The sequence below is a fragment of the Falco biarmicus genome, chromosome 9 (genome assembly GCF_023638135.1).
Source record: "Falco biarmicus isolate bFalBia1 chromosome 9, bFalBia1.pri, whole genome shotgun sequence".
In the NCBI taxonomy this organism is placed as follows: Eukaryota; Metazoa; Chordata; class Aves; order Falconiformes; family Falconidae; genus Falco; species Falco biarmicus.
In genome coordinates this window covers 29,337,062-29,408,464 of record NC_079296.1, presented here as the reverse complement: position 1 = coordinate 29,408,464, position 71,403 = coordinate 29,337,062, and the positions used below count along the sequence as shown (strand labels likewise).

General features: G+C 39.1%; 1 protein-coding gene across 3 annotated transcripts; it reads right to left on the bottom strand.

The window, feature by feature from the left end:
* Window positions 1-18,378: 18,378 nt before the first annotated feature.
* Window positions 18,379-65,715, bottom strand: BTAF1 (B-TFIID TATA-box binding protein associated factor 1). 3 transcript variants are annotated; one of them, XM_056351324.1, is made up of 39 exons: window positions 65,370-65,715; window positions 64,821-64,973; window positions 55,278-55,401; window positions 54,136-54,250; window positions 51,349-51,495; window positions 48,810-48,973; window positions 48,378-48,514; window positions 47,663-47,774; window positions 46,323-46,391; window positions 43,662-43,751; window positions 42,068-42,163; window positions 41,660-41,836; window positions 40,969-41,109; window positions 40,716-40,840; window positions 39,554-39,674; window positions 39,375-39,479; window positions 38,962-39,111; window positions 38,208-38,350; window positions 37,862-38,036; window positions 37,177-37,380; window positions 34,685-35,111; window positions 33,376-33,566; window positions 32,258-32,411; window positions 32,056-32,165; window positions 29,816-30,017; window positions 29,268-29,416; window positions 26,185-26,337; window positions 25,554-25,675; window positions 25,176-25,343; window positions 24,916-24,993; window positions 24,706-24,835; window positions 23,881-24,022; window positions 23,592-23,722; window positions 23,031-23,156; window positions 22,095-22,247; window positions 21,278-21,489; window positions 20,960-21,119; window positions 20,221-20,391; window positions 18,379-19,975 (listed from the first exon to the last, which is right to left on the bottom strand). In XM_056351324.1, exons 2-39 carry the CDS (start codon window positions 64,865-64,867, stop codon window positions 19,829-19,831), a joined length of 5,568 nt encoding a protein of 1,855 aa, XP_056207299.1. In that variant the 5' UTR covers window positions 64,868-64,973; window positions 65,370-65,715; the 3' UTR covers window positions 18,379-19,828. The 3 variants fall into 3 exon arrangements, with proteins under 3 accessions (XP_056207299.1, XP_056207301.1, XP_056207300.1); XM_056351326.1 differs by lacking the exon at window positions 64,821-64,973; XM_056351325.1 differs by lacking the exons at window positions 64,821-64,973; window positions 65,370-65,715 and adding an exon at window positions 62,726-62,760.
* Window positions 65,716-71,403: the final 5,688 nt, after the last annotated feature.

Here is a 71,403-nt window from a genome sequence, read left to right as displayed (position 1 = left end):
AGGAAGAACAAGTCTGTTGCTGCTTTTGCCACTCTCCCATTTTGACCTGGGCCAGGCTGGACAGTCTGCTTTTCAAGGGGAGGATGGTCACAAAGAAGGGAAAGGCCTGCACTGTAAGGCAGTTCTCTCCCTGTTACAGGTTGATTCTTCCACAGCCAGGGTCAAAGTGGCAGATGGCTTGGAGACATTTCCTAGTACAAGTGAGTACAAAAAAAAGATCCAATGCATCACTGTCCAGGGAAAAGGAGAAACACTCTCATTCATGTAGGTTAGGGTGCAATAAAGTGAAGGATGTATTTAAAAAAAAAAAAAAAAAAAAAAGGACAAGGAATAGCACCACATATTTCAATACATTTCCCTTACCTCCAAATGTCCCAAACAGTCCTCCCTCTTCCCGAGGAGCTAAGCTGCTGTATCTTCTCCTTTACAGCCTGAACAATATTGATCTCATGTACAGCATGGAACTGATGTAGCTTCACGTTCTAGTTCAATTAGTTCAGAAGAGCTTATACATTTTTTTCCCCAATCCTAGTTGCAAAAGCAATTCCATTTCTAACATGTCTCTTGGTTCTTGCTCTGTACTGCCCTATTTAGGCTCTGTAAACTTCTGAACTTTGTGGAATAAATGCCCAACTTTATAAAAGCTTGTTAAAATTTTTGCCAATTGTCAAGGTTGCACTTTCATGCAACCTAGCTAAGGAGTATCAGCTTTAGCAATATTGTATTACTTAGTCTCTCAGAGTTAACCATAGGGTGTTTACTTCCATCAAGTTGTCTGTCCAATGCATACACGATAGATCCTCACAGGACGGTAGCTAAAGCAGATTTGCTATCTGTGCTGACAGAGCAAAGCGGGCTACCACTTTTCTACCACAAGAGAGTAAAGCAGAAGTGCTCTTAAATTTGGAGGAAGACTGGTAGGAGCCAAGATCCGAACAGCTGTAAGAATCAGAAATTCCCTAGTCAAGCAATGCACTTTCAAACACAAGACTGACTGACTGACTGGAATTACTTACGTGCTTAAAATTATATACACACTGAAGTACTTGCCGAATTGGGGCCAATGGTGAGCCAAAATATTCCCTACCCCTGTATGTACCGATATTTCTGCTGTTGAACCTGCACAAAGACCTGTACCATTAATACATAACTGAAGCCCTTGACTGAAAGGCTGTGAAGGAACTAGTGCTGAACATCGAACTAGACATTTGTCAGCCTGGACACAGATCATGTAGGTGTATTTGCAGCACATCAAAGCCGGTTGTAACCTGTAAAAAACCAAGAGCTGGCCAGCAATCCTTTCAGGTTTTCTGGACATCTGTGTCCACGCTTTCACAACATACTCTGATGACACCCAGGACAAGCAGATTTCAAATCTAACTCCTGAATGAGAACATGGACTTCAGACTGAAGGGAATTCGTCTGGTTCATTACCTGTTGAGCCTTTCGTCTGCATTTGCTCCTGGCTGATATAGTGACACATCATCAAAATGGTTTCTAAGAATATTGTATGCATCACTTACGAGTGCCTGCCACATAATTCAGGGCTAAGCACCACAGCACAAGGGATTAGCCTTTCATTTCCATTTATGGCTCTTAGAAGAGACAGTTGTTAATTCGGCAGTTCATTTCAGAGAAAAATCTTAATATCCGCCCCTTTCCAGATCAGGTGGGTAGGTGAAAATTCAGGGTTGGCAGATCAAGCAGACAGCCTGCAGGCAGAGAGACTGCACATAGAGTCAGGATGTTCTCTGCCATGATCCTATTTATGAACAGCGAGCATGAATTCCTCCTTCTGTCAGTAGAGGAGAAATAAGTGAAACAGAGACAGCGTCTGAGGTCACAGCTGCAAAAGCCTTTGAAGGTGAAATTGTTGTGTGGAAAACCTTTAGTACTTCCTTAATCAAATTGCACTATAGGGGCAAACTGAAAAAAAAAATAAAAAAGGATGTAATTAAAAGTTAAAGTCCAAAACTGTTCCTGAAAACTCCTACTCAGCTGCTGCATAACCTTGAAGCTGTCCAAACTCTCTGGCTAAGTTGCCTAAAGCTGCCTCTGCACAGACCCAGAATTGCCCATCCTGGCAAAGCAGGGTAGGTCGGTATGTGGCACCTGCTGAACAGTACCAAAATCCAAAGAGCGAGTGCTTTTGTAGGCCTCCATTGCACACTTGCGCTTCACACCACCAAGCCAGAAGCTGCACTCTCCATCTTTTCTCACAGTTCATAAGAGCTTCATCTATACCGACATGTTTAGGAAGAAAGAAAGAAAAAAAGAAAAAAAAAAGATGACTTTAAGGACACACAAGTGTGAATTCCAAGTGACATTCCCATATGCTAAAGAGCAAGACCTCAGGTGTGCTGCTGTCCATACCCCCTCCTGAGAGTTAGCTCTAGCGAAGCTGCACTGCCCAGCAGTGCAATCTGAAAGCATGTAGCTGCCCTTGACGCGGCAGGTTCAGGATTCTCCATCTAACATGGATCTAACAGCCTACAAAGATGCATCTAATTTACTGGATTTCTGAGATATTACCTCCATCTCTATACACTGTAGGCATGTGAGCAATGAACCTGCCTTGAGGATCAGGAGCTTTAATGACCCAGTACTATTTCTAAAATAATTACAATTAATAGGAATGCATGTTAGTAAAACAGAAGGTGAATTAGAACAGCCCACCATGACGATACTACCAGACTATCTAAACCTGGACCACTGCCATGATAGAAATATTTCCTCTGATTACAGAGGACATTTTGGCAGCCACAAATCTTCCGAGTGAAAATACGCATGCCACAACGTTCGTGTTGATTCTGAGCAATAGTTAGTGACACTACCTACATTAAAAGCTCCTTGTACACCAGAAGTGGGGTAAAGCAAACTGTATATACTCTACCTGTACTGAAACGTGTCTTTCTATGATTACGTCAGTCCCTCTGTTATTTAAAATAATTTTGGTAGGACTCCCTTTAGCTTTTAAAACAAAGAAATTAAAGGCCAGAGTAACTTCAGCAGTTACTATCTTCGCATGTGCTCCTCATCACAGCCTGGCACCAAATCAGTGAGAAGGAATTTTTGACTGCACTTATTTTCCATGCCCCTGAGATCAGGGCTGACTTAATCAGTGCATGTTCACTTGCAGTGTCCTCTGCTGCTGATCATGGTTAAGAGGTTTCTGCTCACTGGATACTCAACCGTACGACTCTGCCAGAGTTCCACCCATCTCAGCTCTTCATCTAATTACTACAGAATGCAATCTGACTACCAAAAAAAGGTAATAAATAAATTTAAAAAGTAGATCAACTGGCAGAACTGACATGACAAGAACTTCTGGAGAGAAAAAGGTTATAAACCAGGCACCTCTTAAACAATTTAATCTGCCCCTCTCACTGTGCCCTGAGACCAGCTGCTCTTGGGAGGAACAATGGCTTTTCTGTGGTAGGGTTTGTACATTGCCTTGCTCTTTACGCTACCTGGGACTCTCAGGTGCTATTGTGATAAAAATAAAAAAACAAAATAAAGGAAGGAATGGAAGGCTTATATACTTCTTCAAATTAAACCCTATTTCAATTTATTTGCCTGTTGGTTTAACAGCCTAAATATTACCACATTTGTCAAGCTCCTCTCCCTTGGGGCACTTGATGGTTAAATTTGATAAGTAATCATGAGCATCTGCTTAGGACAGGGAGTTCTTTAATTTTTACTAAACCTCTCCTGGGCTTTGGGTGTTATTAAGGCATACAGGTATCAACAAAGCTAATTAGATTTTCAGGCAAATGCAATCTAACCACTCACAATCCACCTCCTTCAGAGTCTGCCACAACTATGCAAGCATTTTGAATGTTCATGTTTGCAAAAATTCCCAGTTTCCTCCTTTCCAAGAATACAGTAATCAGCAGATTGGGAAGGGCAGTAAAAATTCCTCCTCCTCAGGCCAGGCTATGACTTCCCATTCAAAGCCAGTGTTGCTAATTGTCTTTGAAAGCATTTGTGTTTCACCAGCGCCTAAAGGCCTCAAAGTAAAGCAGAGCTTTGTTGGGCCTGGCATTATATAAAGCAGAGAGATAGATTCTGTCCTGAAGTGCCTTCAGTCCAAATAGGCAAAACAAACAGAGCACACATAAGGAACAGAAGAACTGAAAATAAGTGACTTCTCTGAAATCATACAGCAAGTCATGAACATGCTGGTCTCGCTTGCAATGATAAATAAACTCATCCTTTTTTTCAAAAGAAAAAGCTAATCAGTGATGATCTGTTTCTGCCTCTGTCTCCACTGTAGGAAACACTTATTGGTGCCTATTAATTCTGACACTTAACAAGGATTTAAGATGCTTTAATTGCTGGTTCTTTCCCACTGTGTAAAGAACCAAGGTTGAATGTCTGATTCCTGTTTGGAGGGACTGGGTTGGGTAGAGAGATTATGCTTATTTCACATTTAACTGGCTCCTTACCCCCAGCACTTAATTTTATTAGGTCAATACTTCAAAGACAAGGCTATGATGTCCAGTAAAGACTATGGCAGCATTCAAACAAACCGTGCACTCAGAAAAGCACAATACAAGAGGCATCTTCTCAGAAATATCCCATTACGTACACACTCATTTTCAACTGAGACTGAATTAGTCAAAACCTACTCATTGTACTTATTTAACACTACAAACCTCTTTGGATTGCAAATCAGATTGGCAGAAGCAGGAAGAAAAGACTTGCTCAGACATTAGGAACAATTCAGGCATCCAAGTTCGCAACAGTTATGACTCAATCTGGCTTGATTTCTGATAGGCAGATTAAAATGCATTGTTCGTAGCAAATAAAGCGTGAATAATAGTATCGCCTTTGTCTGCCCCTTGCACTGCACTGTTGGTAGAGCTGTAGGAGATAATCCCCCCCCAGTGGTGACACGCACAAAGAGACTTTACCTTCAGCTTCCTGCTCATAAGAGATGTTATGGTGGGGCAAGGCTGGGGTTCAGCGATGCAGAAGACCGTTCAAGTTGCTCTCAGCTTGTCTTGACCTTGCCAAGCCCTAGGGTCAATATGGTGAGCTTGTTCCTATTCTTCAAGTTCCTCTGATCCAACCACTCACTTTAAGAAATTATAACAAAGTGGTGTTCTTATTAGTGCGTTTGATGAATTATATTCTAAAGGATGCAAATCTGACCCCTGCATTAACTTTTTTTATTTTGCTTTATTCTTAGAAGCAGAGCTAACAAGGCTGATTTCCTCACTGCAGGCCAAATTGCTGTAAGAGTGCATTCTTTCTTTGGCCCACTGGATAGGATGCTGTCATCCTTTTGAAACAACAGGGATAGTCTTAAATTTTCACTGAAAAGAAGCTTAATATATATTTGAGTAATATGACGTAATTTGGGGAAAACAAACTCCCTTCTGTTTGTTTTGTTTCTGTATCCACTAGACAGTCAAGAGAAGATTTTGCAGGTAACTCTAAGTAACTAGCAGCTACATTACCAGGGCTTTTTTTGCATTTTAGCCAAAAGAAGTTTGGCTTAACATGCATAAACAAAATAGTCTGTGATGAGGGGTATCTCTCCCATGACCTCTCCCATGGAGGCACATAAAATGCCAGACTACAGAGAGCAGCCCAATAGCCTTTCATGCTCGCTATCACACTCTTTGCTCCTTATGATACTTGATTTGTTTTGTATCGTGGCAGTTTCAGGGTAGAAAAGAATCTCACACAGATCCACTCATAGCATAGTGGGTTGCATATCTTTACACTAACACTGCTGAACAAGCACTCTTGTGAAAAATAGAAGGACCAGCACTGCCATTTCCCCCCGGCTCCAGCTGTGCTCTAAGAGAAAGGGAGAGCAGCTGTTACCAGGTATTTGTGCCTTATTATGCAACCAGGGAAAGGAGCACTTATTTCTGAATCCAGCTTTGGTTTAGGTGAGACAAAAATACCAAAGTGCTCAGAAAGGAAAAGTTAGTGATATAAGGGAACTGAAATTAGATGCCTAGAAACACCAATGTTAGTGTAATGAGGGAGCTCCGTTGGGATTTCCTAGTTGAGGTTAGCTCACAGGTTTGGACTTCTGCCCTCATCTCTAGTCAAAGGGCAAGATCCCTGTGAGTGGTAAACATGGCTGTTCCAGACTCACTATCACGCTTTGTTTAGCTGTGTCTTGAATTAGAACTGAGTAACTTGCTTGCCCACTTTAACTCCCAACAAACTCCCTGAAGTCCCACTGCTGTTTTTCAGTATTATTCTTTTCACTTCAATAAGCTGTGGGCTACTTCATTATGGGATATGTAAAACTGCCCGTGTATTTATTCCTGGGACCAAACTAACTGAACTGAACTGTTGCTGTACTCACCATTGTGGAGACCTGCTCTCCCCAAGCCTTGGATCGCTCTGCCCTCCACTTCTGCTTGTTGTAGTTTAACCCCAGCTGGCGACTAAGTACCACACAACCACTCACTGCTTCCCCCAGCCCCCTGCACTGTGATGAAGAGGAAAATCAGAAAAGGGTAAACCCCATAGGCTGAGATAAGAACAGTTAAATAATTGAAATAAAGTAAAATATAATAATAACAAAAAGGGAGATAACAAAAAGACAGAGAGAAATAAAACCCAAAGAAAAAGAAGTGATGCATAAAACTGCTCACCACCCACTGAGTGATGCCCAGCCAGTCTCCGAGCAGCAACTGGTCCCTCCCAGCCAGCTCCTCCCAGTTTATATACTGAGCATGATGTTCTATGGTATGGAACATCCCTTTGGCTAGTTTGGGTCAGCTGTCCTGGCTGTGCTCCCTCCCCACATCTTGTGCACCTCCTCACTGGCAGAGCATGGAAAAGTCCTTGACTTAGGGTAACGTGCTACTTAGCAACAACTAAAACATCAGTGTGTTATCAACATTATTCTCACACAAAATCCAAAACACAGCACTGTACCAGCTAGTAGGAAGAAAATGTACTCTATCCCAGCCAAAACCAGGACACCCCTCAACACAGGAAGCTGATAATTGTACCACCCCTCTGCATAAATATGTATCACCGTGCCTCCTTCTGGGATGTAAAGTCTTAACTTTCTAGCTTCCAAAGTTTTATTTTAACAGGACCCACCTACACCATTCCCTCCCCGCCCCCCCCCCCCATGTTTCAGAATCTCAGACAGCAAGAACAGATCACTTAAGCAATGTAGAATGTCTCCAGCAGTAATGCAGCACAAATGGACTACACTGGAAAACATAATTACTGGGTTGGAGTTTTCAATACATCTCTGAAAACATAATCTCTTATAATTTGAGTCCTGACTATGCTACCACCTACTAACACATACAAAGAGTCATTGAAGTGGAACTGCTCTTTAGTCTCACCATGATTAACACCTGTCACAGGAGATGTAAATTCCCTAGCAGCTGTGAGCTAGCATTACAGCAAGGGCAAGGTTTTTTTGAGGTTTTGGTTTTTTTCTTTTCTTCCAGTGATGAAGAAAAACAAAAAACCTTAAGAGACGCGGAAGACAACATTTTTTTTCACTTTTCTCTTTCTCTTTTCCCATTTCTCAAACACAAGAAATTATTTTTTTTTTTTCTCTTTCAGAATTTGCTTTTGAAACTTTAAATGCTGATGGGGAAATGTGTTGCAACGATTTCTGGAGCAACCTCCCTTCTTGCACTTTGTATGCTCTATCAAATTTATACTTCCTTAACTACAAACTCTACACCCTGCATCGCTTGGTATTTCCTAAAACACGATTCACAGTTCATGAAATATTTGCTGTAGGTCTGCAGAGCACTGGCTGATTACACAATCCCAACACATTTTTGCAACTCAGTAACTAATCTGGATAAATATATGAAAAAAACTTCTTTCCTGATATCATGTTTCCGAGTAGGCAATGGCAAATCCACAAGAATTTTTATCAGTCATCCATGGGAAGTAATGAGGTAGGACTCAGCATTGCCAACTCCCAGATATTTAGGGGAGTATTTCTTGCTCCCCTCTTCCCTGGCAAAGCTCTCTGCTAGAATCAACAAGCTTACACAAAAGCCTTGAATTTCCAGCTACAATTCTAGCCCTCATGTGACCAGAACAGAGTCTGAAAACATGATGCCTAACATCTTTGTTATTTTGTGAACTGCTTCTGTTTAAAACTAACGTCTGATTCTGGTGGAAGTATGGGTTGGGGTTTGTGGAAGCAAAAAAACGTGGTGTCCATAATGTAAAAAACCTTGTATCCACAGTACAAAACATTCTAGTGGATATCTTAAGGTATTGAGTTGTTCTAGTCATAGACACATCTTCATGCTTTTCGGCTGCTTTGAACTTCTCAAAGTGCTGATGTACAAAAAGTTACGAAAAACCAAGCATGCATCTGAAATCCTCCAGCATGCAAGAGATCCACTCATTATTGTGTCCTCAGCTTCAAATACTCCTAATTAGCAGCTGTCTCCAATCTTTTAATAAGACTGTAACATCATTCAGTTCTGAAGCCACACACTGTTCAGATTGCCCTTCCAATTTTAATGTGAGTTAAATTAGGGTTTAACTTTTATTCATCTCCCAGGTTTCCCAGCTGTGCATAATCCTCAGAGCTCAGGGATTTGGCTGGTACCAGTTGCCTGTGCCGTGCTGCTGCATGGCCCCTACCTGCCCTAACAAGCTCTCTGCCTAGACCAGCTGACAACTGTCTAAAAGCTCAATGAAAACAGCAACAAACTCTCCTAAGCTTAATTGGGTGGTGTCAAAACCAGGTTACCTCATCAGCCTTTGTAATTTTCAGGGATTAATTAAAGGATAATGTTTGCTGCAGAGGAGTTTATGAGGCAACACACAGCTGTTGTGGCTGATTAAATGCCAAAGCAAAGCTGATAAAGGCATCTAATAATGGCAAAAGCCATTTAGTGCCTTGAATGCATCTCTGCCGTAGATACGAGTCCTGCTGTGGGACAGGTCAGTGGCAGAGCAACACAACCAAGGGGAAACCTCCTCACCTCCAGAGACCTTGAGTAGCTGAATTCATGAGGCACAAGGCTCGGCCCCAGACCCAGGGTGATCCCCGCCTGTGAGGCAGAATGCGGGTGATGATGGTGATCCTGTCACGCTACAAACCCTTCAGCAGCACGCAGGCCACCTCCTTCGGCCGAGCACCATCGTTCAGCCTGCGGGGCTTCAAAAACCCTTGGAATTCCACTGGAGCGCCCGGCGCTCCCTGGTTTTGTAGCAGCAGCCGAGGGGTATGGCTGAGGGGGAGGAAGGCGGCTGAGGGGAGGACGGCGGCTCAGCCCGCCTCGCTCTCAGGCTGCGGGGGCAAAGGAGGGGGCACCTCGATGGCCGCTTGCACCAGGCGGCAGCGGCCCTTGGTGCCTCGGAGAAGGGAGGGTGCGGGAGGGGCTGTCAGGGGGAGCCCACACCATCCCCCCACTGTCCCCGAGAAACTGAATGTTACCTGGGCAGGGGCCGGGGTGGCTTCTGGAAGGCTCGATGGGCAGGGCGGGCTGCACATGTGGCTCCTCATGCGGTGTCGCCCGCTCCCTTCGTGTGTCGGTGCTGAGCACAACGATCCTCCTGATTTTGAGGCCTTTTCTTCTTCTTCTTCTAATATTATTATTACTATATTGAGTGTGAGGGATGGTGAAGGTATGAGGGCGTGGAGGCAGCCCTGGCTGCTGCACCCCCCCAGCCGCTGCTGGGGCCTTGGGGTCCCTGTATAAAGGCGGCAGTTTCTTCAGTTCCCTATGCAGATGCAAGAAGCTGTGGGGTCTTCCAAGCCGTCTGCCGCTTCAATTTATTTGGAGTTTATCCCTTAGTTTTCACCTTTGGTGGTGGCACACCAGGCTCCTGTGTTGGTGTTGGAGCTACTTTCCCTGCTCTGGTGGGAAGAAGGTGAAGCAGCACTTGAGGCTTGGTGGTGAGGCATCCAGGCCTCTTCCACAGCGGTACCATGGTGGCTGCAGGAGCTGTGACCACATGAGTACTGGGAGGGACACATGCCACACAGTGAGTTTGAGAGAAATAAGCCAAACTGAGCCAGGGAAAAAGGGCTGATGGCCTTTTTGCAACCGTGAGTGCATCTCATGTCCCTTCCTCCTTGTAGTGGGTTTGCATGGCAGGGTTTTGGTAGCAGGGGTGGCTTCTGTGAGGAGATGCCAGAAGCTTTCCCCATGTCCAATGGAGCCAGTGCCAGCCAGCTTCAAGACAGACCCACCACTGGCCAAGGCCCAGCTAACCAGTGATGGTGGTAGTGCCTCTGTGGTAGCGTATTGAGATGAAAAAGAAAGAAAAAAATCTGTGCCAGCAGGAGAGAGGAGTGAGACTGTGCAAGAGCAACTCTGGAGATACCCAGTTCGGTGCAGGAGGTGCTCCAGGCACCAGAGAGAGATTCCCCTGCAGCCTGTGTTGAAGGCCACGGTGAAGCAGGCTGTCTCCCTGCAGCCCACAGAGGTTAATGGTGGAGCATATCCCCACCTGCAGCTCATGGAGGTTAATGGTGGAGTGGATATTCACCTGCAGCCCGTGGAGGACCCCATGGGGGAGCAGGTAGATGGCTAAAGGAGGCTGTGACCCATAAGAAGCCCACAATGAAGCAGGTTTGCTGGCAGGAGTTGCAGACCTTGGGAGGACCCATGCTGGAGCAGTCTGCTCCTAAAGAACTGCACCCCATGGAAGGGACCCAAGATGGAGCGGTATGTGAAGAATTATAGCCTGTGGGAAGGACTCACGTTGGAGTAGGCTGGGGAGAACTGTCTCCTGTGGGAGGGACCCCATGCCGGAGCAGGGGAAGAGCGTGAGGAGGAAGGAGTGGCAGAAACAATGTGTGATGAACAGACTGTCACTCTCGTTCCCCATTCCCCTGTGCTGCTTGGGGGAGGACATAAAGAAACTGGGAATTTAGTTAAGCCTGGGGAGAAGGGAGGGCTGGGGGGAGGGTGGCTTTTCTGATTTGAATGGTAAGAAATGAAGCTAAATTCCCCAAGCTGAGTCTGTTTTGCCTGTGGTGGTAATTGCTGGGTGATCTCCCTGTCCTTATCTTGACCTGCCTTTTGTTCCCTCCACTGAGGAGGGCAGTGATAGAGTGATTTTGGTGGGCACCTGGCATTTGGCCAGGGTCCAACTACTACACTCTTCTTTCACTTTCCCTTGCCCCACACAGTCCATGTAACCTGTCATGGTATTTTTTTTCCTTCACTCTTCTTGCTTTGTTTGCGGCCTTGGTCTTCAGCTGATAAATAATAGGCACAGCCAAAGAGTGATGTAACTTGTAACTGTGAGAACACACAGTTCTGCATTTCATAAACAATAATTAACTACTGCTGACTGTGTCGGCTGTGAGAAGCCTGAAACGCTGATCACATCTTGCAGCTCTTACCAGGGCAGCAGAGAAAACTCAACTATCAACTTTGAGTTCTGCCATGTTGTCCTTTCCAGCTTGCAAACGAACTGATAATTGAACTGATATGATGCCTAAGTGTATGAGCCTTGAATTTATCTTAAATAAAACAAACATGGGTAGGCTGGCACTGACTGGTTGGTTGGTGTGTGTGATGTTTTCCTCTGCAGTCTTCTGAAAATATGTTCTCCTGAATATGAGTATGGGCAGTATTATGACTTCATGCACAGATACAAACTTTGCCTTTGTTTATATAGGTATCCAAAGCTTCCAAATAACAGAAAATAGTACCCCAGTACTACTAGTTTGGTTGACAAGATTGTTGTGTTTTGTGAGTGATGATACTTGCAAGACAGAGGCACCGAGGGTGAACAGTGGTAAGTGTGCCAGAAGTGTTTTGTAATTTGGACTGAGTGGAGATGTGGGTAGCATGGAAAAGTAGCTGAAAATACAGTGCCGTGCTTGTCTAAAGCCCCACTTGTTTTGGTAGCACAGAGTCTAAAGTTAATTTCGCTCTTAAGTGAAGTAGCTCTGACTCAGAAGGGAGGCAGGAATCAGAATGAGTTGTTTTCTGGGGGTTGATATCTTTTTGATGTCTTCCTCCTTTGGCTACAGCAGAGATTGTGTACAATTCAACTGACTTTTTCAAATTATGTTTACTAACTTGCAAAAGCAGTTAGATTTGAACATCTGCATTAGTTCTTCCCTTGGTTTATCGCTACAGATTTCTACTTGAAGTCTTTATTTCTAGGATGCTAGGCTGTGATTGATAATTAAATCGCTGTAAGCGCGGCATGAGTCATGCAAAACAGGATCAGAATACATAAACGTGTATCTGCAGAGAACAATATGTATTCAAAGAGAAATAACACAGAGAGTGGCAAAAGGCATACCGCAGCTAACCACTCAATTCACTTGCTGCTGGTATACTGGTAAGTATTCCTGTTTTCTCGATGGAGTATCTAAGCAGCCAGCCTGCATAAACTATGAAATGTAATTACTATGACATATGGGAAATCTCTGGCAGGCACAGACTTGGCATGGACAGAGCAGCATCACCCTGCAAAGGCCCCTGGAACCGGAGTGTATTGGAGATGTGGCCAGCATGTTCTGATAGCTCAGCTATTTCTGAGCTTCTGACTGAACTGCAGATTAGTTCAATTTGCAGTGTTCCTGGAACAGCCCTTTGGCAGGATGCAGTGTATTACCCTTCCTTTCTCCCCTTTTTCTGCACTTCACCCTTCCCTACTTTTCCTGCAGTTTTTGTATCTGAGTCTGTATTTAGAGGTTTGAAGTTGCTGCTCTCTAGATTGACTTACTTCCCTCATATAAAAAGGGAAATTGAGCAGTAAAGCTTTTCCTTTAGTATGTGGAATTTTCCTCTTACAAACATAGCAAATCCTGGTCAGAACTTTACTTAAAATACTGCAGGTCATCATCTGTAAGAGTGTATGTCTGTTGATTGCTTGCAAAATTAACAACAGACACCCAGTGCTGACTTAGCTATCCACATGATAGAGCTAAGAAAATAGCACAAATTTTGAGTGTCTGACTTTTTTTAAGGTTTGGGGGAGGGAAAGGGAGAGATAACTTTAAGTTCCTAAATCCATGTCTGAGTTGCCTAGTGTTATCTGGTGTTAAGTATTTTTTTTTTCAGCTATTCCTTTCTACCATTTGAAGTATTCAAGATTTGGCATAGTTTAGCATTAGAGTTTGTATAGTCTTTCACATATTTCTGTACTAAAATAAGTGGCAACTTTCTAGTCAAGGTAAATTTAGTCTTATCCCTGTTTGTGTAAGCAGCAGATCTGCTAATTTTTTCACAGGATCTTGGACTGTTCATCTGTGCAGAAGCTTCAGATTCCGAAAACCAGCCTCTCATCCCATTCAGCTGTACGTTCCTCCAGCTCGTTTTAATGAGAGATCTAGGTGTTTAATGAGACATCAGTATTTGAAATGTATCTTTTTTGATAGTTGTCTTCCTTTTTCTTGGAAGCAAGTGTAATTTTCAAACCCGAACTTAATGGCTGGTATACTTGTTGGTTAATCAGGATATAAGCATCGTTCCTGACTTGAGGACAGACTAAGCAAGCAGCCTCACGGTGTGATGGTGGGTATTCTTACATCAGCACGGTGAAAGCACCTTACCCTTATCTGTGGTATTGGGACATCTGTGCCTGGAAAGCTGTGGGTGAAAGTTGAACTTAATATGGTTCCCTTGTGTAAGTACCTTATGACCGCACGCAGTCCCTCCTTAATCTTGTTTGTTTAATAAGATCAGTATTTTGTTTTCTTATTTTGCACAGTATGATCCTAAGTCTTCACTACACCTTCTACTGCTCAGAATCCCAACCTGTATCTGAAGGTGGCTCCCAGCCCCCCCCCCCTCCCCCCGAACTTCTGCTGCTAATTGTTATAGTATCTGAGTATCTCACTCAGTTTTCTAAATCCCTTGTGAGATGAGGGGATGGTATTTCTTTCTAAGCCTTGGCCCTCCTCTGTAAAAGTAGTAAGAAGACAGATCTATTAGACTTGTATTCCTGACATAAGGTACCAGAGACCTATTTTTATAGATTATGAGAATTAACAAATCATTGTTCCAAATTGAGCTTTAAGTGATGGGCCTCCTGGTTCTTAACTTCTTTGCGCCAGTGCCAACAGAGACCTCAATTTTACGAAAACTGAGTTTCACAAGAGGTACTGTACTTTCTTTACAACTCGCATAAATTGAAAGTACTAAATCTGTTTAAAATATTTTTGCACAGCTTTACTGATAGGTGAAGCAGAAGACTGTTAAGTATTTGAAATGTTGATGTTCATGTGTACTGGTTTGTGTAGGTGCAATGCTGGCTGGGTACAACTTAAATGGAGATGTAAAGTTGCAAGTTTGGATCCCTGTGTCTACAAGAAGTTCATAAAACTGACTTAACTTTAGCAAAGGACAACCATTAGGGGTTATTTTTTTGTCCTCTTGCCTATCTATTGCAGTTTAGCATTAAGAAAATGAAGACCCCAGTGGTGCTAGTACACTTACTGGGAAAGACAAAAGTCAACCTTCTGAGCCAATAAAACAGAGCTGGGTTTTTCAAAAGAAATAAAAGTGAAATATGAAGTATCTTATGTCCCCCAGTCTAGCTCTTGTCAATAAAGAGATGTTCCCTAGAATGGATATCTCTTGTTCTTGGTTGGTTTTGGGTTTTTTGTTTGTTTGGGTTTTTTTGGTTTGGTTTTTTTTTTTTTTCCAAATAAAAAAAGTCAAGGCAAATTTTTACCTGAAAAAACAATGTTCCAGAGCACAGCATGTCCCAGCAGCAAGGGTGTCTTCTGGTCAGTCAATAGGTCTTGTTAGGATGGGTTACATACCTTAGCCCATGTAACTTCATTTTTCTCTTTGAGGTTGTGTGTCTTGGTAATCTTTATTCAGCTTCACCTGTGTTTAGCTCTTCTTTAGTATTCCTGTAGGAAGTGAACTCTCTTTTGAACCCTTTGTGGAGGCAATACAAATAAAAATGTGAAGGCATGCCATTCCAAGGTTCCAGTAATATGTAATATGTCTTGCAAATAAATGCACATTTGTGTGTAATAACAAAACAACAAAACAGTTCTCTGTAGTAAGAGCTGGCAACATGCATTTGTGGAATTTAGATCATCAGGTGCAATTTTTTTGGTATAAAACTTAGTTTATAGAAACAATTGCGCTGCAGAAGCACCCTTTTCTCACCCTATACAAGGATAAAATTCCTGTACAAGTTTCAAATTTCCTCTTTATACAGACTAATGTGACTAGTTATAAACATCCGGAGTTGAACAACTTAATGTAGCATTTAAGCACTACTAAAATGCTGAGTACTGAAACATTTCGCTTTCCCAAGCTATTCCTAAGATTTGGATTGCTTTGGGGACATGCAGTTGTTAACCCAAGGCACTAAGGTTTTGGACAACATAGTAGTAAAGAAAAGGGAGAGTGCTACAGAAATGGAGATCCCTCCCTACTTCAGGAAGCTAGCGAAGGAAGGTCTTTTCCCCAACCTATTTCAACATAGTGTAATTGAGCTGTCGACAAAGGAAAAATGATACAAAGGAGCTTGGCACAGACTTTCTGCTCTCTATGTTAAATGAAAGGTTACCTTACTGTAAGTAAATGAAGAAAATCAAGTATTTGTTCATTGCATAAGGTTTATGAATGGAGAGGACTGAAAGCCTGCTCTGAATCTGTGCATTGCTGTTTTGTTTCTTGAGATGTACTCGTTCAGTACCTTCCCTCCCCCAATACCACTACCATTCCAGCGGAAAGCTCGTGCCATGTGCACAGCTGAAGGAAGAAATGCATCTCCTCCTTGGGTCACACCTACGACCACCGTGAGTTACGTCAGCGTGAAGTTAGAGCTCTATTATCCTGCTGCTGCATGGTCCTCCCAGGAGCACAGTTGTATCCCTGTACCTGGAGGGGACAGTTTTGTCAGTCTCACACCAATGAAGACTTTCCTTCATTGGGCAGAATTCCCCGTTTCAGCTAGGGTTTGACTCTGGTTTTGGCTGCTAGAGTAGCAACTAAAGCTTGATTGCTGAACAGTGAGCCTTAAAAATAAACAGTGTAACTGAACAGATACCTCCAAACCTGCTGTAGAGGAGAATATTGAACAACTAGTGAAGCCAATAGAAAAGCCAGCTAATAGTTTCTGACACAAATTTAAAGGTCATGTCTGTTACTAGGACACTGAAAGAATTTAGATGAATAGTCATCTCTATAAGAATGCTTATACTCAGAGCTGCCCTTGAAGTAACTCACTTAAATGTGATTTAAAACGTGAATTAATTTTCACTCTAAAGCATCTCCCTGCTTAGCTTAAAGAAAAAATTGCAGCTTCCAAGCTTTTGATTACAAAGCAAATTACCACCAGCCACAAGTCAAGTTATTGCTGTGGTCCTTAAAAGATTTAAAGCTTGCCCTATGCAAAGACCTATTTAAAACTGCACACCTAGTTATAGTTAACCCTACATTATTCACCACTTGTAAGCAAGTTAATAAAATCTTATATATATGAATATGTTGTCATCTTGGAAGTTTTCCACACTTCCTAACATGGCTTAAGTTGCCCTACTTCTGCTTGAATTAAGACTTAATTGGTAAGGTGTGCTCACTGCCTTAGTAACCTGTAGAACCATGGGAGGGTAGTAAAGTTGGGGATACCACTAATGGTAAGTATACACTTTTGCTTTTAAATCAGGAAATTTTAAGGTAAAATACGAACTTTGTAGAGATGATGGACACCTAGTAAAAATGACTAAAGCAAAAGAATGAACTTGAACTAATTTGAGTTAAATCATGAGTACCCATACTGTATAGGTCAGCAGTATAATTTTGATTTCAGCAAGCTTGAAAAAAAACCAACCACCACCTCCAAAAGCATTAGGGAGTGGGATAAAAAAAGAAAACCCTCCAAACCAACCAACCAACCAACCCCCATGATTAGTCATAAGTACGTTTGCAGAAAGAAAGCAGCTTCCTACTTAAATGGATTCCAAAGACAACATGCTGGGAAAAAAACAGATTTGTCAGATCGAAGTCTTAGTTTAACAGACTTTTCAGAAGGCATGTTTATGCAGACTTGGTGCATTTGAGGAAGATAGTTTCCCATTTAGTTTCAAGTACAATTTCATCAGTCTTAAAGTTTGCTGGAAAAGCTCTGTTAGGTACACAGTTGTTCTAAAGCAGCAATTCCAGCCAGAATGTGGTCCACCAGTAAGAGATACTCAGTTTTCTCAAATTGGCAAGCTTTGAATCTGGGACTACATCAGGAATGTGGAGGTCTGGCTTTGGTGACTATTAGTGTTCTTTTGATGCCAGTAAGTAATGGAGATAGACCAATACAATCCATCAAGCCTTAGGCATGTGTGGTTCCACTCACAGACTGTGCTTTCAGGGGCCTGCAATGACTGAATTTGCAGTAAATTCAAAGTTCAGGCTATGTCTTTGTTAGCAAGTAATACCCTGCAGCAGGGGCAAAGCTGTAGAGCAAAACGGCTGGTGCTGAGAACCTGACAGCCCTGCGCCATCTTTGGAGTTTGTATTTCAGTTTAGAAATACAAGACCTTCTCTATTTAAGCCCAGACTCTGGTCTAGTCCAGCTGACCACCCACTAAACAGGTCAAATGCAGCTAGAGATATTTCAAGAGTACAGCTCTTGCTTGATGTTTTGCTAAGTGAAGCCAGTTTGTACACTGAGAACGCTGCACTGAACAAGCCAGACCACGGTCAATTGTCTGCTAACTTGGAGAAAAATGTAGAAAAGCTCTTAGTTAAATATTAAGGCAACTAAAAATGGTTTTTATATACTTCATGCAGTGTTCCTGCTGGTTTCCATTTTGGAAGTATTAATTTACAGAACACTTAAGATCACTCAGTACATATAATAATCTTGAAACAACTATTCTAAATTCTGTTCCCCCTGTCTTCCAGGTGCAGGACCTTTTAATGTCATATCCAAGAGAGCCACAACTAGGAGTATTATGGTTGCACAGCAAACTCAGTGTGATAAACAACTGGTTTAAAGCAGTCCTTTGCTGCGTATTTCTTTTCCAACAGGAGCCAAGCAGCATCCTACCACTGTAACTGATAAGCCTCTTGAAGCATAACATATGCAGTGTTTTATAAGTAAATAAGAGATTTCTTTGAATATCTTGTTGTTCTTGGCCACTACCACCAGATTACTGCAACAAGTTATCTTAAAGTACCCAGTATTCCAGCATTATAACTTCTCTGCAAACAGGACACCAAGCCCCATCTTGTCTCTCCCCCCAGTTAGATCATCAGTTGAAAGCACAACAAGTATTCTATGTATGAACACAGAGGCAGTTGAAAGCACAACAAATATCCTATGTATGAACACAGAGGTGAACTAATATAATACTAGTAATCCAGCTGAAATTTCCAAAAGCCTCATTTATTTACCTAGTCAGCTACAGTGAAGAAGTCTTCTCTACAGAAGAAAACCTTATCATGGACATAGGCAACATACAAGTCATATATTCCCAGTTCTGTTTATTTCCATGGAATGCTAATTTAGTTACAATATGGCAGTTCATAACTACTGAAATGTGACATTAATTCATTTCCAATGCTGCAGAACAGTCTTGATTTATATATATTGTTCTAAAACAATCTTATTTTACATAGTTGAGGTCTCTGGTGGTTTTTAAGCTCTGATGCTTAAGCACACAGCAAGCTACAAACCTTAGGTTTTATATTTATACATATATTCTATGTATTCAGACAACTGCTGTAAGTTATCTATAATTTAATATTTATAAAAAGTGCATATACTGGTACATATGCACACCTAGAAACACACTTTTACTACTGCCTCCCTTTTATAAAAAGCTGCATAACATACAGCCATATTATTCTCACTCACTGCTATTAAAAGTCCTTTACTATCTTCATTACACAATTTCAACTATTCAATTCCCTCAAACTGAATGTAGGTATTTCTATATATGCTTTCTCCTAAAGAAAAAAATCCTCCCTATTCCTTTAAGAAGCTTTAAATCATGCATCAGTTTAGTAAACAGTCACTTTAGCATGGATTTTAGAATCCTAGACAGTGTAAAATCTACTTCTGGAAAACATCTGTCTGTATATTTAATTTCCTCTTTTAGTTACAAAAAATATATAGGATTGAAACATAATGAATACATGCATCTCTCAAAGCGGCTATATTCTAGCCTTATAGATAAATTAAAAAAGTACACCCCTGCTAACAGGATGCAAACATGGCCTCAAATAGACCATTACCTGTATTTAATATAGCTCATTACTTTAAAAAGTTCAAGTCAGCTGTTCTCTCAAGATGGTGTCAAAAGACTGAAGAGCATAATATATTTATACTCAATATACAAAGGTGGGTGCACATACCTAGTGCCATTTAATTATTCAATAATTTCAAGGCTTCTAGGCTTTGCCTCTGGTGATACAAGTCCTGAAATGATCTGAATGAAAGTTTAAGTTGAAAATAGTTTTTTAATACACCATAAAAGCAAGTCATGTTTAAAAGAAAAATGTACACTGAACAACCTGAAGTACTCACTGAAACAACTGTACAAAACTATTATAGATACAGAAAGAAATAATGGTGGACTTAACTTCAAACAGAAGTAACACTTAACATATGTAAAAACTTGCTTTGTTTTATTCTTCTACCAAGTAAGAATTTGCAGCTGTTCAGAACAAGTAAAATTCAAACCACCTCACAATGTTTACGTTTAAAGTTCTTTTATACAGTGCAAACGTTTAAGACAGAGTAACTCCCCAGTGAAACAGGTGACACTACTCAGTGCCAATCTTTAGGAGATTCTTCTTTCAATAAGTTTATTTACATATTTAGCTAAAGGTTCACTATATATGCTTTGAAGTTTGCTGAATATCAGCAGAAAAATAAGTGAACTAGCAGCAGTTGTATTATGAATATATGATGGTTACTTCAATGAATGCATAAAGTTTTCAAGACTGTATTCAGTGTCATACTGTTCTTGATCCCATAGTTCTCCAAGGTTTTCGAGTACTGATTTCATTGATGCTTTCCCAGAAGAGGTAGAGGTATCTGCTTTTTCAGTTTTTCCATCCTTCACCCAAAAAAAACCAACAACAAAAAAACAATTAATATACAGAATAACGTTTTCAGGACTACATGAAATTCTTCCAAGTCTGATGATTCTTTTGGGGAGATACCATTTCCTGTTTTTCAGAGAGCTGTCTATCCATCATTCCAACTCCAAGTGTCACTATGGTTAAATTTTACATTTTAAAGAAAAACTTCTCCCTAAAGTTACTCTATTTTTGGTAGGTATTTGTAAAAACGGTTCTTTACCTTGTCAAGGGTGAACAGATCAAGAAGCTGTTCTGTTCCCATGCTCTGTAGGCTTGCGTTTTCTTGGCTGATCACTGTATTTGCAATATTCATTTTGAACTTTTGAAGACCCATGATCTTCTCCTCCAGAGTTCCCCTGGTTATCAGGCGATACACATTAACAACACGTTTCTGAAAAAGAAAAGCACACTTAGATAAAAAGCATAACCTTCTAGTACTCATCATGGACAGTCTGGAAGCAGTTTGGCTTGGAGTTATCCTTCGGTAATTGTACTTGGTAAGTCTGATGTTAGACAAAAAGAATGAGATTACACCAGCATATAGCAGAGGCACCTGCAATTGCATCTGTACTCAGGAAGTTAAGAATTCACTGCTTTTTACAGCTGTAGAGGGAGACTAACAGCAATCACTCTTTCCTTGTCCAGGCATCAGAGAAGGACAACCCTGTGGGGCTTCCCTTCAGTTCCGTGTCTCAGTCGTGTCTCTTCCTCCACTGAAAGGTGATTCTGCCCTGCCCTCACCTCAGCAGCTCAGGAAGTACAGAAGAGAGGTGTACAGAGTTGGTGATAGGGCAAGACAGCACACACTTCAACCTCTGGCATATATGCAAGAAAATAGCATGAATGGAAGCTTGGTGGAAACCCCCAGATGTCACTTATTATACGCTACAACTTTATCCAAATTCAAAGAAACAGGAGTTCAGCCAGGGAACAAGCTTAAGGGAAATGAAGTTTTTCACCTGCCCAATGCGATGTGCCCGATCCATGGCTTGCAGGTCTCTCATTGGGTTCCAGTCATGTTCCACAAACACTACTGTGTCAGCCCCTGTTAAGTTAAGTCCCAATCCACCAACGTGAGTGGTGAGCAAAAGAACATCTATAGATGGGTCATTATTAAACCTGCATACAAAACAAAAAGTTTAAGGGTGGGAAATCTCATTTAAATAATGAATTTATGAACCTCAACTGCTCTGAGGCAGACAAAATAATTTTGTACCTTATAAATAATACAGTTTGTTACAGTTGGCTTCATATTGATTACGAGGGGATATGCTTACCGTGAAACAATGGAATGCCTTTGACCAGCAGGTATGCTGCCATCTAATCGTAAATAAGTAACTGAAGGTAACTGAGGTCTGAGAAGGTCATGCTCCACTATATCAAGCATGCTTTTAAGTTGACAGAAGATGAGTACTCTGTGCTGGGCCACAACTGCTTCCGTACCGCTTTCTGAAGATCCACCGTTCCCCAAACCACAGTCTAGCAGCAGCTTGAAGTAAAAGATTATTAAAGTGTATCATCAAATGACAGTAGATCTCATGTCAATACTTACATTGATGGACTACCAAAAGTAGAAATAAGAGAAACAAACTATAGAGGGAAGTCTGTAAGTGACACATCGCTTAAATGTCATAATGCAAAGTTAGGTTTCACTGTCAAACTGAAAAAATTGAGAGTCAATAGAACAGTAAATTTCTTAATTTTGCTTTAGCTAAAGTTAGGATTGCATTCCATATTTAATCAAGCTAACAGGCTCCTGTGTATTTCTCCTAATTATTAGGAGAAAAGTTCTTCTGTAACAAGAGAGACAGAGTACAAAACAGAATACAAGCAAGGTTTTTGACAAGGCAGCAAAAAGTATGTAATCCTCATCACCTTGAAGCAAGGTTGTGCCTCCCCCCTACCCCCTTGAATTAATAGGAAAAATAGGGCATATGCCTAAAAAAACCCTTGTAGTCTATTTCATTTACTTCTTAACTAGTGTTTTAAGATCAGGTTTCATACTGATGAAGTCTTAAAATGAAACTTTCTAAACTGTAGCATCAATAGAGATGCATTTAGGAAATTTAAGGCACAACATGCAAGTCTACTTACTTGTTTTAAAGCTGACAGCTTAGGTGCATGTTGGATATCTCGAAGGGATGAATTATGAGCTGCAAGTTGCTCTGTAATTCTTTTGTATTCTGGATGTTGGGTTGTTAACACTAACGCTGGGTGGTTGCATAGCTTCCTCAAGTATTGCAATGCCTTTAATTATTGAGGAAATTAAGTTCAAAGAAATGGTTAGCAACAGTGTAGTTACAGAAAAAGACTGAACAAAAGAGGTGTAGCTGCCACTCAGCCACACTCCACAATTTGGACTGTAGGGTATACTTCCATTAAAATAGAGTTGCACATTTGTATTAAGAAAACCTGGATTTCAAACTGTATCCGTGCATAACGATCTTGGTTCCTGTTGCAGGAACAGTACAAAACCTACCATTTCCCACACTTTCATAGAAGTGTGGGATATAGCACACAGGTTTGGGAGCTGTGCAGAGCCTTTGAGCATTATTGTTTCCATGTAGCCAAGACTTAATCTGGATTCTGTAAAACCTTCATAACGTTATGAACCTTCATAACTTCAGATCTAACCTTAAGGAAACTTTTTTGTTCATGTCTTGGAATCTTAATTTTGTAGGGTAACAACTGATGAGATCAAAATTAGTTCCCTCTTGTTTTGAGGTTTTACACTTTTGATAATCAGTTTTTAATTGAGAGTAGTATCCAAGATCTACAAATAGCTGAACACCAGTTGAACAGAACACACTGAACAATTTAAGATAGTTTATATGACTCAAGACACAAACCATAATTTAGACATAATATAGCTATATATCACATTCCAGTCAATCTGATCCAAAATCTAAATATCTTACTTAGATGGTCACCAACAAGTTAACTATTTTGACTTTCATTTTTATTAAACCCAGAAATACAGTTGCCAGAAATAAACTAATCGAGTAGTAAAAATTACTGAAGAAATCTTACCTGAAATACATGACCTGTAGCTTTAAGCTTTGGTTTTTCAGTTTCTTCATTCAATGAAATTGATGAAACAGTTTCATCAATATCACATTTGGCACGAGACTTGGCAAAATCTTCATAAAGCTGAACCTGTAGACCAGGCCCCAGAGGAGAGAATGAGTAAGTTTTCCCCAACAGAAATAAGACAAAGTCATTTTTAGAATTAGTTCTGAATTATCAAAAATAAAGAAAGCTATTTTATATGTAGCACAAGATCAATATTAGCAGTGAAATCTCTTGCAAATTATTTTCTTTCAGCTTGGAAAGTATTCTTCCAAAAAACGTGCACATGCCTAGATAATGTTTTTGTAGAACGATACCAGAAATTAAACTAAATAAATATTCCACTGCAACTGGACTGAAACTAGTTTTCAAACATACTAGAAAAACATTTTAGTCCTATGGTCCCAGAGAACATCAGACCTGGTATCAGATTGACCCAGGAATGCAGAAGTGGTTCCACTGTGGTCTTAAATTGTGCTGGGGGGGAAAAAAAAAAAGCTTCCAGCCACTTTTTAAGCATACCTGTAGAGGACTGAGAATACAGTAATAATCTTGAATAATTTTAGGTGGAAGATCTTGCAGTACATCCTCTTTCATTCTCCTTAGCAGGAATGGCAGAACTTGGCGGTGCAGTGCTTCCATTGCGAGAACCCCTAGTGAAGGCAATGGAAGCAGTATTATGGCAGGGGGTGGGCAGGGGGGAATTCAAAACATCCAGACCCCACCAAACTCTTAGCTGAAACTGGCAGCACTTTCTCTTTTCATTAGCAGTTCAAAGTAAGAAAACCAAGATTTAACCTTTAATCCTTACCAGCCTCTTGTTCTCGACTAGAGCTTCGGGCATCTCTACTTGCCAATATTGGTTTGCCATAACGAGCTGCAAACTGGCGTTCAGTACCCAAAAATCCTGGCATAAGGAAGTCAAACAATGACCACAACTCTAAGACGTTGTTCTGAACACAAAAGAAACATTTGTTAAGTTATTTTCAAGAGTAATTAATTGTCACAAGTTACTAGAAACATTTCCATACATATTTAACACCACCTATAAAACACAACAAACGTAACACTCCAACGTAATTTTGAGCTCCTGGAACACGGTGGCTCTTTCATCAAACAAAATTACAGAAAGACCTGTACATGCACTTTAACATATAAATGGACTTTCCACTGTGTCTGATGTCTTAAGGCACACCTTGAGTTCTGGACAACAAAACCCAGGAGACACCACTGGTCTTAGTTCTGGATGAGACTAGATACTCCACAGACAAGTCACCAGGACAAACCCCAAAATCTGGAGTTCTCAGAGCTGAGTTTCTTGCTGATTTCACTGGAGACATAAGGAAATGCTCTTTCACCTTCCCTGCCTGCTACTAAAGAACAAGTGGTAGAGAAGGTCTCGTTGCCAACTTTTGAGCCCCATTAGTAACACAAATCCTGCACCCATTCCCCTATACATGGGTATACTGGGAAAGGGAAAGTTTCAAGCATTTAGCAATGAAAGGCTGTTTTACAATGTAAACTCTGAACAAGACAACTCTGATTAAAAAGCACAATAAAAACAGACTGCAAAACAGATCTCTTGCTTACTTTCCACTACTCACCCAACTCCTTAGGAAAAAAGAATAGCAGTTACCTGGATTGGTGTGCCAGAAAGAATTATCCTGTAATTGGCAGTTAGCTGTTTTACTGCTTTTGACAGCTTTGTTTTTCCATTTTTTATTACGTGGCCTTCATCAAGAATGCAGTAATTAAACTTAATATTTCTAGAAGAGAACAACATAGACTTAAGTGACATTTGAAATTTTAAGTTATTAAAAACCTCAGAAAACAAACCAATTCTTACCTGAAGAAGTCAATGTCATTTCTTACAACATCATATGAAGCCACTATGAGATTGTGTCTTTTCACCTGGTGCTGTAACCTTAAGAAAAAATACAATATCATAACTAAAGTGTTCCTTACATATGTTATTATTTCAGCCTCCTGAGGTACCATCACAAGTTTTACCATGCTCACAGACTGTGCTTCAGTAGTAGTGGTAAACTGCAAAATTCTGTGTGTGGTATTTTATTCTACCCAAGCCATAACTGCAAAATACATTACCTTGCTCTCTCAGTAGGAGGTCCTGTATAGTGCAAAGGATTAAGATATTCTTTTGAGCAAAATTTGCCCACTTCATCCACCCAGTGTCCTGTGAGTGTAGGAGGGCACACCACCAAGGAGGGAAGAGGAACACTGTCCACCAGTTTTGTTCTTGCATATTCCTGAGCCCTTTAAAAATATCAAAACAAGTTTGAAAAAAATTGTTTCTCCACAGTATAGTTGAGATTGGAAGGGCCCTCTGGAGGTCATCTGGTCCAACCCCTCTGCTCAAGCAGAGATACCTATAGCCGGTTGCCCAGGACTATGTCCCGAGTCATTACCATAGATAAAACCTATCCTTAAAGTCTTTAAGGCAGATCATTATTTTTTTAAGCTTACCTGAGGCAATGATCACCCGCAAGAATGCAAATGGATTGTAAGGTTTTTCCTAAACCCATGTCATCACAAAGAATGCCATGAAGTTTGTATTTATTGAGAAATGCCAGCCAGTTCACTCCATCCTGTAATCAGAAAACAGAACGCCACAGAAGTAAAAACTGGCTTTTGGCTAGTTAAGCTTCAATTCTGTATATTCTGTTGTCCATCACTGCCAATCTATGACTTGTTTCCCACCATAAATGCATCCACTGCAGCCTATAAACTCCAAGCAGAAGGGAATAAATGGAGAAACATAAGCAGCCAAACACTACATAAGGCCTGGCTTTGCAGCGGTGAGCTGCCACCCTCAGCCTAAGCAAACGCATTGGCCGTTCCCCCAGAAAAATGACAGAATCCAGACAAGGGGGGCAAAAAACCCCCCATTGTTAAAAGAAAAATGGTGTAACTGGTATGTGCTAATTTGCTCTTCCTTGTAGGAGTTCAAGATACCTACTGCACAACTAAAAACAAGACAAAAACCCCATAACACACAACTGAAAAAAAACTAGCACCTGAAGAACTCCTGCCCTTCCATAAAGCTGTATCAGACTGGAACTTATTGATCCTTCAAAATGCAAGTATAAGCTGTTACCTGCTGATATTTTCTGAGTTCTGCTTTGATTGGTACTGGAATTTTATAGTTTTCCAGTTTTTTTCCATCCAATAATTGCTCCAGAAAGTGCCGTTCTTTAGCTTTCATTCTGATTAATTCCTCAGACATGTTTGGTGGATCTGGTATACCAGCCTAGGATAATATTTTTAAAGCAGTAATGTAAGAGTTACAGTACTTAATTCTCACAGACAGTAAGAAATAAAATGTCATACTAGCTTAGACATTTTAAAATAGCAAAGATCTGCAGTCTTCTCAGTTGTATAAATCCAAACTCAGTGCTATACTACTTTGATTCCTTGCAGATCAACTCATCCAGGACTGTAGGGTACAAAAGACAAATCCTACCCCAAAGGACACACTGAAAAACTTGATACAATCACACAGAAGAGGAGAAATCCTGGTCATGCTTGTAAGAGTTTACGAAGACTGAGCTGAGCTATTCTGTCTCTATGGCTGGCTGGCAAATCTTTTGACACCCATTTCTCCTTAGCCACAATCTACCATCCAAAGTTAACAGACATTAGCAGAATTAGATCTAAAGTGATACTTAAATCCATAGTATTTCAATGATGAATTCAAGCAGTTACAAACTATTAGTAAAAAGAAAATCCTAAACCCCTCCAGGTCTAGCAGCAGACCTTGGCTTCCTAGGTACTCCCCACACCAGGCCAGACGCCCAAAGAAGCTATCTGCAGACCAAATATGCTCAGACATCCTTGCTTGCTGACAACATACACTAGCAAAAGAGGCACGGATTATCTTCTCACCATCACATCCGTCAACCCAGTTTTCTGGGCCACCTCCAGCTTTAGTTAGCTTTCCTTCAAAACCCAAGTTACTAATCACTTAGGGAAGGCTCCTGGCAAAGAACTCCATCAAATAATTCCACTGTGTATGTGGTTAATAAGGAAGGGGGGAAACTAACCCGGATTTCAGATGTTAGAACTGCTCCAATAAGGTACAAGCATGTACACACACACAGAGACAACTTCTATTTGTTAACTGCTCTTCCTGCCCCACCTTTTAAAAGGACATGTCTGAAGTGTGAATACTGTGCCAGTTAATGTGGTTCAAATGTATTGCAGCTTGCAGTATGATTGTTTATCGATCAAACAGGACAGATTAAGTTGAACCATTTATCTTACAATCCTTCTCAGTCATGTTTTCATTTTTGTGGTTGAATGCATAATGAAATGGAGAATAAAGAGACAGGAAACTCAACATAACTAAGTTCTCTCAACTCATTTATTGTTCTTGTTGCCAATTTCTCACAACTGGAAATCCACACAAAAATACAGATTTGAAGCTCCAAGCTTATTCAGAGCTCTATCACTTTTACTTATCCAGCAGCTGAATTCAGGTCTTGCATTTTAGACAGTATATAAAAAGCCAACAATAAACACAAAAGATTAGATATAGCCTCTTTGTTTAGTTACAGAACTAAGTCGTGCTTCAGGGACATGAAGTTGAAATAGTGGAAATTTTGTTTGTCTTAACACCACCACTGTAACTACTGAAAACTGTACGAGTTTGTCCTATGAAATAGCTGCAAGACTGACCTAACAGGTCTTCCCATTTAGAAAACAGTAAAACTGCATCCACGAAACACCACTCAAGTTTTTTCACACAAAGCATGTGTGAAACAGTGTCTACAAAAACTTTATTACCAAGTTATTTCAAACTCAAAAAAGGATTCCTCAGTAAACTATTTCCACATGAACCATCTATTTCCCTAGTCCCTATCAATCTACTCCCTAACTTCATCAAGATGACTCCAGCCTCTCTACAGTTATCTAAATTCCTTGTTTGGCCTAACATTTAAGAACTGCTAGCATTCAAAGGACCATCCCACAACAGGACTGATATTTTCTCTCACTAATATCTACTTCACTCTAAGTTTGCATACATAATATAGTTCAATATCTGATACCGGCCTTCCTTAACTAGAAAGTGAAGCCCTAATAAAAGAAATTCTTGAATAACTATGGGAAAGAAACATGAACTGATCATGCATATGTATGCAATTAATAAAACAAGTATTCTACATTTAAGAGATGCTCACTAAATTGTATTAAAATAGCTTTCAAAAAAATTATCTAAGCTACCTGTATTCCATAGGACTGTATTTAAATGCATACAAAGAAGGGCACTGGTGCAAATGGTATTGGAATGAACAGCAGCATGCGCAAAACTCATTTCTACTTTGCTCATTTTCCATTTTTTTAACATTTCAGTGTAAGTATACAGAAAGTAAGTGCTCCATTTAAGGCAGATTGCTAGTTATCAGATTCTAAGGTTCTATTATGCTAAATGAACAGTTGAGATAATAAAAGATACTAAACCCATTAAACTGACATTTTTTTCCTTAGAAAAAAAGCAAATTCTCAACTGCCTTCTATTACCATCTGGTGGTGAAAGTAAGTTACTTAGAAGTCTTGTAGTCCTTGGAATGGAATATTAGAAAGTCTGAGGTATGCAAGTCATAGCAGTAGTAAAAGCTGAGGCAAATTTGTGCTGATTAAACACTACTGGATCATATAATACACATAATACTTTGCCCAAAGCTCTAGGATGGGGCTTTTTGATTTTAAGAACCAGGAGTAAGTAACTGCACTCTCTACGCTATTTCTATTACTGCTATTTCATCTTCTTTTCCTTTTAAATCACTATTGCTTTTTTTTATGCATCTCTTGACTACATACACAACACCACACATACCTAGGGAGAGGGCACATGTAACTCCTAAGACTTCCGAGCCACAAATAGCAGAAGCAGCACTACACAGTATATTAATGAATATACACCTTACCTTCATGTACGCAGTTGAAATTAGTTTCTTACAAAGTGCTATTTTACTTTACTTTAGGAAATTAATAACATAGGGTACAATTTTACTCATTTTACATTATAAAGGAAACATCTTCAATAACGCGATATGGACTCAACATCTATAAAAACCAGTTATTTATCATTCATTAGGTCAGAGGCTTGGATGTTGTGGCTGGTGAAAAAGTGGATACAGAACAGTTCACATACTCGGTATACTTACAACTTGAGCTTACCTCAAGAGGCATTAGTCTAATCAGCGTTGCAAAGCACTGGGTAGCCATAAAACGTACACTGTTTGTCTGATCGCTCATTCTACCCAGAACTGGAACCACTAGAAGAACAATGTACGGAACAATACCAACATCCAGCTGCTCCATTACACCTGGATCAGTTATTAAGGAAACAGTTCTCACCAGTTCAGGATCGTCTGATATCAATATATACCTGGCAGATTTCACACTCAATAGGTAGAAGTCCTTAATACGTTACATTCACATGAACAAGATTTCTACTGTGGGAAAGGGGAAGTTCATCTACCCAGTGACATTTAGCTGAGTGAATTCCATGGTTTGAGAAACTGAATTACTTCCACCAAAACTTCATGTAATATATAAAGGCAATGAAATGAAAGTTTCTGCTATTTCTTGTCCACAAGAGGAAAACAGTTTAACATTTAATTCCTCTTTTTTTTTTCTTTTTCTTTCAGGTAACAGTTTTTATTCCCCCAGATTAAGCAACTGAGAAGAAGTTTCTGCATTTTTGAATACTCAAGCAAGGATACATGCAAGTGCTTCAATTGCACCTTCTTGTTTGGTGTTGTCATCTATTGCTCCCAACCAGGGTAGAACTTTCTCTAGAAAGATATTCATTGTTTCCATGGTAGCTATTTTGCTCATAACACCTACACAACGAGCAGCCATGTGCCTGACTGCCGTGCTGGGATGTTGAAGGCACATATAAAGATGAGGCAAGTGCTGTATTAACTGAATAAAAGAAAAGGATTGTGGGGAGAAAGTTAATATGAAATATAAACAAATTACTGAATTATTTTTGAAGTAAATAGTCTTTTTAAGTTACTGTTGCCTCCCAAAGAACACTTGAAATGGCTCCTTCACAAGATCTAGTTATTTAGAACCAAAGATTTTTTTCGGAATAGAAAGACAATTGGACTTTGAAAAAGTATTATTCTCCAATACAGTTAAAATTCAAGATAAAATATTTTGGGTTTTAGTAAAAATGAAAACTGAAGAAGCCCTTGATAATTAAGGAAGTGCTTCACACTGGAAAAATACAGTACTAAATACTCAAAACTTTTTATAAAAAAAAGAATTATTGCTTTAATTTTTTCTTAAATACAGATACATAAAGAAACCCCTCCAGCTGGCAAATTTGTCCTAGACTCAACCCATTTACAGTTAGGCAGATGAATTACCCATTTTGGGAGTCCTATTAACAATATGCAACAAGACAGACACCCAGGAAGAAATTCATGTTTTCCCAAGGGGGTACATGTTTAAATGTATGTCTTTTTTTCATTAGCACAATTACACTTTTATGTCCCATATCTTAAATGGATGGTCAGGTTTCTCCTAGCACGCGAGTCCCTAAATACTAGCTTTCATGAACCAATTCCACCCTCTGACTTTCTGCGATTGAATTTTTTTTTTTTTTTTTAGATCTGGATACAATATTAGCACCCCTAAGACCAATCTACACATAAATATATATATACGGTGTGTTGTTAATAAAAACCTAAGTCTTTTCATGTCATATGCTAAATTCTCTCAATCATTTCAGTATTTTCTTAAAATAGGTAAGAAACAATTCCATATGTTCCATATGGGTCTTCTCCATCTGCTCAGAATTCAACAGCCATTCCTTACACCCATCCTCTCTCACTACATCCTTTCTAGACAGTTCTGCTCTACTTATTCCTTGCATGGGAGCCTTTCCATATATTTTTATCATCCTGTTGCCCTACTCTATCCCTCTCCATTTCCACTGTATTTATTTGGAAATATAGTACTGCACAGACCAATACTGAAAATTGCGTTCAGATGCACATATAATGACGACTTTTTGTTCTCTTTCTTTAACTTCCTATTGATTTTTTTTAACCCGTATTTTACATTCATCTGATACTTCCACAGAACTGTCAGGATTTGTTTCATGATCTCTCTCCTGAGTAGAAACAGTCGGTTCAGAGCCTACTACTGCAAGCAGGATGTTAAGTTCTTTACATTGAGTAGTTGGTAAAAGAAAATATTAAAAAAAAAAATCAATCACATCCAATCTACTTGGGGGTAAAAACTGAAGTCTTCCATAATTTTTGCATTCCTGGCACAGGGACCCTTTCTGACAACCTTCAGCCTGTTATACAGCAGTCAGGAGTAAACTACGCAGACTTCATTACTACCATTCCCTGCCCACTCTGGCCATACAAACTACCTGTCAGTCTATTAGAAGTCAATCCATTTCAGTCAGCCACAAAATGCAGCATAACAACATTTTTATCTGTACTTTAATAACAAAGAGAAGGGATCATACTATCCGTCTGTTCTCCAAGTTTAGGAAATCTGGAATTAGAAAAGCAGAGCTGACGTGCTGATTTCAGTGTAACACAATAGCACAAATATTGTACCTCAGACTTTGGATACAATCTTATTTGGGCACCTCATCCAGAAAAGGGTAGGCCAAGGCTAAGTTGTAGGCAGGTGTTCTGCAGTTTATTCTACAACTTGTATAAAGCAATAAAAAAAATTTAACATCCTATAGGACGCAGTGAAAACACAGCTTTAAAACATCACAGCCCAACTGCTGAAGACAGAAGGCTGTATCTTTAGTTTATCAAGATGAGGATGCAGGACTTGACGGACAGGCATGTGAGTATGTGAATGAAAACACCATTTGAGCAAAATACAAAAAACAACTAAAAAGAAGCCTCATAAAACAAAGATTTAAAACAGAGGCAATGAACAAACTGAATTGCTTCATATAACAGCTGTTTTAGCATATGATTACCAGAGGATGTAGCTGAGTATCCATTGAAGCTGCTGTTGTTTCAAAAACCTGCAAAGAATTTACTAGTTCCTGGGCAGGAGCATCTCCTTTTTCAAGTAAGGACTTTCGATCTGTTAAAAACAGAAAAGGTGTGTTCAGTTTAAGACTGACATACTGCCCTCAGCCTACCAGCCCTCCCACCTTACAACAAAAGTTAAATTACCAAAATTATTTATGTGAATGTTGTTCCTTAACGAACCAACCATAGCATCCCAGAGATGTGGCAATCCTGTTGCCATTTCAGCACCAAAATGTTTAGCTATAGTAGATAAGGCAAATTCAGCTCCTCTTCTCTGGACAACATATGGTTTCTGAGCCTAGAATTAAATGATATGACCAAGTATTGAGGACAGGTACATTTAAGAACAACAATTATTTTCAACGAGGCTCCCATTGCTCTATGGACAATCAGTTCTGATTGTGTGTTTGTAGGTTATAGCTACCTACAACACATTTGCTGTTCAGCTTTTATCTAAGTTATTTTCTTTATACAGGTAAGAAGTTAAAATCTTTGATAGCAGCATAATTTAAACCCTTTAAATTTGGGGATTGGCTTTTGCTGACACAAGCCCATTTCAGCAAGAGGACTTCCAACCGGTTCCAGTTCCAGAACCTCAGATATTGCCTATATAGGGACACCAAGAACGGTAACACGTTAGCAAGATTTCCCAAAAACAATGCTTAATTTGTTATTAAGCACTTTCTCTTGCTCTCACCCTCTTCAAAAAGCAGAATTGATCAAAATCACTTTAGCGATCAAGAACAAAATCCACAATGCTGTTTAGGAATCACTGTCCTGACTAGAATCTTACTAAAACTTGCTGAAGCTTAATATGACTAAAACAGTAACAAAAAAATTCAGTGTATCAAATGTAGAAGTCATGGGTATATCCTAAAGCCAGTCATAATTCAAATACTGCTTTTAATGCTTCAGAGCATCCACTCTGCATCAAGATGACCAGCATCAACATGGGTAAGAGGACACAATTACAGCACAGCTTGTGGAAATCCATTTGCATGGATTTGTATTGAGATATTCATATTTGTTCTAAAGTTAAAATATTTCAGGAGTTATTAATTTTCTTGATAGTTTAAATCTTCGGTGTGTCATTAGCATCCACGAACATATGCTGCTTAGATCACAAAATTTTACACCAACTCAGTTCTCTCATTAAAAGATCCTGGACATCCCTATTATAATGTTATCAACTCCAGTGAATTCAAAGGAATCAGAGGAAAGGGCGGATGTGAGTATTGCAAATGCAAGTTACTGAAATTTACCTCATCAAGTTCTGTAGGAATGCTTCCACTACTGCCAGTGGGGAGATCTGCAATTGGGGCTTTGGGAGCTTTTGGAGTAGGACCTCGCCGACTTGTGATGGCAAAAGCAGCTTTCTGATGCCTGTACAGCGTAATTATTCCCCTGTGTTTCGTAACTGTATGATGCATTCCGTCTTTGTCAGAGTTGGGCCCTAAAGGAAAATGCAGAATAGCTGACAACAATTTAAGCTGCAGTTTAAGGCATAGGTGGAAGTGGCAGTTTCCTACAAGTCATCTGCAGATCTCTGCATGCTTTAGACAAAGTGTCATTGAACCTCAAGGATGGAAAAATTGAAGTTAAGGATGTTAATTGATGTTAATGAAGTTAATTGAAGGATGGAAAATGGAAGAGTACAGTTATTCTGTTAAGAGCATGTTACAGACTTTACATGAAAATCTAAGCGTGTAAACTGCCACAAATTCTTACTCAGCAAGAAACACAGACAGAACTTCAGTCTAACATAAAAAGTTTGTGCATTTTTTTAAAAATATAAAATAACACATTACGTTCTAAAGTTTAAACAAACATGTTCTTGTGCCCTTTACAAACAGTTCAAGACTTCTATCTGATGCAATAGCATATGCCATCAGTATTATCTTTGGATTTGTTGATGTTTCTATTTATTCTAATAGGCTTAATTTTCAATTAGATATTAATATTATTCTACTCTGAGATGAAGGACACATTCATTAAGACAAAGTAACATGTATAATGGTCAAACCTTAAAGCAGGTTAGAAACTTGAAGTATTAAGGTCTTATTTTGTGTTATTCTTTCAATCCACACATTTTTACCAAGAGACAGTCATTTAACAAAAAACCACGACCATAGCATGCACAGGATTATTTGTTCATTTTGAACACTCTCCTCACCTTTTGTTGTCTTACTATAAGCCTATGGAACTTAACAGAAGACAGACTTTTTTTTCTAACAGGTTACTCTAATTTTCATACTTAATTTCAATGAAAAGCTTCATAACATATGTAAATTAAAAACATTCAATTATTATTGACTTATGATCACAACAGTAAATAGCTGAAAATTGTAACTAAGATCTTTTATACATAAATTTTCTGAAAACGATACACACCGTTAGTTGCACACAGTGTCTATTTAGTTCAAGATACATAAAGGAAACAGTTACTAACAAATGAAGACTCAGTTGCTGGCATTTTAAAAGCACTAAAAATAAGACTCACTGAAATACTCTAACAGTTCAGAGACAAGCAGAGACGTATTTTAAGAACCATGGCAGCCTTAGATATCATACCTTTTGAGTTTTCATGGCTACCCTGAGGCTGTGCAGGACATGCTGCTAGTGGGGTAAGATGTGGATCCACGCAGAGGGAGTTGCAAAGATTTTTTATAATCTTTGAGTTGGGACAAGGAGACCTTGTTGTACACTGCTGAAGTAACTTTGCTATACATGAAGCCACATAGTTTTGCACAAGTGTATTCTCCTCTTTTTTGATAGCTTCCATTAAGGGTTTTATAACAGGATTTAGTTTTTCTGGAAGTTGCTGCAAATTCACAACTGCACATGCAGCAAATGTATGAACGCGCAGATGCAACACTTGCCATTCTTGATTCGTTTCTGTAACAGTCATTTGGACTTGTTGTCGTTTACTGTCCAACTGTTGTAGAATTTTAGGATTCAAAGTAAAGGATGATGTCACTTCATTGAAAACAGAAGTAACCTAGTACAAAGGAAGAAAACAGTTACCAATCTGTTTCATTTACTGCAAAACGGATATCCTCTGAAAACTGTGGTTTTCATGGCAGAACATGAGTCACTCCACCAGGTATTATCTCAATTCTTCCAGCAAATAGCAGGAAATGCTCCAATACGTAGCTTGGGGAATCCTGAACTACAGCTCAAGAGGGAAGTCAGGCATATTACGACTATTTCAAGGCTAGATTCCCAAAGCTAAAGGAGGAGTTTATGTACTCCTCCAAATTTAGATTGTCCTATATCTGCCAGATATATCCAGTTATTCAGGCAATACATAACCATGTTACAGATAAGCAAAGGAGAATATGCTATGAATACAAGTAGCCAAAAAGGATGTGCAAGGTCCCATACATGAAGAACCTTTTTCCAAACTGATTTTCCTTTGAGGAAAGGGACTGGGATAGAAACCCAAGGAAAAAGTGAGCACAACAGAGTAGCTGCAGGACTTGCCATACCTCCCCCACTCACAACTGGCTGACTACTGTTGCTTAAATCTTTTGCAGGAAAGAGATTAAAAGCAACATGGAAATGCTGAACTTATTTCTACTGATAGGATAGTTGGGCTCCTAAGTACAGGAAAGCTGACAGCTGTTGAGAGGGTTAGTCTGGGAGGGTTGTTGGTTTTCGTCTTTTAAGTGTTCATACTGATAGTCTTTCAGCTATCAGACTTTACTGCTTCATTCTATAGACACCTCAAGTTCTACTGCACATGACCTCGATGACTGAAATGATCAAATGATGCAAAAAATATGAATTCCAAGGAGGAGCACAGCATTTTTCCATTTAACACACAAAGACCCACACTACAATGCAGAGTAGGTTTTGGAGTCTATTTCAGGAAAATTTGGAAGAGTTCAAAAGGGTGCAGAAGACAGTCACAGAAAATAGCAAATAGTTACGGAATGAGCCTTTACTCCAGAATGGCTATCTTTTGAAAAAAGCACGCATTAGTCAAGCAACCCTATTACCAGGCTTAAGAGTCAACAGTTGGGGTATAGGAAAACTCATGTACTTCAGAGACTACAAGCTCACGTGATTCTGTCTGGCTTTAGCTTGGGAATTTATTTATTTCAGATGGCTGCCAAAATCCCCTCAGCCCATGTACACAATTATCTATAACTTCAAAGATATGATTAGATTTCCAAGTCAGGCTACTGCATATTTACTACATGAATACTACCATCCAAGAATTTCAAGATCCATCATGCTAGTCATCATAGCCATAATCATACAAACTTAAACCTTCTGTTATCCTTATCCTCAGCATCCCAGCTCCAAACACAAACACATCATGGATCCTAATCCCCCTCTTCCCCCACCCCAAGCTGCACCACATCCATCACCATTCCCTCATCCCCTCAAATCTACACACCCCTCCCACCCCAATCCCCTTTTATTTTGCAGGCTCAAATCCACCACCTCTTCCTTTACATCCTACTTCATCTGTCCATACTCCTCTTTCTCTCTGCTTAAGCCGCCAGTTCGGGATTGGAAGAAAAAGCTTTTAACTTGCTGCTCCAACACTATCAGCTCTATTTTTCCTTACAGAGCTTTTCATGGCAAAAGCTACCTTTTATTAGCACATCTAACACTGACGTTTTCAGATTAAACTAGATCGAACAATTGAACAGCCAGGAAAAAAAAAAACCACTTTCAGATACGTGCTTGTGGGGTCAGGAGATCTAGAATTTACAGTTTATTTACTAGTCTTTTGACAGTGGTTTTGAAGGAGTTGCAGCCTGCTTTGTTTTCTTCTGTGTAGATTTCAGGAGTGAATCTACACCTGGAATCATAACATTGCCAATTTTTTCTCATGTTAAGTATCTACCTGGCACTGTACTCAATTTTTGGATTAGTCTGTAAACACCACAGGGGGAGTGGCAAGTATATACTATTACGTATCTCATGTCAAAGGATGTGTAAAGTAGTCACGCTATTTCTGATAGTTACTGTCTGCGTAATAATTATGCTGAAGATGTACTTCAAGACAAGAATAGATTTGAAGGAAGGGCAGGCATGCCTCTACTTACCAGCTCATTAGCTTGATCTATTGTAAATACACTGCAGTTTACTCTGTTTCCAATGTCAACATGTGCATCAGCTAACAATGAGATGAGTTGTTTACATTCATTCTGCATTCGCGTAAAAGGAACAGCAATTTCATCATAATAGAGATGTTCAGAAAGGACCCCAAGCAAACGAGGCTGCACACAAATGGCCACAGTTCTACACTCCTATAATGGGAAAAGACAATTTCTAGTTCTGGGTAATCACAATTTCTTTTGCTCAGTTTTGGGCACTAGACAGTGCAATCAAGATACAAAAACCCAGTTTCCAGAGGGACTATGAACATTTGTAACCCAAAATATTGAGAGATTATCAACAAAACTTTTAGTCTCCCACTAGAACAGAAGTGATAGTGAACACAGGGAAGACAGTCATGTTAAAAGGAAGCACTGACCTCAGATAACATGCATCCTGAGAACACACTTATTTGTAAAAGAAATGTGAACATATTTATTGATTCATTCTGACTGTTGGCATTTAAGCTGCCAAGTAATGTATTCCTCTATTGTCTAACAGTCAAGATTTTAGAAGACGTATCATTACTATTTTTGCTTATCAGCTGAAATTTTATTTCAAGTTAAGTAGCAGGTGACAAGCTGTGGATTGAGGTAGTAAGTAAAAATTATTTTTGCTGTAGAAACATCCTACCTTTTGCAAGGCTGCCCACTCACAGATTACTAATGCAACACTAATCCTCTGCAAGGCAGATTTGGAATTCAAGTGGAAAAGCAGTAGCTGGGCTAATGATTCAGCTGGCTTTATTTCTTGAGTAACAGTATTTACACCTGGATCACAAATGCAGCAACAAAGTGCTCCCAGCAATCTGACAAAAGGATAAAGAACAGTCACTTCAATGTTTCAACTACTCCACAAATAACGATTCAAAATTAAGATGCCAAAAAAGTCTACATAATTAGATTTTGGCAAAAGCACCATATAAATTAAAAAGATAAATTGCTTTTAAATAGTTTTTTTAGATTTCCAGTAAACTGACTTTGCTGCCATCATCCGAGCTCGCATGACAACATAATCCCTGGTTGCTGGATCCTCTGTGATGCTGTCTGCCCCAGCAATATACTCCTGAATCACTTCCTTATTCTGGGTTTGACCTTGACGCTGTTTAGCACCTGCCTTCTCCTACAGAATAAAGTTGGGAGAGGTTGAAAGTAAATGTATTTGTGATAGAAAAAATGAATTCATATTCCACAACATTTCCAATAACCATCATACCCTGAAGAAGTTAGCAAAGAAGCATTATGGCTTAGTCCAACAGACTTCTTAAAATAGTTAATTACTGTGTATCACCCCTCCTCCACTAATAGTATTCCATGGCCTTACTCAATGTATGATACGGTTCCTTCACTATAATATTAAAATTAATAATTATAGCTGATGAACTGAGTCCACATAGAGGAAAAAGGAAACCTCTTTCAGCATGTTTTCAGAAATAACACAATGCTTTTAGGCTTGAACTCAGTCCCGCAAACAGATAGTTTTGGAACCATGTAAATGAAGACTTTATAAAGTATTCACAGGGAGCATCCTGCATGATAGAATTTTGAATTCTGATGGGAAAAGTGGCAAGAACTATTTTGCTCTACAGACCTGAGGCCTGTAAGATAGGTTACTTTTAGAAAGGTAGAAAGGAATCGCCACTCCCCTCTAACACCTTTAGAATGTGTCCTTATAGACAACTAATCAATTTCTTTCTTTCCTCAAAACAGTTAGCAAGGTCACATTTCACTTACTTTTGATCTGGTTTTTACTTCCAGCAACATGTTTAAGTCAATGGGCAAATGAGATGGCTGCATCATTAAGCAGAGCCAGGCTCCCATCCATGGACAAGCAGCTGCAACCACATACTGTACAGATGCCTTGTTTAACAGTTCCAGCCACACCTTGGGAAAGAACCGTAGTGGAAATTATGACAGATTTGTGCATGGTTCACCTAAGAACATATATATCCTGATAAACTGTAGGAACCACCCTATTCTCCTTCACTCTAAAGCATCACACAGGCTTGCTACAAAATAAACATGAACACAGCATTCTTTACGTGCACAAAAGTACAGAGGTTAAGAAAGAACACAAAAAGTACAGAGGATATGAAAGAGCAGGATACACAAACACTACATATCTAGGTTTTAAGTCCTGCTAATACCTTGTGAATAAGATCCAGAATTTCTTGGTTGCTTTCTAAGATACAAAATTGAAATATGTGCCGCAACATGTCTTGCAGAATTGGAGTCAGCCATGTTGAAGAGCTCTGAAACAAGGATATGGTATGATCAAGCAGATTCCAATATGTACCATACTAAAACACTAATAACTAATTCTTACCTGGTCTTGGGTAGAGAGCAGTGTGAATAATGTTTCCAGTGCTGCTTTTCGCACAGAAGATATAGTATGATGCAAGAACGGCCACACACGTGGGACCAAAACTGTGAGTGACTGCTGAATACTAGTACATGAAGGGGAAATGAAGAAGCAGTGACAGGGAAAAAAGACAAAACACAGAGCTAAATTAATTTTTTTTTTATCCTCAGTTGTAAGGTTTTACCCAGAAGAGAACTTTTTTGAAAAGGAAAATTTATTGCATATCCTTGGTGATTTCAAGTGAAGGATCAAGCTACTACAGCTTAAACATTTAAAATGCTTTTAAGTCAGTATCCTTTTTTTAGGCAAATACTGTGGGTTTCTTACTGGTATAAAGAACTAATTGGTTCAAGCATGTATTTTTACCACGTTGTTTCCCAGATTACACTCTGAGCTTTGTTCAACCATTTAAAAAAAAGGGGGAGTTGTTTGTTTTGAATTTATTATTAGACATTTATGACTTCAGAAATAATTAAAAATAAGCCTGGATCTTTTGTGCCTGAACTTGCACATCAACTGATGCAAGCAGTACATACTGAATGAAAGATGGCATTAGTGACAAAACTTCATTCTTAATTTTGGATTTGGGCAAAAACCAAGCTTCAGCAGTGACAATCACATAGGATGAGAAAGGTAAAATGTGTAAAGCATCCACCTGAAGTGCAGATGCTGTGAGTTTACCATTGTATTATGAAAAACGTTAGCATACTAACACTCAGTTCGTTTAATCAGAGTCCCAAATAGAAACTTCACAGTGTCTTCAACCAGTCACAGAATTACTGATTGTACTATTGATGTGTATTTTTGTTTGGAGCTTTCTTTAGAACTGTTTCAAGAGCAAATATCTACAGTGTATGCATGTGTTTTAATGTATGTAATTTGCCCTATTGTTTGGAGTTTGTCAACAAGCAACAGACAAAGAAGTCTGCAAGCAGGACCACCATATGAATGGAGCAGATAATCCTTTACTAACCTTCACTTGAAGGAAAAGAAAGAGTAAAATTAAAATATTTAAATCAAGCACATCCTTGGCAAGTGATTTGAAAGCAACTTTGATTATTCCAATTTGGAAATAACCAGACAATCAAACCTGCGATGCTGAAGCAATAGTAAATTAAAAAGTTACCTGCATTTGCGGACCTGAGGATAAGTCAGAAGGGAAGAAAGAAGGATCATGATACTGTTTGTGGAAGCTGTCAGGTCATCCAACTCCAGAAGTGCATCCCACAAGGTATTAAGAATAAAAGGCACCTACTCAAATAAGCAGAAGAGGTTATCATAAAAAAAGAAAATCCAAGTGCTGCCTCAAAGCGTTACTTTCTTCACTCAGACCAAAAGTGAACTTTTCAATCAGAATTGATGAAAAACGATTCAGTCACCTTCTGAGACTGCAGCTGGACCAGGCTTTCCACTACTGGTACTAAAGATGCTGCAGCAACAGCTCTGACATCATCATCCAGATCTTGGAGACCTTCAACTATTGCAGGCAACACTTTAGGCAATAAAGTGTTGATCATGTCCTACCAAAAAGATTAAAAGTATTTTTAAACTTAAAAAGCATATAATGAATGCCTCAAACAACTAAGATGTAGCTTCTGTTTTATTCACACACTTAGAGTACAGGTCCAAGACCATAATCTAAACATTTTAAGTTACCATTCATGAAGTAAAACCTAGGTTATAGATTTGAATGAACCGTAACTCGGTTCAGTTCTGGTGTAAACAGAACTCCATCTTTGCCAACTTAACACTGTGAATACACTAAACCTCTTGTGAGGTTAACGAAGCTGAGTGCTACATGTCAAAGTACCATCAAAACCAGGCAAGCACAGCCTCTACTTACAATGTTTAGTGCAAGTAACTTACAGAGTTACAATAGCACAATTCTGCTATATAGTTCCATATTTCTGCAGCCTGGATATAAAAATGCTGTCACACATCTCATAACCCACATGAGACTGCAGTGCAAGCAAGCTTGCTTTATCATATCTATCTACTGTTCAGCCACATCCTCTACTCCGAGCAGAGCTTTCTGCTCCAAATTATGCAATTTCTCACGAGGGTTATTACCTGACGTACTGCCAAAGCATACTTTATTCCTAGGAGACCACCGTGTCTCACTTCCCACTGTTCCTGCGTAAGCAGCTTCAGGAGAACATCCACAGTTTTATGAACTCCAGTCTCATTCATGTGCTTCAATACTACTCCCAAAGTCTGAGCACAAGTCTCACGTACTGGTGCTACCACCTAGGATAAAATAAATGATAAACCAGGTACTTCTGTAGGAAATTTGACTTAGACTGCTGAAACTGCTATACAAATAAAGTGAAATTTATCTATCAACTGTTTTTTAATAAGCATCTGTGAGCAGTTACAATAGGCACATGCAGTTGCACTGTACAAAGCATAGCTGATCTGCTGCAATATTATCTCCTGCAGAAGCCTGCTGATCTACCAGTTCACTCCGAAACAACTTACTTCATCTGAAACAAAGTCTCCGAATCTGTCTAATGCAAATACACAAAGAAGTCTAATAACCAAGTCTTCCAGCCACTCCTGATGCTGCTGAATCATCTGTACAAAGAGAAAAATCAAACACCTTGACTATATTTATTCACAAAGGATTTCCAATATGCTTTCTTTAGCCAAGATTTAAGAGATATGACACATTTAAATTGATTTAATAGTCATCTTGCACAGACAGTCAAGGCAAAATAGCCAGCACTAATTAAGCTCAACTAGCTTATTACAAACATTTTTTTTAAAAAACGCACAGTACCTTTATCAAAAGGCTAGAGAGCACCTTGCAAGATAGACAGATTATTTTATCCCTACACAGCACACAAATGTAAAGTCATTCAGATAATCTCCACCGACTAATGTAAACACATCATAGGCAAGGCAACCAACGTGTTTGAAGGATATTTACAAATAAGCAAACTATGAAGCAGTACTTCACTGTGGGAGAACCAGCGAAAGGAACTTGCTTTTCAGCCATGTCTCCTCCAGATTTAACAAAGCAATTTAGACCAAGCTAGTCTTGAAGCTCTGGACACTGTCAGAGACCCAACAGTTTTGGAACTTTGAATCTTAGAGCAGAAGCCCCATAAATGCAACTGCTCAGGCATCATCTTTCTCTTCTGCACTGTCTGCCTGCTGGATCACCACTTCCCTTGAAAACTACAGTTTTAATGAACAAAACTACATCATATTATGGATTTCATATTCCCATAGGTGTCAAAGAATGATACCTACATATAGCATTCACAGCAGCCTTTGAAGCTAGCCTGGGGTACACACACAGTTTCCATAATTAGTTAAGAAACTAAAGTGTCTTACCATTGCAGCGTGTTTTATTACTACCCTGCAATCTCCATGGAACAAATATTACTCCACATGGAAGCAAGGCAAGACAGTAGCTTTCTCCTTTCCCTACGTACAAAGTATGCTGATGCAGCTTGATTTACATTTGATAATATCTCCTAATTCTTCAGCACTCTCTAAACCACAAGCTAGGAGAGCTTTTACAGCAGGGAGGTTAATATGAACCTGGATGAGTTTCACTATTAGTAAACAAGCCATTGCTGTCATGATATTTTTAAAAAGAGTCTCCTTTTAAACAGACTGTTTAAATACTTTTTCTTATAATAACAAAGCAAGCAGATCAATAGTCATTCTACTATTTAAGTGAATTAGACTGTCTGAGACACTTCACTAGAGTTATATAAATATATATATATAGCTTGTAAATTTTGTTTCAGCACACCCGTACCATGACCTGAAAATAGTATTTTCTAGTATGGAGGGTAGTGTTTAATAACTTTACACAGAGTCTACATATTAATGGCTGCTCATACAGTAGTATTATTTTTTTGCACAGGCCTTTTAAAAATAAGGTAAACTTTTCATTAGTGCATAGAGTGACTTCATCTAGATTATTCTGAGAAAACAAATTTCATTGTTTATATTCCCCCCATATCACCCACCTCCTGCAAAGCTTGAGTATTTTAAGAAATCTGTTTTCTAAGCTCTGTTTAGGTAATATGTTAAGTCTACATGACTGGAAACTTACCTCTTCTAAAGAGCTATCTCCCATTTTACCACCACTTTTGCCATGAGCTTTAAGTATCTCTCTCAGTCCAGTACCTGCACCATGTCGAACCTAGAAAAGTGAAATAAAACATCAATCTTGAAATATTTAGGACCAGAAGATTAAAACCACACTGGGTAACTGAAAAATACATGTCTCTATTAAGAACAAAGTAGTAAAGTGCTGCAGAGTTAGTGGTACTTAGACCTGTGGGAATGGGTAATTTTTTTCATTTGATGAATCTCATACTGATCTGTCCAAAACCAACTGTTTTTTCTTAAGTATTTGCCAGCTTATGGACAGAAGCAATTAAGAATTGCTTCTGTTTTCTAACCCAGAGATATTGTTATCATATGTGCAGCAGCAATGTAGCCGAAGGCAGCTTTCATTTAGTCTCACACCTCACTAGTACTCTGAGAAAGAGCTACTAGAGGATATTACTGTTTTCAGTAAATTAGTAAGCTAAAAAAAGCAATATTCTTATGTTTCTTAAACACTTTATGTTTCTCTTTGTATTATATATTATATTTATACTTCTCTACAACTATTTATATTTCTCAAAGTTTGGATCCCCACTGAATATTCTGAGGTCTGCAAAACAAATTTTTCTTACTATTTTTTTACTATTCTACATAGCTTACAAATCTGTCTTGCTTCGCTAAATATTAAAAAAATGAATAAGTGGTATGGGAAAGCAAATTATAGCCACTTGTGTGTTCCCAGCAAACATGAACAGTTGAACACACTAGGAAGAGTTCTGAAAGTGACAGAAGACCTGTACAAAGACATACCCGTTTCTGGTATTTCTGATACGTAACTGGATTAGTAATTGGCTAATCAAGAAAAGCCCACCCAATAGATACACAGAAAGTTGCAAACGCGAAGTTTTGAACCAGGCTTTCATTGAGAGACCTTTATATAGGTGAGAGCAGAACTTCTTTTCTTATAAGGACACTTCATGTGCATGCTCGCTACTAGTAGAAAAGTGTTGTATTTTGCTTCTTGATTGTAACAATTAGAACTGAGCAGTTGGCAAGTCCTCCCTTAATCAGAGTATCTTAGATAAAATGCAAGCATACATGCCCCCATATTTACAGCTCAATGGCTGCTGATAAAAGCTATAAGCAAGTCACTAAAAGCCAGACAGAGAGCCCGGTCTTAAAATCCTAATTGTTCATAATACACTAATCACTTGTTTATTTGGTCCAAGACTGCTTATGAGCTATTTTTCACAATCCAGAAGAGGAAGACTTTGCCAGTTAACTTCTCAGCTTCTGCAAACATGAAACAGTATGTTTTTAAAACAGAAAATTTTTTAAAGGAAATACCAGTAATAGGATTCATCTTGCCTGACTTGAGCCGCCTATAAGCTAGGCAAGCAGTCTGAACTAGCCATCCATGCTATCCCTAGACATTGCAAGAAGATGCCATACAACCATTTTAAAACCATGTGTTTTGAGGCAGTTTAACCCATTTTTCATCTAGAACATACCATAATAACGATTCTGTATTGATCTACTTCTTTCATTAAGATGTGTGTGCCCTATATCAAATGTACTAAGAAAGCTACGAGAATGCCTGCACTTCAGGAAACAAGTGGACTTCTGCTTCATCTGCAACCAGTCTGCCTTCAAATAAGGTGAGGCTTATTAGCTCAGACTCAGTGATGTGCCACACAAATATAATTGTCCCTTTTCTGGGCTGAAAATAATTGTGCTGGTTGCATATGTTCTACCTCTGTGTTTCCAAGTTTGAGGTCAGTATGGGCAGAGCCAGCTTGCTATCACTGAAACTGTGCTACAGATAGACCTAAGTATGTTACAGTTGTTATTAACATTTAATCTTTCAAAAGATCAACTTTTTTACAAAAAACTGAAGGTAGTTGACAACAGTTACTTCCATCTTCTGCTCAAGGAAGAGAGACCATTATCAGCTACTTCATATTTCTGCCTGGAACCGATACCAAAGTTTGTGGAAAATAGTATAAGGATTGAATAGAAGGGTAGGCAGGACAGTTTTTTAATCTTGAAAATAAAAGAAAGAAAGAAAGAAAATTATCTTGCAAATAAGCATCCAAATATATAGTTTTTGTAGTTTGTATTTACTATTGTTCTAAAAAAGTTAAAAGTACCATTTTATAAATGAAGATAATAACTAATGATTTGTAGCCTAACCTGTTACCAAAGGGGTGATTCTCCTCCATTTTCTACTAGCTTTGCGTTAGACAAACATACCACTATTGTCAGCAACAGACTTGCACAATATTCCTCAAACTCTTAACAAATCCAAGCCTGCTAACACCAACTATTGCTTAATCTTTTGACTGCAGATGCATGTGCTTTTATTTTGCTTCAGTTTCAGTATTTCCAGAATTCTCACTTATAATCACTGCTTTCCATACCCTTCCCACTCTCCACTTGAGTATACATTACATATCTGTTTTTATTTCCCCTTTAAATGAGTCTTAAAAAAATACTCAAGTGCTCTAAAAGCAGATTTCTCTTGGCTGTGTAATCTGTATTTACAATTGATGTAATTTTTGATATCTAGGAAAACATTCGAGTGCTATGCACACAGTTTTTGTGCTTCCACTGAAGCTTTTTTTTAAACCTATAATTACACCTTAGATACTGCACATCTTACCTCCCAAGAAGGGTTAAAGAGATCATTGCACACCTCTTCACAAAAACTTTCCAAAGGCCATTCATTTGCCTAAATTAATAAAAAATTAAGTATGACATTAAAAGAGAAAGGGATCAGGTGAACATTTCTTGTACCACTTAGATACATGAAGATAAAAAAAGACCTCCAAAAGCTTAAGTATTTTTCTTTGTTACTGGATAAAACTGAAAAACAACAGCAACTTTCCTCCACACTTCAGAAACTTTGCAGAATAGCACTGGATTTTTTAAAAAGCTTATGAAGTTTGTCTATTAGTAACGTAACCTCTTCTCTATGGTAATTAATTTTGATGTTCTGGCATTCAGCTTCCTTTTAGGGACCACACAAGGGCAGAAGGTGCAGCAAAATTTATCATCCTTCCCAGTGTTCTTTAAATTTATGAACTTTGCCTTTAAAGAATACAATAGGCAAGTCTCAGTTTGAAATTACACTACATAATCAAATTGGGTCAATTACTCCAGTAATAAATGCCACCCCTTTCAAAACACATTCCACATTTTTAAAAACCAGAAACATACCCACTGCAAAGGAAACTGACATGGCTGTCGAAAGAAAATTATGATACCAACATTAGTAAGTTCACACCATCACAAACACAAAGCATTTGAAAGGCTAGCAACCAGCAGCTATTCAGCCTGTTGAGTAACTCATCTCCAATTCATTTTCCAGTCATCATTTTTCAAATAAGAATTCACTTACTAAGCTATGTCTGGAAAAATCTTATTTTTGTAGAACACACTTACGAAGATAAAGTCTCTTCAAATAAACTTGTATATATCACTTGTATTCTTGAATAGCTCTTCTTACAAGTTTTCAGCTTTTCAGTCAATTAAAACAAATGCAAGTTTTTCTAAGACTGAAGGTAACTTTAAATCTTCAATTACTAAAGATAGAACTTAAATCTAAATTAAGCCTCATTAAAGTAAGGTGAAGATTAAAATGTACATGAACATTTAGATCAAATTATTTATGGCTCAGTGTAATCCTACCATCTAAGCATTTAGCACTGTTTTACAGTTTAATACCCAGGTCTGACACCTGCAATCCACCTACTCAGGTTCATTTGGGTCACAAACTGCTACCAATGGATTAAATGTGTTTTCGTCCTCAATGCTATACACACTTTGAAGCTCATCTGCTTCATCACATATAAAAGCAAGCTGGCCATGGCATTCTTTACTCCATTTCTCTTACTGCTAAAATGACTAAAGAATTTAGGAGCACAAAGGGGTTTTGTTTTACATTACTTTGCTAAAAAACTGAATGATCATTCCTACTAACCACAGAACAACGTATCATACCTCTTCTGGAGCATTTTCTACCAATGTTTTTGAGTCTGTGGCAGGCTGGTTGATGACAACATTTGCAACTTTTCTTCTCTTTTCTTCTGGCTCCCCATCAGTGCTATCATTGCTGAGGAGGAACAAGTATAAGTTTATGAACTGAAAGTATGTTTTAGGGAAAGTAATTACTTCTACAACTGCAGTCTTCAGATACAATAGTGTGGCAAGAATACAGAACAAAAAGGTTTAACACTGAAATATACAAAATAGGTAGGTTTACATGCCAAAAGAACTCAGTGAGAAGACAGTAGAATCCTGTCCCTAATTGGCAGTCCTTCTCAGATGTCTTTTTCCAAGAAATACAGAAATTCTTGAATAAAATCAAGGTAAGAATATTTTTTATGGTTTCATCAGGAAGTTATATATTAAATTTTTAGTTTATCTTTCTATCTTTTTAAAAAAACCCTTTTCATGCACTATTTTCTACCCATATTTAATAATAGGGACAAACCACAATTTTTAACTGCAGCATTCCATTATTTCAAGATCCCTCTGAAGCTAGGTCCTTAACAAAGCTCTACTGGGAGTAAGTACAGCACACAAGCTTTTTATCATCAGCATAATTAGCACGTAAAAGATAAAGAAGCAAAGACTGTTGGAAGTTTTTCAGCAGATAAATCAAATCACAATCCCAGCTTAACTGAAATAAAAGCAAATCAGTTCACTATTATACCTCTTCTCATTAGCTTCCACTGCATCTCTGGATCTTTGCTTTGCAAATAGCTTAGCCATTCTCTTGGCTTTATTCTTTTGTCTACTGCTCATACCAGCTCGAAATTCTGAGTCAATTAACTCAGCAGCCTGAAGAGTCTGAAAGAGAAGTCATTCATTGTCAATTCTTCTTGCAATGAAGGTCCTGAAAAATTCTCAAAACCACATTGCTCTGAAGGTCCCAACCCTCCATTTCAAACTCAGAGCAGCAGTTTGACATTAGATAATACTAACATGCAACTAAGTGGGGGCATAAGAATTCAGGAAGTCAAAGCATACCATATTCAATGTTGATCATCATACTTAATACACACAGAGTATAACCACAGAAGCACAAATATAGCAAACCCACTGTATTATTCCTTGCAGTCAAGCAGCCCGAGGTTTTACCTACAGGTTGTTTGTTTACTAGTGAAACTGAAGAAGGAGAATAGTCCAAATCTTCATCATTGAAGAGATCTTCAGTATTCATCCCAATTGCAGCACCCATATCTAAGCCAAGTTTCTTTTGTAACAGTTTCCTCTGTCGTGCTATCCTCTCTTTAGGATCAATTTCACCTTGAAAAGAAGTTTTTTAAGAAGGCAAAATGTGTCAGATTTCCAACCAGATGTATTATTGAAGCTTTGTTCAATAAAATAACATAGAGCCAAAAGTTACAGAATTAAGTTGTACTTGGCTAATACATCAATACAATCTTTTAAACCAAATCACACTGATTCCCTAGGAAGAAGTTTTCTGCTACTGAAGCTATACTAGTCCTTAAACCATGATGAAATTTTAAACAGAAGATAGTTTCTGTGAACTTCATTAAACTACATTTGGTCTACAGAAGTAAAAAACCAAATCTCCCCCAAGTTTTTATGAAACTGCACTTTGAAAGGAACAAATTAACACACTAACAAATAAATCCAGCAACTGATTCAAGAACTATCCCTTTTTTTATTGAGCCCATGCATCCTTGTGGGAATCTGTTGATTTTGGCATTCTGAGGGTTTGGATTTTTTTTTGTTGGTTTCTTTTTGGATGATGTTGTTCATTTAAGATTTCTTTACTTCCTAAACTTTATCTTCTGTTGGGAAACAGACCTAAGAAATAACAACCATCAACAAACCCCCTCAAATTATATTCAATCCCATATCCTGTAATAATACGTATATTCTAATAATAGTAATATTCTTCCTTGTAAAATGCACTCAACTCAAGTGTCTCCTGCCCAAACTAACTCCTGGTGACAATGTAGACTGAAGCATAAGCATGATTTTCCTAGGGTGCTGGAGTCTGTTAATCTTATCTCAATCTTCATGTGTCAAGCAAGGCTCATTTAGGAAGTTAACAGAAGCTGCCTCAAGAATGTTGTGAAACTTCAACACTTTAATTACTGAACACCTAGACTTCAGGAGCACCCACAGTTACAGAAAAGAATTGAAGATTTCAGTGCTCAAGTAGAATAAAGTCAACTGAAACTTGTAGCTTGTAGGGCTGTCAAGACTTCACTCTGTTTTTACATGTGTGGTATGGAAACTGTTGAGGAGATTGGTTTTTTTTTTGTCAAATACCTGCGTATAAACTTGTAAGGAGATGACCAATATTAGCAGAATTTTGGTGTATACACCAGGTTGAGTAGTAATTAGTAGTTGATTATAACAATACCAATAAGCCTTTCTTTTTTAAAAACTTGATTCAACTGAAAAGCAGAGAAATACAACCTCCATTCTCTAAAAAACATTTTTCCTTTTGCAAGTTCATCTTAGGAAAAAGCTTCATCGACTGCTAATTCTAAAGATCATTTAACTCACTTAATGTCCATTCACATTGGCTACTTGAAAACAAAAGCAGAAGAGAAAGCAGCCTTTGTATATTTTCCCACCAGGTAAAAAAAAAAAAGGGAGCAGCTAAAGCTATTCTTAGTTTCATTTTCTTATTTCTGATTTTGTATTTTTTATTTATTTTCATTCATAAATTTATTTATGTGCAATCATACAACACTGGAATAAATACACTTCTATGAACTGAAGTGTCCTATTCCATCAGTTAGATTTCTGAACAAGCAGGGTTTTATTAAAAGAGGTTAAACTTGTACAACAACTTATTAACCTAGCATAACAAGTGGCAAGCAATAAAATAGCAGCCAGAGTTAACAGACAGGATACTGCTTAAGTGTCAGCAGCCATAGGTGCTTTTCCTTGCTGCGTTAGTGTTTTCGCATACACTGCACAGAATGCATCACCATGAGGAACAAGTGAATCACAGCTATGCAGTCAGAGCAGATTCTTATCTACAGCACCATTTCATTTGATGGAGAAACTGGAAGACAGACTGGAACTAGAGCAGGAAAGTACAGTAATAGCAAAAATAAATATCTTTGATTAAAATAATTCAATGCCATTACACAGATACAAACCAACTCCTTCAGCTAAAAAGTTGCAGAAAGATAACAGACAAGTCACTTGAAACAAAAGATATCAAGCAGGCACCGATATTTGATCTTACAGCTTTGACAGTTTTATTGCAGTATTTTTCATGCAGTCTTTCTACACTTGAAACCTTCAAGCTTTTAAATAAGCCACATCCCACCATTACACCCAAGGACACTGCTTTAATGAAGAACAAGTGGTGATAGTTCCTGCAGCTCTTAGAAAAAAAATCTACAGCAATTTTATGGAAACCTTTAACATTGCCTTTTCTGCTCCCTCTTTCAGATTTCCATTCTCATCCTTCCCCCTGTACACATACCAATTCTGATAACAGAAAAAACCCCACCCCCCCTAAAAATCATTTACCTTAATACAAACCAGTTGTGTTGGGGAATATTTTATTCCGTTATTTCCTAGAATTTTGAGAAACCACAGATGACTAGACTAATAATACTGCCACAACAATTGTTTTCAAATCAGTAAGTTTTCTTGTCTGCAAGTAAAATATAAAGATATACCTGATTTATCATCTTGGACTTCAAATTCTGCACCAGCAGATCCGAGAAGAGATGCACCATGTTTTAACAACCGACATATATCAAATCTGTCAAAACGCAACCGATCTGTTGAAGGTGAATCTTCCATAGGACTTTCTGAGCCTGGTTCTAGGTAGGACATTGAAAATATTTTTAATTACAATGTGATGAATTTTTTGTTCGAAGTTCTGGCAGAAGATTAGCAAGAGAAACAAGAAATAATTTCTCTCCTCTAAATGAATCACCAGACACATGGCGTTTTGATTCAAAAAATGTAAAGGCTCAATATCACAAAGAGACTGAAAAAACCCTTCACAACACACTTAATTGAGTAGGAAAAAATTGTAATGTTTCTCCCTTGATGAATGTAGCTTTTTAAAATCTTGGACACTGATATACCACTATATATCCAGGTCTTCTCTTACACACAGCGCCAACTTGCAGTTTGAACTGCATATGGCATGACACTTGTTTAAAGTGTGCAAGCCAACACCATTTATTAACATATCACAAAAGCCAAACATCCCCCATATTGAAGATGGAGAGTAGTCTTAACAGGTATGGGATAAAGTCAGCTACCAAGGGCTGCTGACAGCCAGTTATCAGCTCTTCTCAAATCTAGCTGCAGGTACAGTGCAGTTCAATACTGATACGGAACAGATTTATTCCGCATAAGGTGTCTTACAAATTCCTGGATTGAATTCACTTCCGAAGTATTCCCTCCCTTAACACTCCAAGATTTGTGTTTTGTGGCTCCTAGTCATATGCCACTTGGTACCCAAAAAGACTGGCTATTCCCTACATAATCAAGCATGCTCACATCCTGAATTACAACCAACGGTATAAATACAATTGTTGCTTACAAGAAAACCAGCATTTAGTTTGGTGTGTTTCATCCCATACTCACATTTACTTTGAAAGCTTGTTCATTTACAGCAGAATGAGTCGTAAGTGCACAAAACACCATACAAAAACACCAACTACCTTTCTTCAGACTTGAAGTTAATATTTCATTACAAATATACAAAAAGAAACAAATGTCTGCATAGCCAGTTAGCCCTGTTAAAATAGTACCTTTTTCTCAGACACACATAATTACCTTTTAAATTTCATGTCTGATAGGCAGATATGCAAGAACTGGACAATGCACTTGCAGACTGTAATTGAATGCTGTACTTCAAGACTGACAGGTTGCCCAATTTCTATGTACAAAAGGAGTGCTCTAAGTAATACTTGGAAATAGACTAGTGAAACTTATCCGTAGTAAGACAGTAGAGTCTACAAATAATGTTATTAAGTATATGGATAAATATGGTTTACTGGAAAAGATTCAGAATTATTCCTGAAAAAACCACCTCTAGTTAATCTGATTATCAATGTCCAAGAGCTCCAACAACTGGATAGAGGGGATCCAGCAGACGTAATATATTCAAGAGTGTTTGGCAAGGTTTCGTACTAAAAAATTAGAAAAAATTGAAGGAACCAAGTTACCACAGAATTTTGAGTCCTTCAGGGATCAGTGCTGGAACCAATTCTATCAGTCTTTAGCAATGAGGAGATTTTGCTACACACTCTTGTCAAGCATGTAGATGACATGATGCCTTTTTGGGTAACCAAAAGCGGCAATAGCACTAAGGAATCCCAGGAGCAATCTTAGAACAGACTAATGGACCAAGAGGCAGATAAGGTGTGAAACAAACAACCTAAACGATGCCTACACAACACCGAATTCAGATCTGGCTGTTAACATTCAAATTAAGATCTTTGAGGTACTTCTGACAGTTTTCTGTATTCACCAGCTTACTGGGCACTGACAGCCAAAACAGCCAACTAAGTCGTGGGCATCATCAGGAAGGACACTGAAAACATGACAAAGTGCATCATTTTGCCACTAGGTATAAATATCAGTAATCTAGAGATGTAGGTACACTGTGTGCAGTTCTGCACATCAAAAAGAGGACACAAGTAAGAAAAAACACCGAGAAGGACAAATAAAAGTTAGCTAAAAGACAAAACAGCTGTCTGCGAGGAAAGACTGAAGAGGCTGAAACTCTTCAATCTGGAGAGAAGTTGCTGGAGGTGAGCAAATATGATAGTTGACAAAAATCATAAAGGTTATGGATAAGGCAAATACTGAACTTGCTTGTCAAATTCTATAGCAACAGAGATACCGAACGAAACAAATTTGAGATCACCTCAAGACAGTTATGAGGGTGTGCATTTGGTTGTTTTTTTTAAACAGTGCGCCACAAAATTCTAAACACAGACAGTGACAAAGGATTTAGAAAAAAAATCACTGACAACAGGTCCCTAAGCTGACAGCAAAAGCAACTCTAACATCCCTAACATGACAATTTCAGATGCAAAGCGAGTACAAACAGAAAAGACTTCAGCAAGCTACCACTTCATCTGCCTCAAAGGTGCTCTGAGGAAGGGAACGGAGAAGAAAAAGTGCGTTTGCAAAATACCATGACAAAGTTGATTGGTTAAAAGTTTTGCCATTTTACTAGTTATTATTCCTTTTATAAATAAAAGCTTTATGAGGATACAGAGCACAAGCATGGGAATCTTAGAAGAAGCAAAGGTCAGGTACATTGCTGTAACTAAATTTGAACATCTAAAGCCAAAGAGGTTTGCTACAGTCCACACATACAAAAAGGTCTGTGCTCATAAAAAGCCCAAATTACACAGTTGCCTTGAAATGTCTCACATCACATTCAGTTTGCATCACATAAACAATGAATTCTACATAATTCATTTAAGCACCACCTTGTTTTGATCTTGGAGTTGGATTCCACTCAGGCACATTTTTCACTATTGCTTCAACAGCCTGGCCAGCCGCAATACGAGTATCCCAGTTCGTACTTCTTAAATACACTAACACCTTTAAGGAGAGATTAATAAAGAAATAAGTACTTGCTTAAAACGTACTTTCAGAAAATTCATCAGCTGTTATGCTCTAATAAAACACACTTTTAATGCTATGGATTAAAACACCATTCAAAACAACAAAGGACAAGAAAACAAACCAAGGAAATGCAAGCAGACTTCTCTAGATTGCTCACTACTTAGCAGAACACTTGCCATAGCCACACATTAAGAATTTATAAAATACATTTAGTCCCATTGGTCAAACTCAACATCTATTTCCTCCAGGTAATGAACAAGTCTTGAGACTTTTGGGTTTTGCTTTCTAAAATGAAGTGTTCGAAGGAGATTAATAGACCTTAAAACTTTGAAGTCATTTAATCCAAGAAGAGGGGCAACAGGGGTCATTTGAAGCAACGTATGCTCTTCTAAATTAATTTACCACGATGTCTCAAATCTGGAAAAACTATTTCTTTTTCTGAAAGTGGTTTGATATTCATGATTCCTTGGCCACTTTGTTGATACTATCAATTGTGGTGAGGGCACCTGTTCAATAGGAGCAGAACTGAGGTCACTCAGCCATCTCCAGCTGTCAGATACAGACTATTTTTGGTGGCTTTACTAGACTTGGCCAGATTGAAGTCTCAACCTAAAGGAAATCTCTTCCCATTTTTTCAGCCCTTTTAAAGACACGCAGCTTCCTACATTTTTAATGCTTTATCACACAGGTAAGAACCTTTAAAGGCAGGAGCAGAAATTTTTGTAAGGCAGTAAAGCTTCTCTTTATAGAAGAAAATCTAAACTTACAGCAAACACTGAATATCCATACTGAATGCAAAGTGAAACCTCACTTACATAACAATTTCAGAGGCTGACAGAACAGCAGGCTTAACAGAAGAAGCCTCCTAATTTTCTTCAGTCTCCTATTTTCAGAGACTACAAGACTACTATGCTTTTTTCTTCTTCTTCCCACATAATGCATACCCCTTTTAAACTATTTTTATTCTCAACATTAAAGTACTAGGGAGAGGGAAGATGCTTACTTTAGATAAGAGATTATTCAGTTCATGAGGGTGCAGTTTCACTACTTCCCCGAGTTGCTGTGCAGCTGCTTTTCTTGTTACTGGTGTTGTACCGGTGTCCAGTAAAATAAAGAGACGATCAAGCCTAAATATGATTGACAAAACCCAAAAATGTTATGCTATTCATAGTTCAGCTGCTCATTTCTATTAATATTCCCCACATTTTTCAGTTTATCTAATGCAAACGGAAGAAATGTTTGCCTCAAGACTGTCAATTGACAGGGTGACAAACATACTTTCCTCCGAAGAGTAACCATAGTTGTTCTAAAGCACACTTAATTCAGCAAGCAAAAAAATGAACAGAGAAACTGTTAGAAGCATTACTTTAAAAAAATCTGCAGTTACAAGAGAAAATTAAATTGTTCCCTCTTTTTTCCATGATAGAACATTTTCAATCTTGAAAAATAAACACTGTTACATTGTAAATTATCTTCACCAAATCGTGTCTGATACAGAAAACAAAAGGCTCAACTGCTTATATTATGCATTATCACTTCTTTTGAAAACATAGCCTGTGATCTATATCAAACTCTGCTTTTCCAAGACACCATAAATTTTTACTTTTCATACATTTTCTCCCTAACTACCTGGAATATATAAAACCAAACCTGTTGTTGTATTTACATCTCTGAAATAATTCAATACCTCTGGCCTTCCCATGAAACACAGGAATTTAACCAGCAAATGTGTTTTCACAGCAACTCTGTATTTAGTGAGAGACCCTGATCATGTATTTTCAGCATAGTTTATTTCTTGTTTAGAGGAGTTACTTGATGAAAAAGTCATCATATTTAAAAAGCAATCAAAATAGAGACTACCTAGATAATCAAATCAATGATGGAAGTAACAAGTGTTCATTATTCCCTCCACTGTAAGTGGGACAGTTAGAACTCTCCTTACAGCGTGCCTAGTTTATCACGTAGTTACCGGGCAATGTGAGGTTATTACTGAATGTAAGTCCATAATCTGTCCATGTAGTGCAGTCAATTTTCCTTTCTAGCCTTAATCATAAGAATACGAACAATATTGCAACAATACGAAGCTAGAATTTATACAGTAGTGAAGCTCACCTAGATTAGCCTAACAAAATAAGGATTACAGTACCCTGAACTACTCCCCTTCCTCATAAACATGTACCCTAGGTTTGAGTAATTACAGGGTAATTACAGGAAAGGACAAATGTTTTGCTTGTTAGTCTGTTGCTACTAATTACATTTCACCAAAACTGCCTTTAACATTAGCTCCAATACTTAAAAAAAAAAAAAAAAGACACCTCTTCCCAACATCACTGGATTTTGTACTTTGACACACTTAAATAGCACTTCCTCCTGAGAATATCTTATAATGTATCACAATGCATTAGAAATAGCAGCGCTACAGAACCAAGGCAATAATGTCACAGAAATACAGTTCCAAAACCCAAATGCTCTCACAACTGGATGTATTAGGTTAAATTAGACTAAAAAAATTTCTAACAAAGTATCTCAATTCATTCTAGCATTTTAGATGTACTGATATTGCCAGCTTTGAAACAACTCTCTTCCTACTACTAAAACAGATGAGCCCATTTCAATTTCTGTACATAAAACTGGAGTTTCAATTGCTATGATTTACTAGTTAGCAAATTATTTAACTTACATAAAAATGAAACCCCAAACACATCTAAACCACCACTTTTGTGTGATTAGACCGTCAAGGAGGAAAGCAAAAACTTTACAGATGCAATTCTTCTAAATCACTGATAGTGAACTAGTCAGGAGGAACATACCACGTATTTATTTACCAGTATTTTTTCCTTCTACATTTGACAGTAATAACCCAACCTGATTTGCAGCACTCTGTATTATTCAGTACAAAATATGCTAGCTTGCAGAGCAAGCACAGCTTGCTCTAACTTGCTTGTTCTCACCCCTTTCATTCTTCATCTCTCTGTGAAACTTCAGTGTTCCATACTCAAGAAGTTTGCTATTTAGCACCACCCACTCCTTTAACTATCGAAGTATCTTTTTTTCCATCTCCAAAATCAAGCAGAATGTGCAACTCAGACCACTTCCTCAGCTAGAACTCTTCATGTGCAAAACAGGAGGAAACCACTATGACTGCCTACCCTCAAAAAAAACCCAGTTCAATTCCAATCTTAGTTACAACACTAGATCTTCACTCCTAAACCCCACAACTTTTTGAAGCTGTGTTACTTACATAATACAGTTCATCGTTGGTTTTGACTTTTTTAACCTGCAGTATGCTTGGTTTATAGTTTGTGATTTTTAATTGTAATATGCTTAACTTGCATACAAATGCAAAATAAAACAAAAAAATCTTTCTATTGTCTCACATCACTATAGGAAGGTTTCAGCATTCTACCCCAGCAAAATAAACGGAAACAGGATTAGCAAATACAGCTAACAGTATCTGACCAACAGTACTCCTAGTCACGCTAATCATTCTTTCTTTCCCTCCCCCAGATGCCTCAATGTACAATTCTCAAACAGTTAGCATTTTGGAGCTATTCCTCCTAAGATTCTTAAATTAAGTTCTGGTGTTGCTGCAGCAGAGTATGGCAGAGCCTGAATTCTCCTGCTCTAGTTGGAAGGGTAACACTGAGAAAATTGTCACTGATCAGCAGCGCTAGTTCTTCTACAATTAAAGTTTTTCTTCTTAGTTACATTAAGAATGAAATAATACTAAAAATTCTAAACAAGTTAATTTTGAGGACCTGCAGTTTGGAATCAAACTTCCCCAGTTCTGACAATATTTTCACTCTCAGAATAAACTAACAGCCAGCCTCTAAACTAGTTATTGAAACCAAAGAGGACTAAGTTTTCTTATGGCAGGTGGTTCTCTGCCTCTCGTGCTAGACAGTGCTGTATGGAGAGCACTGCATAGCTCGCATCATTCACCCATGTAACACAAGTCTGAATCAGTGTGGTAGAATGCTCTACAATGCGGATAATTTTTAATTATTTTATGAAAGAGTTTAATACAGGCTGTCAGCAAAGTTGTTCTAAGCATATGGAAGACAAGTGAACAAGAAATACAGGAAGTACTTAGGGGAAGAAAAAAATATCAGAAAGAAAACCAAAGAGACTCCTGGATTGTTACGAAAAATCTAAATACCAACAAATGCTAAAAATTAAATATCTCTAAATTTTTTTTCCCTGCACATTAGCCATAATCAGAACTTAAAAATATAAAGTTCTTCACTTTTACCTCATAAGCAACGGTTTAGATAATCCTTCTGGCTGTCATGTTCGAATCCTGAGTCAACCACATCTCACTGACAGGACAGCAGCCACACACTACCTCTATGTGAACTCATTACAAAGTACTAACTTGTTTGAAGAGGTAGATGCCTTTTCCCTCTCACTTGAGACATTTGAGATCTACAAGTGTATTAGCAAGACAGAACTTGGAGCAGCAATTCAAAGTTCTTATGAACAGCGTTACATTCAAATTAAGTATTTTTTATTTTAAGAAATACCACATGTGCTTTTACATTGACACAGAGTTCATTAGAAGTGTTTCTGACACAAAGACATCAATTCAGGTGCTTAAGAACAACCATCTTGTAGCCTTTGAGATACCTCAGAATGAGTCATCCACAGGGGGGTCAGCAGACATGACAGAGGATGCAGGAGATCCCAGTCACTCTGAAGCACCAAGGACACATTATACCATCTAAACTGGCACCAGAGACCTAGGCAAGTGAATCCTCCCCACAAATATGCCAAGTCATCAAACCCTGAGCATTTCATTAAAGCACACTAGTTTTGAAAAGACTAAAGCTTGAATTTTTACTTTCAGAACAGAACCACCTGAGAGATACTCAAGAATAATCAGCAGGTCTGTGATCAGGGGGTATCAACTGGAACAGCCATCCCAAATCACACCAGACTTCTACCACTAGACTACTACTACTACAACAATTTTATCTAACAATCCTAAAAAAAAAAAATACTTAGAGAAAGATTGGAGGCAAGAACTCTAAGAATAAACAATTTAATTTGCATTGCTATTAATCTGAATAGTAAGGTTGGCTGTCATAAGGGGGAACATCTCTCTAATCAACACTGTTATGCAGAATGATTATGTATACAGGCTTAGTTCACGTAACTAAAGGGAGTTTTATGAACATAAGCACATAGAAACGGTTATTGACCCCCAGTCACCAAACATAACAAGTCTTTTGCTCTTCTAGTGCATTATCACAATAAGGATTATGAATAAAAAAAATTTACAAAGGACAATCATGAGAGCAAGTACTTTCAAAAGAGCCACCACAACTAACTCAGGGGCCTCTCCAGGTAGCATGATGATTACACATTCTAGTCACAGCTTTCCAACCATTTTGCAGATTCAGCATTAAATAAGTTAGATTTGACTGTACCCAGGCACAGTAGGCAAACATTGCAACAAATCACCTGTTCTGTTCTTCATGCTAATCTTCAGTTCTTTGCTGCCTAAGGGTATGTCTCCAAACAGAGGGCTGATCTCCATTTGAAGGGACAGCTACCATAATAAAGTGAACCTTATGGCACTTTTGTGGAAACTTGAAGGGCTTTCAAATCCACATCATCAACTACAGAGGCACTGGAAAGCTAGTAGTGGGATAGTTAATGAACAGGTCAAGATACAGAAGTTATCAACACTATCTCCAAATTGGTTCCAAAAGATGACATATGCAGCTGGATTGTACGAAGATCCAGACCATTCCCAGCATAAACATTGTGACTGGATTGGGTCCTCACAGGACTTCAGATGGGGAAACTTTCAATTTCTTGATTTTGATGAGTTGAAGCTTTAAAAGGACAGTGAACTGATGACTGCTGTCAATTAAGTGATGTTCGGACTACTTCTCTGTGTGCACCAAGATGTTTAACTGGCCAGGGAACAGCCTCCGACAGTAAAGGCCAACTGGTGCAGAACAGCTCATAACTATTGTAGCATATCCTCCAACTCACTGAAATTGTGTGACTGTACAGAAAACTTGTGGTGTAGTTCCTAGAACACTCTAATGTCAACCTCTGCCCAGAGCCCTTTGAAAAACTGCTAGCTAGCACCCATCGGAAGGCACGGAAATACTCTTCGGAGTTCACAATATAAATCTTGTTTCAACACCCAGAAGCTTCCTTCCAGACACTATTTCTTAGTACAGAGATAGCCCAGAAACCTAGAAAAGATCACTAAATTAAAATTTAGACATGACAAGGGTTGACACTCACTATGAAATTCAACCTAAGCTCTAATGTAGATGCCTTAGCTTTTCTTGTTGACCTGATAATCCTTTGGTGGTGTTTCATTATTTGGTCAATTCCCAGCTTTGGCAGCTTCACAGCTCAAAAAAACTCAAGCCTCTACTAAAGCACACATAAATTGTTAAACAATCAAGTAAACTTTCCAACATACTATCAGCAAGCAAGAGAAAGATCACTGAACAGAATTCAGAATGAAAAAAAGTGTGATGATACACAAAGGATGGATAGTGATTTTACTTCTCACAGGTGGGAGCCTGTGGAGTAAACAGTTATGAAGGTGGGGCTGTGGACAACAGAGAAATCATCTTGTTTCCTACAAAGCAGTGGAAGGGACACCTGGAATGAAACAAGAGCTCCACGACCACACTGTTCACAGTGTCATATACTGCATGTGGAAGCTAACCAAATACTAAAATTAGTATAATTAATTCCATATGGAATGTGTATTTCATACTTTATATGATCCATAGCATTAGGCTGTAGCATTTTTATTTGTAAACTATTACACATAACTACATCCAACAATGAAGCCCAAAAACATATGACCAATTACATTACAAAAACTGTGAGAAAGAACAGGAAGTTAAAAACAGCTGTAAAGACATACTAATACAAGAACTGTATCAACAAGTTATACAGGGGATGCCTTAGTGAGAATTCAAGTTCTAGCTGCTAGAGCAGGTCAGAATTCTTATTGGAGTGCAATCCTGACTTCCATTTCAGCCCATTAAGTGTCAGAGAAATCTTACAGCTCTCTCTCACTTGGGCAGTCATGCACATGCTACTTCTGCTCCCCCCCTCCACGACCCTGTCGGCACACCCTCCTACAAACAGCAACAGGGCAGGCAGTCCACTGTTCTGGTCTCCAAGTTAATGCCATCCAGGAGAGAAGAGTTACACTATTTCCCACCCCCTTTTTGAGGCAGAACTCCTGTCATCACATTGGTTATACAGTGTCCACCTACTCTGACAGCAGGGGCATATGCCTTCAACTAGTAGTGAAAACATACTTCTTACTCAATTTAACTCTTGCTTTTCATGCAAGAGCAGCCATGAAGTAATAGCTTCCAAACAAGGTAAAAACTGAATTCTTTCTTTAGAAAGTTTGTGGTAACCCCAAAGGAACATTTCTAAAAGGTGCATACGGTCCATAAAAGACTTTGGATAATTTTGGTATTCTGCAAGAACTTCAACCTCCCAACGATGCAGTATTAAACTTGAAATGTTATGCAAGTAATGAGCCAGCCAGGGCAGCCATTTTTCCTGAGAAGTCACAGCCGTACACTTCAAAAGCCCAGAGCAACAAATGAGGACCACATTTTCCAGGAGCTTTACTATCATAGCCTTGTGACATCATTATTTATAATAAAATAAGATGTAGGTTCCTAATCTACAAATTACCAGTTATACACAAATCCAAGTAAACGAAAACACTGAAAACTCTAGAAGCCAATTTTGAACTAACTTATACAGATCAAATCAAGAAGAGCTTGCAAGAGCAGCAAGTTATGCTCTTCACACTTTCTTAGGGAAGTGTCTTGAAAATACCCTGGGAAAAGTTGTTTTTAAGGTATTTAGGGTAACTCAAAGATATACCTATTACATTCAAATTCTTTATTCTTAATGCATCTTACCAGCTTCATTCATTTCATCACATTTGAAAAGCATGTTTGTTCTCCTTGGTGCTGTGAAGGCCCTCAAACATATGAGGAAAGCCAGTAACAGCCTTGGTGTTGGAATAATTATACATGAGGTATCTTTGAACACATTAAAGAAACTTGAAAGAAGTTTTATTACATATTGAAAGGGACTATCAATACTATTATCTACTGATAATCATTCTGAGTAATCTAGAAGCACTGTCATTTCTTTGGCAGTATCACTTTTTCACCTAAATTATTGCAAAAGATCGCTAGAGTGAGCCATTGTATTTATTAACTTGGATCATACACTTCATAGGAATGAAGCTGAAGCAAAACTTTCCACTTCCTTTTTTCCTTCTCAGTTCCACTATCAAGAATTATTTTTATTAGCTATGCAAACACTACGCTACTTCACATATACTTTTAAGACTAGAGACAGGAGAGAGAGCCTACCAAATTAGCTTGCGCATTCACAGAAGTAGTATCAACCTTCCCACCCACTTATACATACTTCTGGAGGATGGTGTTCATTAGTCTTTTTAGCATAAAACTACCGAAGAGATGAGCATTCTATTCTGCAGCACCTTCTGGTATGAGGTATCTACTGTTCTGATTTAGGTCTGTTTTCTAGCATACCATCACAGAAGCGTTATAAAGAAGCAGGTCTTCAGTCTGCGTAACAGCAGAATCTGTTAAAACAGGTAAGTATACAGGTCATGCAGAATAAAATACTAGAATCTCTTTTGTCAATAGAATACAAACAAGTGATAATTATTTTCAAGATCACCTTATTAGAAAGCTGCAAATTCTCAATACAATTTTTGAGATACTTCAAAGCATTTCCAATATTTGCTTAGATCTTCCTGAACAGACTAAGGTTTTGAGAAATGTTTTCAATTGACCAAACAGCAGAAACTAAACTTTACTGGCAAAAGCACCACTTGATAATTTACTGGTTTGCAAATGTAAAAAAACACCCTCCCCCTACCTCCAAAAATAGTTCCAATACAGAAGTAATGCTAATGAAGTTTTTCATTCATATCAGTGTTTGGTATGCACACAGCAAAAACAATGGGCCTTGGAGAAAGATTAATCCAAACCAATTCCTCCCTCGCTCTCCACACTTGCATAGTTAAAATCATTCAATGACAAAGTGTTATGTTGGTCCTTCAAAAGCAAAGTGAACTGCAACTACCTAGAGGAAGAATGCAGATCTCTACAAGTAAGCGGAGCTGGTACAGAATCTGGAACAGCTACGCCTTTAACAGAAACATAGTTGTAGTAAGTAAGCATACAAAACAGTTACTTGTAATATGTCTGAAAGGACCTTAGCAATTCTGTGTTCTGAAGTAAAAGGTGAAGACAAGATTTATTTATGAAATCAACACTGGCATTATATCCTCAGTGCTCCTACGGTCCTGCAGCCAAAAGGTTCATTTGTCAAGAGCTGCTGCGTAACTTAAAAAGGATATGGATGGGTTTTGCCATATCTATTTAAAAAAAAATGCCTGAGGTGAAATTTACATAGTATCATTTCTTATAGTTTTTGAAACATCAGGGTTCCCCAGAAATAACCAAGATGTTACAACGCTCCAAAATGTGTAATTCTTTCACCTATTTTACATGTGGAATTGAAACAATTCTATAGCAACTCACAAGTATTAGAGCACCTTTATTGAAGTTCTGTAACTTGTGTAACATTCTGATCTATACTCTGAAGCAATGTATCACATATGACATTATAAAAACACCAACTCCTTTTAAGTGCTCCATGCTGTAGCTTAGAATGACCCCTATCCAAACCCGAATTTTCTTTTCTGTCAGTTACCAGACCAAAAAGGCATTAGCTACATCTTTACATAGAGCACTACTGCTTTTCACTAAAGCCGTGCAGTTTTACAGAAATACAGAAACATTGGTAACTGAATTTGAAACCAACCTTCACAGTGGACACAACAGCTGAAAAGCTGTGTCTTGGCATTCCAGTTAACCCCTGTATCACACATATGTTAACACAGTTATTTAAGCAGACTGCCCCAGACCTAAAGTAGTTAGAATACTACTCTATTTAACATGATGGGTTGCAGTAGTATTTTAACAGCGATAGTAGCCTTGGTGCATCAGTCCTCACTACTCCCACACTTTTATGGGCAGCTTTGGACAAAAACAAAAAAACCCACAACTAATGTATAACAAGTTGATAAAAAGTATGAATGGAATAAGATAAAGGGATACTTTGTAGAAACTACAAAGCTCAAACTAAAAACACCTGCTACTAGAAGTCCTAAGAGGTGTACTGCCGCTATAAATTTGTATTAAAAATGGATTTCCGTCATAAATGTGCACGCCTTTAATTTGCTACATAGAATTATAAACTTTCATGCACAGCTTCAGGAATAGAACTTACTTTTGTTATAGCACTTCAAAAGTACAGAGATACTACCAACACATGATTTGAAGTTTATCTATCACAAGATTAATTTGGACTTATGGTTTCCTTTAAACTACCCTGTTAGGAAGCTTACTATGTCCATTTCACACACACAAAAAAAAGATGGCAGGAATTTGTGCTCATTTTTTAATAAAGCAGCCCTATTAAGACATACCTCTGTATCTGTAAATACTTCAAACGCTGGCACACCCCAGCGCACATGTGTGTAAGCAGATACTATCCAACGTCTTGAGGCAGCGCCAGAACACACTAATCACTTTTCTCCATGGGGGCCTGTTTTATTTCGGTTACTTTACAACTAAGGGCTCTGAAAAGCAAAACGGTTTCTTGCCAGGTTTGGAGACTCTGTATTGCTATCCCCTGTTCCCTAGCAGCTCGATCCGTGGACGGACGGGCCAGCACAACGAAGCTGTTGGATTCAGAGGGCAGCCCGAGACGCCCCAGGCAGAGCCCTGCGGCCCGGGGACGGGAGGGGGCTTCCCCGTGCGCCGGGCACGGGAGCCCCCCCAGGCCAGGAAGCAAACCCCCGCGGCCACCCCCATCCCCACCGAGGCCGCCCACAGGCTCCCGAGGGGCGAAGGGGTGGAAGCCCAGCACCCCTCTTCACCCCCGCACCCCCCAAAGCCAGGCCACACGGAGGGCCGGGGACTCGGGGCCGCCGCTGCCGGCCCCCCTTCCCCCACCCTTCCCGGCTCCTACCGACCTGGAGACGGCCATGGCCGCCCGGAGCAAGGCCTTGCAGGAGGCGAGCGGCGGGGCAGCGGGCGGGGGGGCTGGCGCCGCTCTGCCAGGGAGGAGGGCGCGGGGCCTAGCTCGGGCCTCTCGGGCGCCGCACCCGGCCTCGGCCCCGCCGGTGATCCGCGGGGAGCGGCTGAGTACAGCTGTAGCCGACAACGATCAGAGTCTCGCTCCCCCCAGGGGGGCAGCAGCGGCGCGGCCGGGAGCAGTGCACAACCCTCGGAGCGCAAGTTAAAGCTTCTATTCCCCCATCGCCGGGGCGAAGCCTAATGCCTGGTTTTATATGAGCAGCCATCTTGTATTTATTCCCTTCCTCCATGATAGCCGCTTCCTGATTGGCAAGGACGCCCGGCCACAGCCAATGGAGAGAGAGCTTCTAAGAGCGAGGAGGGCGGGCGCACGCAGCGCCCGGACTGAGCAGGACCGGCCATGGAGCCAGGCGAGCCGGCTGGCGGGGGGGCGCCGGCCTCCAGCGGGGCGTACCATCTGTGCGTCTTGAGGGGGAGGCTCCAAGGAGAGCGCCCCAGTCTCTCACGCCGAGGGGAGAAGAGAGGCACCGAAACGCGACATACGCGCGTTTCCTTGCCGCCACACCGGGAGGTGGTGCTTCTCCCCTGCCAGCATGACGGCAGAGGGCGGCGGGAACTCGGCGAGCTCACGCAGCGCCCCCCGCTTTGCAGAGGTGCGCTGTCCCTCGGCGTACCCCTGGTGCTGCGGCGCGGACGCTCTGCCCGCAGAGACTACAGCTCCCGGCGTGCAGCGCGCCCAGCGCCGCGCCCCTGCGTGGGGACGCAGCCCCGGCGCCTCTAGGGGCCGGGCCTGGCCGAGCTGGCGACCGGGGGCAGCAGTCGTGCAGGGCCGGTATCTCGGCCTCCCTCCCCCGCAGGGAAGTGGGCGCCCGGCGCCGGTGGTGGCCACACGGTGGTTCGCTTCCGTTACTCACAAGGCTTTATTAACGGCAACAGCCCCCGCAGCAGTCAGGGAGCACCTGAGCCGCGGCTCGGCCTAATCACGGCGGCCTCGTTCCTTTCCACTTCCTGTCGCCTCCTTCCCTGAGGCGGCCGGACCGGCCCCGGGCGGCCTGTGGGGCAGAACGGGGCTTGGGGGTGCCCAGGGTTCCCCCGGCAGTTCCCCCCGCCAGGCGGGCAGCTGGGCGCCGTTTCCTTGACGCCTGGGAAAGAAGACCAAGCTTTCCAAGTGCATGCTGTCAGCTTCCGTCAGATGTAGAGAAATATAAATGAAGAAATCAGCTTTCGACTAATCATTTGAATTAATCATCCCAGACCGGGACGTAAATGTAGCTGATGTACATAACCTTTCATGTGATAAGTTGAAAACACAATAATAGATTTTTCTTTCCTGTAAGTGATGCATAAACTTGCATAAATACATGAATTTGCATAATACTGCATGATAAGAGTTTTCCTTTAAAGCTCATCATGGTGTGTATTTCATACCAAACTTCTCTATAGGGATTTTTGCTGGCCCCCAGCCTTTCTACCTGATGGTTTCCCTTTCCCTGTGGTAGTTAACTCTTTGTGCATGGGTTCGCTCATTCATTCTTTCCCGTCTTAACATGTGCATACTCCAAATAGACATACTAATGCTGCCTGCATGTTTGCTGTTTTTTTATAGTTCTATAAACAAGACACCGGTGCGTAATACCTCAATTTAGTCTTGTCCACGCAGGTCCAGCCTATACTCTTCTGTAAGGTTTGCCCCAGGTGCCTCTTTCCCATCTGTTCCCTCTCCTTCCTTTGGTGGGAGCTCTGAGGTGACTAGTGACTAAAAGTTGCTAAAGTGGCAACCAAACACCAGCAATATCAGTTAGTGCAAGGCCTCTGCATCACACAATGTGGCCGGAACAAACCACAGACTTCATGTTCAGTGGCAGAGATGTTTTTTGTCACAGTGCTACACTTGATGACCCAGATAACACCTTTTCTCTTCCCTGTCATGGCTCTGATGTAGTAACTACCTTTAGATAGCTCAGTATGCCTCCTGTAGCAGAATGCAGCAAAAAATGCAGTGGGTTTAGTTGGAGGCCAAGAGCCTCTTACTGAAGTACTCCGTAACTTATGCACACCTTCCTTGTCTGCAGTCATATGCCATCATGTGTTGCAGCTGCATCTGCCTGGGCCCCTGACCCATGATCCAAGGCACATATTTACTCCTGTCCCATGTATGTTCATGTTTTCACATGATGGGCTGCCTGTTGTTTAGACACATGATGGGGAGGAATGGCAGGGAATTGGAGTAGGGAGCAGCAAGTGAGCAGGCTGAGGGTGGGTATATTTTTCTTGCATGTTCAATGCTTTTGTCACAGATGTATAGCAAACATCTCTGATAATCTTTCTGCATTTGTTTAGCCAGGAATCAGCAGCCATCCTGTGCTGCTGTAGGCATTATCGGAATGACCCTCAGGTGCTATTTCCAATTCTAACACCCTATTTCTTCTTAGGTTCCTTAAAAACATTTTGTGCATTGTTTTAATTGCAGTCAAGGCAAAGGGCACATCAAACATGCAATAAAATTTGTTTTGAACAGCTCTGTAGGGGTTATCCTACCTGATAAAAATAAGTGCAGGGAAAATATTGGTGGTAAGCCTTATTCACCGAGTACCTGCTGAAATGATGATAAACTGCAGTTCAAGCAAAACAATCTGCAAAAGACAGAAAGAACGATCTGTTATTTACCTAATAGTAGTCATTTTGGACTGAAACACCATTCAGTTTCACAACATGTATTACTGTATTTTGATGTGACATTTATGTAAAGCACATAGTTACTTAACTATTCACCTGTATCTTCTGCTCAGTCCTTTTCCTACACCCTATGAAAACAAATTCTTCTTTGTCCATGCACCTGTTCACCTGCTTCATAAGTAATACCGATGCTTTTTGCACATTTGTTTTCTTTTGACCCATTTTTCAAGGAGTAGCTGTATATTTTCTCCTTTCTTTTTGCATATGTTAAAAGGAGCTCCCCTGCAAATATGCTGTGTACTAATGTGCTCTCTCAAACCTGTTCCTAAATGAGATAAAACTCAGTAATTTCCAGCCAGTTGGTATGTTACGATCATTACTTCCTGCATTGATCTCAATTATTTTTATTTTGTTTTCCTCCTCCTGCCAACTGTTTCCACCTGTGTACTCTTACTGCTTAGTCTGCAGATTTTTAGCGACTGCAGCTTTCCTATTTGATATGTATGCCTACAGAGCTCAGGGAAAAAATGGTGCAGTCTCCAAGTGCTACAGCTGTGCAAATAGTAGATGACAGAGGCACAGTTTTCCTGGTGGAATCCCTGCTGATTAGACCTGACATCCCATCATCTTCTACATGTCCTAGTCTGCTAGTTTTATTTTTCCAGTTAGGTTTTTTTGTGTCCTGAAGGTCTGTAGATTTGTACTGCTAAGGATCACACCAGTCTGTCTACTGTAGGTATAACATTCACTAGCTCCCAGTCTAGTAAAAAAAGAATATTTTCATAATAATTTGCACATATTTTGTTGGCTGACTTACTTGATTTTTGAATTCCCTTGGACATCTTGTCTGAAGAGAATCTAGCCTTAGAAGCTTGTCCTTGCTTAGCAGTTTGTTCAGACAACTTTTCTGCTGGTGTCTTAATCACTATTATTGTTTTGATTATCTGGGGAAAAATTGCTCTGAGATAAATTTATGTGTTATGATCTTATGCAGGTAAGTTGCGCAGGTTCTTTGCAACATGTATTTCTTAATGATGCTTTCTGTCCTGAGGTCTGCAAACTAACCAGTTATCTTGTAGACTAATTCTACACTTTAAATTATAGAATACTTTAAAATTCTTATTTATTTTCATATATTTAACTGTTCCTTTCTCAAGTGTTATTGAAGCTTCCTAGTTTTTATTTTATATGTTATCTCTGTAGGTTAGGCCTCTTTTTACCGGTGTCACTAAAATCAGATTTCTGATTCCTGAAGGATTATTTTTTTGCTTGAATAGTCTCTTGTTTCTTGCTAATTGATACTTTGTATTGCTATTCTGCTTATTTTTTTCTTTAAAGGTGTATTTATTTTTTATCATCTAAGCTTCACTAGTTTCCATGCCAACTCTTACGCTTTAAATTGTCTCATTTTTGCTCCAAGGACATTCTTGACTAGCTGCATAACCTTCTTGAAAGCCTCCTTAAAAAGTGGCAACTTGTACGTGGTCTTCCTTTTAAGTTCTTCACCATAAGTGATGGTGGCTGGAGGCCGGATGCTGACTGATAGCTCTTGTAGTCCAGAAAGCACCTCAGAGAGCGATGAAATGCTGTATTCTGAGAGACAAATCTGTGTGAAGGCACTGCCATGCACAACACAGATTAGCAACATCTGTGAAAAAATTTTTATGTGCTCCAATTTCTCAACATCAAACAGGATTGTAATAACAATCAGTTAGTGAAAATCACCAACATCTAAAAGGTTCCAAATGTCACCAGAGCTGTGTAATTATCTCATTAGATTTCATTACCTCTGATCATTGTACATTTAGGATAATTTTCCTGAATGAGAGGCTCCTGATACGACAAATCAAGAAAACCTGTGATTCTTTTTTGTGTTCTTCTGTTCCCAGGGATTTTATCTCATGAGATTGCATGTACTTGTTCAGAGGTGGTGCTCCTTGCCCTTCTCCATCATCTCCGTTACAAACAGATATTCTGTACAACTGATCAACCTTGTTGTACAACAACCTTGTTTTTGTTAGCCAAGGTCTGTAATTTCTCCAGCATTTATTCCATGATCCCAAACTTCTCATTTTCAGCTCTACTTTCCACCCTATTTTATGACAGAGGAAGACTTAAACTACTGGTATTCTTTGGATACACTTTATGTATAAAAACTGGAAGTTGCTTAGTTTTGTCTAGCTGTTATCCATGCTCCTGACTTAAATAAATATTTTCTAGTTTGGGGAGTTTATAGTTCCTGTGGCATGTTTTTTAGGAAATGGTATAATCTATCCATTTCATACGTTTGTTCTTTTTTCCGAACAAACTGTTATGTTTACATGTAAATCCTCCCTCTTTTAACCTCTCTCTGCAGGGTGTTATTAATACCTACACCACCTCCTGTGTCAACAAAGTGACTAAAGTATATGTAGAATCACTAAATCTATCTTATGAACTCTGAAGTATTAGGAGATTAACAATAGTAACTCACATGGACAATTGCATCTTAATACTGACATTTAGAATAGCAGAGATCTCCATTTATATACAGAAATCTATATATATGTTAATAATGCATATATACATACATTTATACATGTGTGTGTGTATATATAAAAATTAATTTAATATTTCATATCCAGAAAGAAGACTGATGGGGAGAAAAGCTCCTGTCAAGTATCCAAGTGGGCTTTTTTGGATCAAGGTAACAGGTGAAAATGAGCCACAGTTAGAAAAAAAAAGAGAAATGGAAATAATGAGGTGAAACTCTTCCTATAAATCTGCAAGTCTTTCTACATAGGCCTGTGGAAAAAACACAACATGAAAATAATGAGAAACACATGGAGACCTTTTATTAAGTTCTTCTATTATTTAAGCTTGTGTGGCTTGTAAGGTTTTTTTTCTTTATTTAATTTCAGTAGTCAGATTGTTCTTTTTTCATGAGCTAAGGCAAGAGGGACATTAGCCTGTGCAGTACAAAAAAAAAAAAAAAAAAAGTGCAAATAATTCCAGTGTGCACAAACTGAATACAAAGAGCATAAATAGAAAAGCACCTCTGTCATCAGGGACATAAGGATTCAGAAACACACTATAATGCTGAACAAACAGGGCCAGAGGTTTCACATCTAGTCCAGCTCTTTCCAAAAGCTGTTCTTTTCAAAGATAGAAAAGAAAGCTAATCTGTAGCCTTCGTCACAAGTTCTGCTACAGTTAATGAGTTCAAATTCGATTAAAAACAAGTCTGGTGGACATATCCTATGCTCTCTGTATATTTTATTATAACAACTATATTAAATGATAGAAAACAATGTT

What these genes read in the sequence shown, in the direction of transcription:
- BTAF1 (XM_056351324.1), bottom strand. Translation starts at nt 64,867, where the DNA reads ATGTGCGCTGGGGTGTGCCAGCGTTTGAAGTATTTACAGATACAGAG. An exon ending in AAGTATTTACAGATACAGAG is followed by an intron (nt 55,402 to 64,820) that starts GTATGTCTTAAT and finishes AATCATATTTAG; the next exon opens with GCTTGATCGTCTCTTTATTT. An exon ending in TCCAGCTGCAGTCTCAGAAG is followed by an intron (nt 40,841 to 40,968) that starts GTGACTGAATCG and finishes TTATTTGAGTAG; the next exon opens with GTGCCTTTTATTCTTAATAC.